We start from the raw sequence: 69,280 nt of genomic DNA on the forward strand, positions 1-69,280 counted from the left end.
GAAGCACACCACAGTGCAAACTTTACACAGTGCTGCAGCTCCAGACAGACCCAACACTACAGCCCAGCCTGAAGCTGCCACCGCGAGGGCAGCACACAGCTTTGGTCTGAAGCTAACGCTCACTCGCTGCCTTTAAAAGCACCTCCAGCCGGCACCGGTGCTCACACCTGTCATCCTAGCTACTCAGGAGGCTGAGATCTGAGGATCACGGTTCAAAGCCAGCCCAGGCAGCAAAGTCCATGAGACTCTTATCTCCAATAAGCCACTAGAAAACCGGAAGTGGCACTGTGGCTCAAGCAGTAAAGCACTCGCCTTGAGCTGAAGAGCACAGGGACAGCGCCCAGGCCCAGAGTTCAAGCCCCATGACTTACATCCAAATAAAAAGTTTCTGCACAGCAAAGGACATAGTTTCTAAGCTGGAAAGACAGCCAACAGAGTAGGAAAAGATCTTTACTAGCAGTTTATCAGATAAAGGATGAATATCCAAAATATACAAGGAACTCCAGAAACTAACCCCCTCCCAAACTAACAAAGCAACCCATCAGTGGGCAAAGGAGCTAAAGAAAGATTCTCAGAAGAAAGAATGGCAAATAAACACATGAGGAAATGCTCAACATCCCTGGCCATAAAGGAAATGAAAATCAAAACAACTCCCACATTCCATCTCACCCCAGTGAGATTGGCCACCATCAAAAATTTACAACTGCTGAAGGGGCGGGAGAAAGGAACCCACTGCACAGCTGTGAACTAGTCCAAACACTTGGACAGCGGTCTGGAGGCTCCTCAAAAAACTAAGCATAGACCTTCCCTGTGGCCCAGCCTTACCACACCGGGGCATCTGCCCAGAACATCGTGAGCCAGGAGACCAGGAAGACACCTGCACACCCACGTTCACTGCTGCACTATTCACAGTAGCCAAGGTATAGAAACAGCCCAGATGCCCTACAACAGATGAGTAGATCCAAAGACGTGGTTCCTGTACACAATGGAATGTTGGTCATCCCTTAGACAGAATAAACGTGTGTCCTCTGCAGGGAAATGCACCAAGAACAAATCATGTTAAGCGAGGCGATCCAAAATCAGAGAGCTAAACAGCACACGTTTTCTCTCAGTGTGGATGCCAGATCTAAAATACAACTAGACATGATCATGTGTGCGAGATTCTAGGCATGCACACACAGACTAAAGGAAGTACCATCAGGGAGGAACCCTACAGTGTAACTCCCCTAAACATTTTAAAATACTGGTTATCTAAGGGAATTCCAAGAAATGGAGACACTTATTTTGGTTTGTGGTGGTGGTGGTGGTCGTCATGTTGGTGGTGTTTGTTTTTGTTTTAAATTTTGGGAGGGGGGAAACTGGGGGAACACAAAGGAAGGGCTGACACTGTCCAAAAAAAGAAACGTACTTGTGAAATGGTAACCCCTTTGTGTAACGTAAAATATAAAAATAGCAAAATAATACTCATAACAATAAAATCATATATATATATTTTTGGTCAGTCATGGGGCTTGAACTCTGGGCCTGGGCGCTGTCCCTGTGCTCTTCAGCTCAAGGTGAGTGCTCTACTGCTTGAGCCACCGCCACTTCCGGTTTTCTAGTGGTTTATTGGAGATAAGAGTCTCATGGACTTTCCTGCCCGCGCTGGCTTTGAACTGTGGTCCTCAGATCTCAGACTCCTAAGTAGCTAGGATGACAGGCGTGAGCCACCAGCCCAACTAAAATCATATTTTGAAAAACTACCAGAGAGGAAGTGGCGCTGTGGCTCATGTGGTAGAGCATCAACCCTGAGTTGAAGAGCTGAGGGACAGCGTCCAGGCCCAGAGTTCAACCCCACAACTGACTCAAAAAAAAAAAATTGTCAGAGAAAGTTAACAGTCTGGTCACATAAAATGATCACATAAAGTTATTGAACATACAGTGAATTTACAAATCTCCCCATGGGTGCGGTAGCTCACATCTGTAATCCCAGCTACTTGGGATGCAGAGCAGGCAGTTTGTGATTCAAGGCCAATCTCAAAGAAGTTATCGAGACTGTATCTCAAAAGTTAGCACAGCATAGAAGGCTAGAGGGGTGGCTCCAGTGGCAGCCCGACCCGCGAGGTGTGTCGTCCGGCTTCTGGTAACTCTCCCCTAGGTGGTCCTCTCAGCCTGCCCGCTCAGATGCCCAGGCTGAGCTCCAGTGAGCCTAGATGCTTCTCCATCCACATAAGCCGACAATCAAGATGCGCTGTCACAGACTCATCTGCAGAATGGAGATGATGGCAGGAGAAGGTGAATCAGGAGACCCATCCGTGGGAATGGTCCATTCTGCAGAGCAGCTACGACACCCACAAAGTCACGCGAAAAGCCCACATTCACATGATGGGCCTGAAGAGGAGGAAATGAGACGGTGCAAAAGACACTCGAGGAGGTGACCGTGGGCTGGGAGGCGGCTCAGTGGTAGAGCGCTTGCCTTGAGGAGGTGACCGTGGGCTGGGAGGCGGCTCAGTGGTAGAGCGCTTGCCTTGAGGAGGTGACCGTGGGCTGGGAGGCGGCTCAGTGGTAGAGCGCTTGCCTTGAGGAGGTGACCGTGGGCTGGGAGGCGGCTCAGTGGTAGAGCGCTTGCCTTGAGGAGGTGACCGTGGGCTGGGAGGCGGCTCAGTGGTAGAGCGCTTGCCTTGAGGAGGTGACCGTGGGCTGGGAGGCGGCTCAGTGGTAGAGCGCTTGCCTTGAGGAGGTGACCGTGGGCTGGGAGGCGGCTCAGTGGTAGAGCGCTTGCCTTGAGGAGGTGACCGTGGGCTGGGAGGCGGCTCAGTGGTAGAGCGCTTGCCTTGAGGAGGTGACCGTGGGCTGGGAGGCGGCTCAGTGGTAGAGCGCTTGCCTTGAGGAGGTGACCGTGGGCTGGGAGGCGGCTCAGTGGTAGAGCGCTTGCCTTGAGGAGGTGACCGTGGGCTGGGAGGCGGCTCAGTGGTAGAGCGCTTGCCTTGAGGAGGTGACCGTGGGCTGGGAGGCGGCTCAGTGGTAGAGCGCTTGCCTTGAGGAGGTGACCGTGGGCTGGGAGGCGGCTCAGTGGTAGAGCGCTTGCCTTGAGGAGGTGACCGTGGGCTGGGAGGCGGCTCAGTGGTAGAGCGCTTGCCTTGAGGAGGTGACCGTGGGCTGGGAGGCGGCTCAGTGGTAGAGCGCTTGCCTTGAGGAGGTGACCGTGGGCTGGGAGGCGGCTCAGTGGTAGAGCGCTTGCCTTGAGGAGGTGACCGTGGGCTGGGAGGCGGCTCAGTGGTAGAGCGCTTGCCTTGAGGAGGTGACCGTGGGCTGGGAGGCGGCTCAGTGGTAGAGCGCTTGCCTTGAGGAGGTGACCGTGGGCTGGGAGGCGGCTCAGTGGTAGAGCGCTTGCCTTGAGGAGGTAATGGATTCGGCAAAGTTCTGCATGAGCTGAGCTCTGCAAGACCGTCCACAACCCAAACTGCTGAGAACCACAGAGGACAAAGAACCCTGGACAGCCACAGAGAGCACTGTGGGCGGCCATCAGCGGGAGACGTGGATGCCCGTCAGAGGGAGACGTGGACACGAGGAGACTCGGATGCCCGTCTGAGGGAGATTCTGGACTTTCTGACAAGGGAAGAGCAGTTGGGATCCTACAAATTTTTCTGGAAGAGAGGCTTAAAAGAAACCAACAGTCAGAGAAACAGGGCTGTGTGGATAAGAAAACAGAAGCCAGAGAACCATGTCCCCTGTGAATTCTCTCCAACAACCTGCTACTCCAGTGAAAATGAGCCCGCCAAGGGCTCAGCGGGTGCAGCAAGTAAAATACACAAGAAACAAAGAGCAAAGGCTCCCCGCCTTGTGCACGTAGAAAAAAGCCAACTCGGCATGGCCGGAGGCACAGGTGTGCATTCTGGCCGAGCTGCACCCTGAGCCCTCCCGGAGGCAGTCAGCTGAGGGGAGAAAGTCAGATAATCTGAGAGAAAAAAGTAACAAGACCCAGCAGGGACACACAGAGAGCAAAGAACGAAACTGTAACTCTGATCACATCAACGCATAATCACACTGCTGAGAAGACAGACTGCCAGACCGGACTTGCAATTCACTTTAAATGTGATCCCATAATTAGGAAAAGATGAGTTGGCTGCAGGCCAGCCCCGTCTGTGATCCTAGCTACTTGGGAGGCAGAGGTTGGGGACTGCAGCTCGAGGCCAACCAGGGTAAAAAGTTACTCCTTCTCAAGAACACAAGCCAAACATAGAGGCACATTCCTATAATCCCAGCTCTGCAGGAAGACTTAGGTAGGAAGATCTCCCAAGATTCCTATCTTAAAAAAAGATATGGAGGGGCTGGGAAGGTGGCTCAGTGGTAGAGCGCTTGCCTTGCATGCCTGAGGCCCTGGGTTCGATTCCTCAGCACCATATAAGCAAAAAGAAAAAACCCGGAAGTGGTGCTGTGGCTCAAGTGGTAGAGCGCTAGCCTTGAGCTGAAGAGCTGAGGGACAGCGCCCAGGCCCAGAGTTCAGGCCCCACGACCAGACCCCCCCCCCCAAAAAAAAAAAAAAAGATATGGAAACTAAAGACTTAATTTTTTTCTTTTTCTGGTGATTCTGTATTCTTTGCCTTCTTATCCATGGTGTACTCATGTGCATCTTCCAAAGGGTGGTGGGAGGGCAGCGGGCAGCACACCGGGCAGCGTGGAGCCGGGAGAGAGTGCAGAAGACACCGCACGAAAGGAACCGCGCTTACCAGACGCACAGAGCCACTCCACAGCTCCTCTATGATAACAATGAAGTACGCTGTTTTAAAACTACAAGAGCAAATGTTTAAAACAAAAGAAAAAAACAAGTAAGAAACAGCTGGGGATGGGTCTCAGGGGGTGGAGGGCCCCAAGTCCCAACCCCGGCGCTGGAGGGGGAGAAAGAAAAGAAATAAAAGCGGGGAAGGCAATGAAAAGAAATCAGAACACCAATAGTACAGAGGGTGCAGAGGTTGAAAGCTCTTCTCCCCAGAGAGCAGCAGGCACAGAGGACTTGGCAGGCGAATTCTACTGAGTGCTCAGAAACAGCGCGTCCTAGAAAGCCAACAGTAACATGTCCTGTAATGTCGACTGCCCGGGAGCCACGGGAGCGTGGCTGGAGGCCAGCTGATAGAGAAGTTGGCCTGTGAGCGGGTGAGAGAGTTCACAGTCAGCCTGGGCTACATACCAAGACGCTGCCCCGCCAAAAAGGGACAATAACCATTTGAGGCTCAAATCACCCGGACAGCAAAGCCAGACGAGATGTGGCATGAAGGGAAACCAAAGATTCAACTCATTCATGAGTACCAAGACAGGACTGGAAGCAGGAGGTATGGGTGCAAGTGGGCATGTGCCCACGCACGCTTACACACAAGGGCGCGCGCGTGTGTGTGTGCACAGATGGACACATAGTCTGCCCTCCATATCCATGGGTTGGAATCAGCCCACCACTGATGGAATAAATAGAAGAGTCAAGTGGCAGCCGTCCACACTCCTTGTGCCCCCCAGCACTCCAGCACACATCCTGCCGGCCAGCGGGAAGGGCTCTTTTTCTTTTTTATGTCAGTCGTGAGGCCTGAACTCTGGGCCTGGGCGCTGTCCCTCAGCTCTTCAGCTCAAGGCCAGTGCTCTACCACTTGAGCCACAGCACCACTTCCGGCTTTTTTCTTTTTGCTTATGTGGTGCTGAGGAATCGAACCCAGGGCCTCAGGCATGCAAGGCAAGCGCTCTACCACTGAGCCACCTTCCCAGCCCACTTTTTTTTTTTTGGTCAGTCATGGGGCTTGAACTCTGGCCTGGGCGCTCTCCCTGAGCTCTTCAGTTCAAGGCCAGCACTCTACCACTTGAGCCACAGCGCCACTTCTGTGTGAGGGGCTCTTGATGGACACCTGTAGACTCTGCCTGCCGCCCAGGCCTGGGCTGCACACCTGCAGTGCACACACATGCAGGCATGTATGCACACGCTCACACGCTCCGTGTTGTGAAGATGGGGGTCTGGGGCAGAGGGGCCTGTGAGGTGTCTGGGATGTGTGCCCCATGTGTGCACACGCTCACACGCTCCGTGTTGTGTACCTGGCGTCTGGGATGGTGCTGCAGCCCTGGCCGGGCCTCAGCGCATCACGGTGGCAACTGGTCCAAGACGCAGAAGCCGTCAAAGCCCGGCCGGCCCTGCCTGCTGCTGTTCCGTGTGGCGCCAGCACACGCCATCTCACCCAGTACGTCAGAGGCCTCGTCTCTGGTTTCCATCTGAGCCAACTCCAACGCCGATGCCTCTGCCTCAAAGAGGAAGCTGCACACGCACACACACACACACATACACACACACATGCACACACACACACACACATGCACACAACTCCAACGCCGACGCCTCTGCCTCAAAGAGGAAGCTGCACACGCACACACACACATACACACACATACACACACACATGCACACAACTCCAACGCCGGTGCCTCTGCCTCCAAGAGGAAGCTGCACGCGTGCGCGCACACACTTCAAAGCAACTGCCACTGCAGCGCCTGGCACTTGCCCACCGCCCAGAGCCTCGGCGGGTGCCATCCACAGCCGCCCAGCTCGGCTGGACTGTCCGCCGGCCCTGGCAGAGCTAAGCCACACAGGGAGGAAGACCTCGGGCCGCGTCTGTGGGGGCTACTGGGACAGCCACCCTCCCCCCCCCTGCGTGTCCTGAGGGACGTGCCACCCAGGCTGGGCCCCAGCTCATGTATGGGGCCGCAGCCGCCGAGGCCTCTGCCTGGGGCAGGACCACGCTGGGTGCCTGTCCTTCCTGCTTTCTCCCCCGGGTGGCAGGGCCTCTGGACTGGAGGCAGCCGGGCCACTGGCACCATCCCCAAGCTGCGGAGACAGGCAGACGGGTCGGGCGTGAAAGCACACACTGAAGGCTGGATGCGGGCACCCTGGGCCGGCGCTGCGGGAGGCAGTGTGGTATTTCTTTGCACACTCAGCCTCTCCACCCTGCAGAAGGTTCGGCTCCAGAGGTCATGACCGAGTATCACCCCTGCCAGATGCAAGGAAGGGTGCCCTGCAGTCCTCCCACCCGCCCGGGGAGGAGTGGCCCAGCGCAGAGCCAAGGCCACTGGACCAACTCACACCAGACCACGGACAAACACCACAGAACACTCAAAGCCCGGAACAGCATACAACGTGGGCCAGAGACCTGACCGCTGACCTCCTGCCAGCTTCTGCTGTGACAAGCCATGGGACCTGACTGCTCTATCACCATCACCAAACTGCTGAGTTCATTACATCTCAGCAGCCACGTGGACTTCCACATCCAATCCATCTCCTTAGTCCTGCCACGGACTACAGCCAAGAACCTGAGTCCCCGAGACAGCGAGGAGGCGGGGCGGGCCTCGGGACGCGCTGCACAGCTCCCGCAGCGCGGCCTCTAATGCCCAGGCAGCTGCTTCAGGTTCCATACAATTAGATGAAAGCACAACAAAGAAAAACACTGCTGAGGGGAAATGCACAAGTTTATTTTTTGATACAGTAATTCACTTCCACCACAGAAGAGAGGTACTCTAGAGCTTTTCATTTAATAAATACAAATGAGTAAAAATACTTGGCTTTGTGGAGCCCACCTTGCCTCCTCCACCTCATGGGAGGCCTGCAGGCGCGTGCCCGTGGACACACGGCAGAGGTGCTGACCTGCAGGCGCGTGCCCGTGGACACACACACACACACGGCAGAGGTGCTGACCTGCAGGCGCGTGCCCGTGGACACACGGCAGAGGTGCTGACCTGCAGGCGCGTGCCCGTGGACACACACACACGGCAGAGGTGCTGACCTGCAGGCGCGTGCCCGTGGTCACACACACACGGCAGAGGTGCTGACCTGCAGGCGCGTGCCCGTGGTCACACACACACGGCAGAGGTGCTGACCTGCAGGCGCGTGCCCGTGGACACACGGCAGAGGTGCTGACCTGCAGGCGCGTGCCCGTGGACACACGGCAGAGGTGCTGACCTGCAGGCGCGTGCCCGTGGACACACACACACACACACACGGCAGAGGTGCTGACCTGCAGGCGCGTGCCCGTGGACACACACACACGGCAGAGGTGCTGACCTGCAGGCGCGTGCCCGTGGACACACGGCAGAGGTGCTGACCTGCAGGCGCGTGCCCGTGGACACACACACACACACACACGGCAGAGGTGCTGACCTGCAGGCGCGTGCCCGTGGACACACACACACGGCAGAGGTGCTGACCTGCAGGCGCGTGCCCGTGGACACACGGCAGAGGTGCTGACCTGCAGGCGCGTGCCCGTGGTCACACACACACGGCAGAGGTGCTGACCTGCAGGCGCGTGCCCGTGGTCACACACACACGGCAGAGGTGCTGACCTGCAGGCGCGTGCCCGTGGACACACACACACGGCAGAGGTGCTGACCTGCAGGCGCGTGCCCGTGGACACACACACGGCAGAGGTGCTGACCTGCAGGCGCGTGCCCGTGGACACACACACACGGCAGAGGTGCTGACCTGCAGGCGCGTGCCCGTGGTCACACACACACGGCAGAGGTGCTGGCCTGCAGGCGCGTGCCCGTGGTCACACACACACGGCAGAGGTGCTGACCTGCAGGCGCGTGCCCATGGTCAGCCTGCACACATGGCCAACACCAGCCGTTCTACTTTACAGAGAGGGCATCTTGTTTGTACCTGCAAATACTATTCTGGTTCAATGCCTCTGCTCTCTACCCTTCCAAACATCAGTCATGCTGAACTTCTCTTCTGAAAAACTGAATATGGAGCCCTGAACCAAGAATTAACACCATGAAATGTGAGGTTTTGGTATAAAAGGTGACTGCCTAACTAGCCACATTAGCAAAAAGAAGGAAAAAAGGTTCTGTGGAAGAAAACATATTGCCTGTCTCGGACTATGCCACACCATTTCACATAACCTGTTTGGAAAGGGCCAGGTGTCTGTGCGTGCGCGTGAAAGGTCTGTGTTGCCCGTGGGATTCTGGAGTCTGCTGCTGGACACCCATCAACATCACAGCCTCCCCAAGAGCTTCCCCAGCCTGGGGCCCAGGCCACGGCCACTATCTCGCCAGGGCCAGTTATCCATGCTGAGCAACAGCAGTGAATCCCACCCACTGCACGAAGGGTGACTGTGCCCAGGGCTCCACCCTGTGCAACCCCAGGGCACAGCACCCAGGTACAGGCCCCCTGGTCTGCAGAAGGCTCCCAGGCCTCTCTGCTGGAGCACCGGTAACTGAAGTGGCAAGCTCCCAACATCCAGCCAGAACGGCAGCGACAGCCTTCTGGCCCCATTCCTCACCAGCTGCCCGCAAAGCATCTCCCAAAAATCCTAGTGTGACAGTCGGTCATCTGCACAGCGCTCTCACCAGGCTGCTAGTAAACCACAAAATAAGAAAGGCCTTGTGGGGCACCGGGGGCCCCCAGAGCCTGAGGCCCCGCCTGCTGCTCCAGGCCCAGCCCCAAGTAGTCTTAAAAGGAGCATCGTTGTCACTGAGTGCATGACCTAAATCTGCAGCTCTCGGAGGAAGGAGTCGAGTCTCAGGGGCGCGAGGAGCCGGGAACCAGCCGTCCTGCGGCTGGGAGGGAGCCGGAGCCGGAGCCAGAGCCGGTGCTGGCGTGGCTGGGAGAGGTAGCGATGGGGCCTGGATGACCGACCCGAAGCCCTCAAGGAGGAACACTGTGAACTGCAGCATGCTCTGTGCCATTACTCTACACAAGTCACACAGCAGAAGAAAAGCCTGCTCGGGGTGGGAGGGGAGGAAGCGACAGGTGCTGTGGCTCTGCAGGCTGCCCGCTCGGGTGCCGGCGTGGTACTGGAGCAAAGCGCTGGACTGCTCCACAGGGCCTGCGTGTCTGTGTGCGTGCGGGGGGCGTGCCTCAGAGCCCCAGAGACTTCTGCACAATCTGCTTGGCAATCCTGTAGAACTGCTCGCGGTCATCCCGCCACATTTTGGAAGCATCCACGTTAGCTCCACTTTCATCGTTGGGCTCTGAAAGAGAAGGGAAGGTTCATGAACGAGGCTCTGAGTGTGAGCGGTGTGACAAGGGCCCCATTTGGAACCAGGGCCTCACGGGGAGTCCTGGAGGAGGAGTGGAGCTCCAAACACAAAGGGAGGAGGCCCCTCTCAGACCAGTGGCTCCTCCCGCCAGCTACTGGGTCCCCCAAATTCTTCTCTTCCTACTCCGGGGACAGCTGCCTGGTGCTCACAAAGAAACAAGCCTAAACAGTGACACGAAGTGAGGACTCGCACCTTCATGTCCTTCCACTCCACCTCCGCACTGCCTTGGCGAGAGCATGCAAAGCCACCGGGCCCAGCTCCGCTCGGCCCCTCCCTGACCTCACACAGCCTGCTCCCCGACAGCCTCTAGCTGACCGAGCGCGCACCAAGGGCCGCGGCTCACAGCAGACGCCTCCTCTCCCTACCCTGGACCCTGTCACAAGGCTGGCATCAACAAACTCAGCTTCCTCTCACACGAACGCCTCTCCCCTCTCTTTCCTCCCTTTCTGCCTTCTAGGGCTGGCTCATGCCAGCACCATGCGAAACATCAAAGGCGCCACACTGGTCAGCCGCTGCTTGACCTGGTGAGTCCTCGGGATATGGTGACCTCAACACTGGGGTCTCTTCTGCATGAGCTTTACTGTGACATCCACAGCAAATGTCAACGGAGTGAAGATCACGGTCAACCACATGCTCCGTGACTCAGCTCTCTTCATCCTGACCATTTTTCAAAGTACACTTACTTACACCTGGAAAAGTGCAGACAGGTAGCATGAATTGGATGCTGCGACCTTTGGGCAGGGATGGAGAACATGGGGGAGCACACAGGAAGGGGAGAAGTAACTCCTCTATTCAACACCTTAACAATAAAACTATGTTAGAAAATAAAAACACTGTGGATAGACTACAAAAAAGCAAAAGGAACTGTCAGGGACTGTCTGGATGGGCTACAGGAGCAGTGAGGAGCGGCGTGGGCCCGCAGGAGGGTCCTGGACCCTCGGCCCAACCTGCCGGCGTGCTGACCGACAGCAGCAGGGTCTTCTCCCCAGTTCTCCCCAGACTGTGGCCGTACCTGCCGGCATGCTGACCACCGACATCAGCAAGGTCTTCTCCCCAGACCCGGCCGTACCTGCCAGCATGCTGACCACCGACAGCAGGATCTTCTCCACACTCTGCACCGGGCTCCACCTCTCAGCACTGCTCTCGTAGCCCATGGGGTCGTCGCCAGGCGCGTGCAGGATGGAGATGCACACTCTCCCATCAGGGTAGACTGCAAAGCCAGAGGCAGCAGGTGAGCCCTCGAAGGGCTGCGCAAGGCGACCTGGCACTGGAGGAGGCTGCACAGACACAGACAAAGCCCGGAACCTGCACAGCGGGAGCAGGACCCTGGCGTAAGCAGCACGCGTCATGCGGCGAGGCCCAGTGGGGCCCGTGAGCGCAGGCTGGGCCTCCCAGCCCTCCTCACTGCAGCCCGGTGGGAGGACTCCGCCTTCTTAGGGGTTTCTTTAAAGCATTACCTCCAGAGGAGTGAACAAAAGATGACCTGCAAATGCCAGGATTACTTACAACACCTCAGAACAGATCTCTTTAGCCACCCCAAGTCCAACTGCATAAACAGACGCTTATGTGGCAGGGACAGAGGCAACTGGGATGACTTAAGCCCCATCTGAGGACTTAGCATCAGCACCACATGGGGCCAGGAGGCCCGATGCACGCCCAGCCCCCGCCCCCAGCCCTCGTCAGCTAGCACTCGCGACAAGACACCTGAAGTCAGGCACAGCCTGCTGGGGACACAGTGGAGTGGGGACCACAAACAGGAGGTTCAACACGCACACACACCCCCGGGGACCGAGGAGCAGAGGTCGCACTGACAGCGTGTCACTACCGATGACAATTTAGAATTTCAGGAGGCTCTAGAGGTGTGAGTAGTCTCATTTTAACATCTACCCCTTTCCCAGTTACCCAGGAACCTGACACCAGTTCTGGCTCAAGGCAGTTTGTGGAACCAGGTGGACACGTCCTGTGCCGCCCCTCACCCCTGTCCACCCATGTGGAGTCTCTGAACCACCTCTCCTCCCCCGAGGACCCCCCTCCGGAAGGGCCAAGGCGTCACGCCTCCCAGAGTCCCCATCTGGCTCCCATGCCTGCTGCCTTTCCTCCCATTCAAGCCCGCCCATGGCCCCACACCCACTCAAGCCAAACTGCCCCTCACCAGGGCCCCAGCTAGCTTCCCGCCAGCTGCTCTGCACCACAGAGTGGTGCTCCAGGGACCACTGAGGCACAAGCTCCTCACGCCCACTGGACAGCCACAGTTGCGTGGGCAGGACATCTAATGGACCATGACCAACTGGTCATGCACTGCCCCACTCCATGAGGGCCTTGGCCCTACGCTCCGGCCCTGTCCAAAGGCAGGAGCAGAATCACGGGGCGACTCACTGTTGGGGTGGAACATCTCACAGGTGAACCTCATCTTGGGAGGGCTCAGCGGGTAGTCGAGCGGGAAACTCAGGACGGCAGGAAAAACTCCAAACTCAAAGCAGGTGTCTTCAGGGCCCCTGGAAGAAGGGAATCCACAGAGCGAGCTTCAAAGCGCACTGTGCAGTGCCCGCTACAGCTCACAGGTGGGACGGGGACACTGCACCAACCACACGCAAGGAGGAAGTAAGAAGTGGCTACTTTTCTGAATGCAAAGAATGTCTCCTGGGGCTGGGAAGGTGGCTCAGTGGTAGAGCGCTTGCCTTGCATGCATGAGGCCCTGGGTTCGATTCCTCAGCACCACATAAGCAAAAAGAAAAAAAAAGCCGGAAGTGGTGCTGTGGCTCAAGTGGTAGAGCGCTAGTCTTGAGCTGAAGAGCTGAGGAACAGCGCCCAGGCCCAGAGTTCAGACCCTACAACCAGGCCAAAAAAAAAAAAAAGACAATGTCTCGTCCCGTGCTAGCTAGTTTAAATCTTAGCCTCAACACCAAGGCTGAAGCTCAGATGTTTCCTGCATCAGTCAAGGCAGGCTTGGGGCAAGAGCAGAGGAAGGAACCCACGCCACGCAGGGCCCAGGGGCCTGTCTGCATCGTGGAAAGGCTCCGTGAGTCTATACGTAAGAAGGGGCAGAGGTAAGCCAGCCTGTGACCTGTGCTACGCGGGGCTAAAAGCTCTTGTAACTTCAAGCAGATGAAGTACATGATTCCTGAATTGCGCCTGCTCAGCAGTTAAGGCCAGCCAGGCCCAGAGCAGAGCCTCAGCTGCATCTGCAGCGACTACAAACGCCTAGCCTCAGATATACCCCCTTCACGACCCCCTTCCCGTGCCCCCCTCAAATGCCCCCTCACAGCTTTTTTAGGCGGGGCCACAGCCTTTTAAGTGGAGCAACTACGCACATGTCCCTTTTTTTTTTTGGGGGGGGGGGTCCAGTCGAGGGGCCTGAACTCTGGGCCTGGGCGCTGTCCCTCAGCTCTTCAGCTCAAGGCGAGCGCTCTACCACTTGAGCTACAGCGCCACTTCCAGTTTTCTGGTGGTTTATTGGAGATAGGAGTCTTACGGCCTCTTCTGCCCGGGCTGGTTTTGAACCTCGATCCTCAGATCTCAGCCTCCTGAGTAGCTAGGATTACAGACGTGAGCCACCAGCACCCGGCTTGGAGATGCTTTTTAAACAGCTTTGCCTCCCTTTAAGACAGACTACTCCAGAGTTCTCTGGACCCACAGATGGAACTGCTAACATAAATGCCTCCGATACAAATCCAAGATACTCCACGTGAAAAATTAAGAAATACTGACTAGCTGAGCACTGGTGATCCATGCCTGTAATCCTAGCTACTTTGACTGAAATCAGAGGATCAAAGTTTGAAGTCAAACTGGGCGGACAAATCCGAGCTCATTTTTCAATTAACTAGCCGAAAGCTGGAGCTGGAAGTATGGCTCAGAGCACAGGCCATGAAAAAGACAAGAGTAAGGGACCCCAAGTTCGAGCCTCAGTACTATCACAAAAAGAGAGAGGAAGAGGAAGAGGGGGAGAAAGAATAGGGGGAAGAAGAGGAATGAGGGAGAAGGGAGGGGAGAGGGAGGAAAGAAAAGGGGAAGAAATAATACTGTTTCTAGCTAGGAGCCAGGGGCATGATACCTGTACTCCCAGCTACTTGGCAGAGAAGACTATGGTTCAAGCCAAGCCCCCCAAAAGTTCAAGAGCCCCACCCCAACCAATAGGTGCACACTTGTCATCCCAGCTGCTCAGGAAGCTGAGTCGGAGAGAATCACGGTCAGGCCAACCCAGGTTAAAAACAAATTCTGGGGACTAGGCAGGTGGCTCAGTGGTAGAGTGCTTGCTTTGCATGCATGAGGACCTGGGTTCGATTCCTCAGCACCACCTAAAGCAGAAAAAGCCAGAAGAGGTACTGTGGCTCAAGTGGTAGAGTGCTTGCCTTGAGCTGGAGAGCTGAGGGACAGCGCCCAGGCCCAGAGTTCAAGCCTCACAACTGACAACAAAAAAAAAAAGCACAAACTTATTCAAAGTTTTAATGAAATTATTTTGATTCAGTGCTATTAATATTAATCTGCAAACCAAAGAGTATTTGTTTCTACAACTAAGAGAAACAAGAGTGAAGTTTGAGTCCTGTTGCTGTCATGGTAACAACGCTGTTCTATAAAGCCACGTTTGTTCAACCTCAATGACTCTGCAAACTGTTGCCCACGTTTTGGGGAAGGACAGTGAATAGCTCCTTTGTGTGGAGATGGCAGGCTGTGTGGCAGTCCCCCGGAGCTCCGGCATGCGGCTGGGCGGTGGCACAGCTGCTGGGCAGGGGGCGGGCTGCCTGGGAGCCACGTGGGCCTGAGGCATCCTCCTCATCCTACAGCAGCCTGGGCGAGCACCACGAGCGGGCAGGGCAGCCCTCCGTGCCCTCACGGCGCGGGTCACGCTGCACAAGGCTGCTGGGAGGACCGCAGGACTGAGCCAAGGCCTAAGCCAGCTTGGTTTGGGAGCTCACACTGCCAAGCCAGGCGGTCCACACACAGGCGCACGCCCAGGAACAGCGCCAGGAGGTCAGGGACACCGCAGCGCCCCATGCTTCTGGCACCTCCAGGACAGGTTGGGTAGTCTTTGGAAAGAGCCAACTTTGATAACAGGCCTTTGTTTCTCATAATGGGGCTTTCTTTAAATTAAAAAAATATGTATCACTGAGTTATTCACAGCCTCAAAAGCATGACCAAACACTTCCTAGAGGGCACCCACATGTGCACCATCCCAACTATTTGTGAATGCTCCAGCTCACTACTGGTTTGAACTGGGGCTCCTTTCCCTTTTCCAGAGTGCCCGTGCCTGGACAGGTGTGCGGGTGGGCACATGTGCGGGTGGGCACATGTGCAGTGGCGTGCCAGCTGGCTGTGGGACGCGCCCCTGCCAGGGCTCCTGCCCTGGGAGGGGGAGGCACCACGCAGGGGCTTGTGGGTAAGTTTTCCTGACACACATCTGGACCACATCTCCCTTCAGAGAGATCTTCAAAACAAGGAAGGAAATGCAACTGATTTAGGCAAAGCAAGGACAAATTTTTTCGAAGCCTACACAAGACTTCACGCCTTTCGGGGTTATAAGGTCAGGAATGGGACAGGCAGAGCAAGGCACTCCGGCCCCAGTCACCTCTGCACAGGAAGGTCACTTGTAAGTACTCCAGACATAGCCACTGCCTAACCGCCTGACGCCTGGTCCTCCAGAGCCCAGTGAGACAACTGCTCGGGGGTCACTGCTCAGGAAAACACATGCCAAGCTCAACCTCAACCCAGACTTGCCTTCCACTTCCACAACCCAGACTTGCCTTCCACTTCCACAACCCAGACTTGCCTTCCACTTCCACAACCCAGACTTGCCTTCCACTTCCTCAACCCAGACTTGCCTTCCACTTCCACAACCCAGACTTGCCTTCCACTTCCACAACCCAGACTTGCCTTCCACTTCCACAACCCAGGCTTGCCTTCCACTTCCACAACCCAGGCTTGCCTTCCACTTCCACAACCCAGGCTTGCCTTCCACTTCCTCAACCCAGACTTGCCTTCCACTTCCTCAACCCAGACTTGCCTTCCACTTCCACAACCCAGACTTGCCTTCCACTTCCACAACCCAGGCTTGCCTTCCACTTCCACAACCCAGACTTGCCTTCCACTTCCACAACCCAGACTTGCCTTCCACTTCCACAACCCAGACTTGCCTTCCACTTCCACAACCCAGACTTGCCTTCCACTTCCACAACCCAGACTTGCCTTCCACTTCCACAACCCAGACTTGCCTTCCACTTCCACAACCCAGACTTGCCTTCCACTTCCACAACCCAGGCTTGCCTTCCACTTCCACAACCCAGGCTTGCCTTCCACTTCCACAACCCAGACTTGCCTTCCACTTCCACAACCCAGACTTGCCTTCCACTTCCACAACCCAGGCTTGCCTTCCACTTCCACAACCCAGACTTGCCTTCCACTTCCACAACCCAGACTTGCCTTCCACTTCCACAACCCAGACTTGCCTTCCACTTCCACAACCCAGACTTGCCTTCCACTTCCACAACCCAGGCTTGCCTTCCACTTCTCTAGAGGAGATGCCCGGAGGTGGAGGCGAGCGGCGTGGCACGCTCGCAGCACTGCAGTGGCATCCGCGGCAGGCTCACGCGTCTACGAACCAACACCTGACACAGGTCTGAGGCGGCGCTGGAGGGCAGGTGGGCATGAGTGCACTCTGTACACACAGAACAGAAACTGTAGCGGGGGCCCAGGGGGAACAGCTCTCCCCCTCGCAGGCAGGCCGGAAGCCTCCCTCCGCCCAGCTCCGCGTGCTGGCCATCTGCCTCTCTGCGGGGCCACAGGGAGGCTGGCCACCCTGTGGGACCAGGAGCCAGGCGGCAGAGCCGGTGAGAAACCCCAGGGAGGCTGGCAGGACAGCTGGCCTGGTACACCAGTGTCTCGGGTGCTGAAGGCGTGGCTGCTGGGGGGCTGGTGGTGCCGCCAGCCTTGTGGATGGGCGTTCAAGGCTGAATGGTGGCTTGGGAGGAGGGTCAGGTTGGGGCTGGAGGAAGCAGGCCTGTGCAGGCCGCTCCTGAAGCGCATGCCAGGGGCCGTCCACCCAGCCCCTTTCCTCCCGCACGCAGGTGGGCACAGGAGGTGTGCAGCCGGCCGCACCACGAGCCCCTGCGCCCTGGCACTCTGCCTGCTCTCAGGCTCAGGAACAATGGGACCTGGGACTCACAGACTAGAACCGCCAGAACCACAGGCCAAAGTCTTCCCTCCTCTTACCCTGGTTTTCTCAGCTACTTGTCACAGCTATGGGAAGCTGGCCAAAAGAACACACAGACACAAGGCCCGACATCTACAAAAGCCTGAGTCTGTACTGCTTGGCCTGCGAGTCAGGGCTGCCGTGGGCCCTCAGAGCCAGCACCAGCCTCTTCCTGCAGCAAGTGAAATGCTCAGAAACGAGGGCCGCAGGGGCCCACGGAGACCAAAGGAAAACGGAGCAAAGAGGCCTCCGGGCTGGCCTGTGAGAAGCCAGCCCAGCCAGCTGCCCGCCGGGCAGCAGGGTGAGACAGCTCGGCGGAGGACAGCTAATTCCCAAGTAGATGCTTTAAGTACGTTTGCAAACGGCCTCTTGTTTGTGAAGGGTCTGGAACAGGACCAAAACCCACAAAGTCACCAGATCTTGAAACAGGGGAATTCCACACTCACGCAAAAGCCTTACTCAAACACAAACTTGCTCTCCCTAAAACCAGCTCTATTTACTTTTTAAGGCAGGTTTTCAAAATATTGGTTTAGTTTTATACTGTTTGTCCAAAATTAGTAATCGTTACTCTAACAGATTGTTAAAAATGAACAGCTGTGTAAAAACCACACTGGAGGCTCAGCTGTTCTTCACGGAGCTTCTAAGTGCACCTGCCACAGGTGGGCAGGAACTAACACTGTGCAAGCCCGGCAGACACCCTGACCACTGTACAGGCACATACAACACGCACACAGGCAAAGCAGGCAACTGCTTGCACGCAACAGTGAGCAGGTGTGTCCGGGCTGACACAGGACCCCGGGCTCTAGGACGTGGCTCAGAGGTGGAAGGCTCGCTTGCTTGCCCACATCAGATCCCCAGAACTACATGCTTCCGACAGGCAAGGCCACCCCACAGACCGGCAGGTCAGCCCGACACGGTCACCCATCAGCCCACAACTGTCTCCCGTGTGGGACACGACACCTGTCCTGTCCCCCAGATCTGTGGGGGACAGGTCACTGTCTGACAATGCTACATGCAAAATTCCAAAAATAAACAAGCTTCAAGTAACTTTTATTACAGAATATTGATTGCTAACTGCTCCATTTTGTAGTAACTGGTAGCTATTGTTAATCTCTCACTGTGGCTAACATACAATTAATTCCATTTTATGTTAGGGACACATATAGAAGAAAACAGACAGTCCTTATGGGACTCAGTACACCTACGGTCTAGCCATCACCAAGCTTTCACTGTACCACATTAGACACAACAGATCCCAGAAATCCTTACACACACACAAAAATCATGTGTCATAGTGCAAGTAATAAGGGTCTGACAAATTACCATGAGATTAGGCCCTAGCTCTTTCTCTACATAGTATTTATTGATGACTTTTTTACTTTTTATTCATCGTTTTTCAAAAATATACTATCAAGGAAATCCTCATGTGAAGTTTAGAAAATAAAGAAAATCCTCAAGTAGGGTGCTGGTGCTCATGCCTGCAATCCTAGCTACTCAGGGGGCTGAGATCTAAGGATCACAGTTCAAAGCCAGCCCAGGCAGGAAAGTCCGTGAAACTTTTTTTCGGGGGGGGGGGGGGGCGGAGGGGTAGTCCTGGGCTTGAACTCTGGGCCTAGATGCTGACATGGGACAGGGACCAGTTTCTCCAGTCACAGATTCCACGGGACCAGCCTGGGGTCAGAAGACACACCTGGCTCCATCTCAGAGTCAGAGGTAATGGGCCAGAGCCTTAGGCCACGTGTCGTCACAGCCTAACCATCCATCCAGGGTTGGGTCCAGGCAGATAAGATCAGAACTGGATGGGACTAGAAGACCCAGAATCAGCTGCAGAATTGACTGCTCGCTGACAAGCAGAAACTTCATGCTTTGGGGGTCAGTTTTCTGTGCTGACTTCACTGAAAGATCAGAATGAAAAATAAGCACTTCATTTCCTTCCTAACAGAACCATGCAGCATAAAAAAATTACCACCTTGAAACTCTATAACTACACAAATACTTAAGTAAATCTTGTATTGGTCCTAAGAAAACAGTGTCGTTTCTTTTGGATCCACATTCCTGTTTTCTGCCTGGATTAGAGCAGACTGCATCAAGACCCTGCTTCCCACCAGGGCGGGGCTTCAGCGCGCCTCACTGCCAGGTGTGACTATCGGGGGCGGGGTTTCAGGGACTGATATCCAGGAAAGCTCTAAAAACCAGTATAGTCAACTTACATGATCAATGCCTCCCACTCAAAAAAATTCTCTTCATTCATGGGGCCTGTAGGGAAAGAAAAAAATAAGAACAGCTTACCCTTGAAGGCAAATTTGACAGTAAGAAGATCACAAAGAAGCCACCCAAGTCCCTTACCTGCCACAATCCCTTCAGGAGGATTCAGCGTTAACTCTACGAAGGCAAAACAGAAGGGTTACCGTGTCACTCGAGCCAACACTTTACAAGGATACAAGCTATAAATCAGAAAACAAGGGCTCAAGTTTAAAAAGGGACAATTCTGTTTGTCCCAAATGAATACCCATTCCAGAGAATACTGGTAAAGAGACCATATGGATACTTCTTTACACCTCTCACACTTCACAAATGAAAAAAACTAAACAGGGATAAGCTATCTCTCCAAAATATTCCTACCACTTACTTGGATTTCAAGTCTGAAAACATAAAGCAGGGTATTATTTTCCAATTAAATTCTATTTCCTATCATTTAATAAGTTGGCACAGACCTTTCCGAATGTCACAAAGAAATGTAAACCAGTGCTGAAGCTGCAAAGCTTGACATTTTAAGAGACGGGCTGCTGATTTTTAACACCACTCTGTAAAATCTGATCTCTTTAGAGTATCAGACACCAGCACTGAAAACAGATACAGAGGAGAAACAGAAAGAGAGGCCTGATGCATTTCCCAGCAACCTATGATGGGTAACTGTTGAGAACTTAAGGCAAAGCTCTGCCACCAGAAAGCAGCCACAGGCGGCCTTTGACTTCTGGGCCTCGCTGGGTCCTTTATCTGTGCTCCAGCTTGGACATGGGTCAGAGCTGGAATGCGGCAGCCTCACAGGAGGCCTGTGGACTGTTCTCAGGAGAGGGAGCTGGGTAAGGAGCACACCTGCCCTCCTTCTGGCTCTGGTTTCCTACTCCAGATTGGATCTTGGCCTCAGAGGAAACATCCTGCCACGGCCATGTCCACGCTACGGGAAGCACTCTGAGGCACACAGTCCTGAACGCCGACCCGCAAAGGAGAGCTAGCACAAAGTTAGCAACCTCAGGTTCTGTGCAGCACAAGACTCCAAAGAGAAGCAAGGCCATAGATACATCCACTGGAACTGCAATCCACAGGAGCAAACAGCAAGTCTGGCAGAAGGGCTCAGACACTTAAAGATTCTGGAACACTAAGGACTTAGGGAAGCCCAGATTTATGAATTAGGGATGCATGCCTGTAGTTAAAAAGCAAATCAAACACTGCCAAAAATCAAGGAGAGGGGAGGGGATGGCAAAAGAGCACAAGAAAAAAAAAGATTTTGTTTAGTGCCAGTCCTGGCGTTTGAACTCGGCTGTGGGCACGGTCCCTAAGCATTGTTTAGTGCCAGTCCTGGCGTTTGAACTCGGCTGTGGACACGGTCCCTAAGCATTGTTTAGTACCAGTCCTGGTGTTTGAACTTGGCTGTGGGCACGGTCCCTAAGCATTTTTGCCCAAGGCTGGCACTCTTGTACTTGAGCCACAGCTCCGCTTCTGGCTTTTTGCTGGTTTAATGGAGATAAGAGTCTCACAAGTCTCATAGACTTTCCTGCATGGGCTAACTTTGAATTGTCAGATCTCAGCTTCCTGAGTAGCTGGGATTACGGGTGTGAGCCACTAGTGGCTGGCTACAAGAGCTCTTTTGTAAGGGACAATAGAAATGTTCTATAGATTGTAATTATGGCTACGGTGTATTTGAGCCAGACAGCAGTGGCTCACACCTGTAATCCCAGTTATTCAGGAGTCTGAAGTGTCATGGATCTGGAGTGTCATGGTTTGAGGCCAGCCTGGGCAGAAGAGTTCACTGGACTTTACCTCCAAAGTAACCAGCAAAAAACAAGGCTAGAAGCCAAGCACCAGTGGCTCATGCCTGTAATCCTAGCTACTCAAGAGGCTGAGATCTGAGGATCGCAGTTCAAAGCCATCCAGGGCAGGAAAGTCCATGAGACCCTTATCGCCAAGAAACCACTAGAAAACCAGAAGTGGTGCTGTGGCTCAAGCAGTAGAGCGATCCCCTTGAGCTGAAGAGCACAGGGTCAGCGCCCAGGCCCAGAGTTCAAGCCCTATGACCGACCGGGAAAAAAAAAAAAAAAAAAAAAAAAGCCAACAGCTCCCTGATGTAAGGAACAAGGTCCATAAGAGAGCCAGGTGCGCTCAGCAAGGCTGTGCTACAGAGTGGGGACAGGGAGACACAGAGGAGGTGCCAGGGAAGTGGACGCACAGAAGTGGGGGGCTGGCGTCCACCACACTCAAACATCCTGGAGCGAGGAAGGGGGGAGCTCCGGGACGGAGGACCAGCACTGGGACGCCGGTACAAGGTCGACTACAGCTCTTAGGTTTGGCTAGGCGCACCCTGGCGAGCCCCCGCGTCTCTTCACAGGAGCAGATGGGAAGAAGTAACAGAAACTTGTCAGGCTTCATAAATCCATTCATCTGAAATCTAGTCCAGTGTTTGTGTCTAAAACCAAATCATCCCATTGTGAGAAACAGTAACAGGTTAAGGCAGAGGGAGTGTCAACTGCTCAATGTGGGGAAGGAGGAGCAGCAGCTCCAGCAAGCACACAGAGGAAGGTGACTTAGAGCGAGTGTCCACAGAGTCCTAACCACTGCTTTCCTGCGACCATAAAAGGGGACACCAAAAACCTGGCTTGTTTAGCTGGGGTTCCCCTTAGGAACTTCCCAGTGACAACCCCTCCCAGAAGGGGGGCTTGAAATCTCCTGGGGGAGGAAGGGGCCATCGGACACCACACCCACACCAATTCTAGAAACCCAAGCTCTCCTGCTTTGCTACCCAACAGCACCATCTGCTGGTCACTGGAGGTCCTCAGAAAAGGCTTCACACCAGTTCATGTTTGCAGACAAATGCAAGTTTCAAAGAGAAACTGATATGAACATGTCAGAAACTTCTCAAAAGACTATTCCTTGCCACCAATTCCTTGCGAATGTTGTTTAAAAATTCTTCTTCTGCATTCTTCTTGTGACCCCAGCTACTGAGGCCGAGGTGGTGTCCTGCAGCCCTGAGCACCTATGCCCTGGAACAGAATGACGTCCAGGACACTAAGGTGGAAACTGGCAACTGGCACGAGGTCCCCGGGCTGGACTGACGTAACACGCCTGCTCTCCTCGTCAGAGGAGAGGTGAGCCCTGGTCACATCGTCCACTTTACCCAGGACTTCCAGGCAAGTTTATGTGGTTTAAGCCATCTGGGCCAGTAGCCCTAGCAACTAAATCAATGCTGAACATCTGCAAATATGCAAAACACCCTGACCTTAACCTCCAAAACTTTATTTAACATAGGTCACAGATCTAAAACTACAAAACATGTAGAAGAAATCACAAGAGAAAACCTTAGTGAACTTATACCTGGGAACACACAAGGAAATTTGACAAACAGGACTTGAGAAACATAGGACTCCTACTTAATTTGTTGTATCACTTCCGGATGACTCCATGTTCTTGACCTCATATATGGTATATACATGTGCATACCTGAGGACAGCTAGGAGGAGGGCACAGAATCAGAGGGAAGGGGGGGGGAACAACAGAGAAGTTGTCGAAGGAATTAAAGGAATGTGAGCTAAAGGTGTGACTCAATGGTAGAGCCTGCCCAGCAAGTGGGACAAGTTCAAACCCTAGTACTGAAAGAAAAAAAAAGATGCTAATTTGAAATGATGCCCAACATCGTTCATCCTCAGGAAATCCAAAACCAGAGCCCCGCAGACGGCCAAGGCTGTAAAGCTGCAGGTACCAAGCGCAGCAGGGGCCAGCACGCAAACAGCGCAGTGACGAGGCAGAGAGCTCAGCAAGAGAAATCAAAGTTTCCAAAGAAACTGTTCACAGCGGGCCTGCGTGCACCCCCCTCCAGGCGCCCTTCCCGGAGTGGGGGGAAAACAGCACACCAAGGCTGCAAAGACAAAACACAAGCAGAGACAAAGTAATGCACCCAAGACTGGAGGCAGAAAAGAACTCCTACAGTCCACAAGGAAAGACCAGCAAGCCCGCATACAACTGCCCAGATTGAGACAGACGCCTCACCAGGAAGGACACAGTGGCTCCAGGCCCACTCATCACCACCACCCAGACCCCACGTCCCACCAGCAAATCAAGTGCCTGCAGACCTCCTAGATGTGAAGCGGCCAGGGAAAGCTTCAGCTGCTGCTGACAGAAGCTCCAGGAAAGCTGGTGTGGGAGGCTCGGGGTCCAAATTACACTCCAGACAGGTACCCAGCACCTGCGCCTCTAGAGAGCTCAACAATGTCCACAGCAGCAATATTTACAAAAACTGAGAACTGCAAATGCCCTAGAGGCCCATCAATAATGAACAGATGGCTTTCTGCATATTCCCAGAAAGGAATTCACTAGGGAAATGAAATGCAGCAGTTACATGCTTCAAAAGAAACACACCTCAGCAACAGTGCTGAGCAAAAGACTCACTGTGGAAAAAGCACAATGTATAACTCCTATTAAGTTCACACACGAGCAAAGTAAACCACGGGCTGCATAGAAGTATGAGGTGGTGACTGTGAAAAGGGAAAGAATGATAGACAAAATTCAGAGTGTTGCAAATACCAGTAGGAAGAAAACAGATTTCTAAGACAGGGCTCCTGCCTGGCTTCACAGGAAGGGTGGGAGGGGCATCACTCAGCTTTCCAGACTCTAACAAAACGCCTGACACTTGCTCGGCCCTGAGGTTCCCGTACTTGACCATTTCTAGGGGACTTGGCAAGGGAGGACAGGGCCCTGTGCGGCGGAGGGGCGTGCAATGACCAGACCCCTCCTCTCACTCACATTCGGTGAACAGCTCTGGCCTGCTCCCACCAGGGAGTACTCCCACACCACAGGCCCAAAAGCAATGGTTCCAACCGACGCTGGGCAGAAACCTCCAAAACTGTGAGCCAAAATAAACCTGGTCTCTTTATTGTTGATGATCTCAAGTATCTGTTACAGTAGCCAAAAGCTAGCACAGCTGTTCGTTTGGTTTGAAGATACACCTTTTATATACACAATACACAACAAAATATTCAAACACCAAAGGGAAGGAATGACAGGGACACAGATATGGTGTTTCTCTCAGCAGGAAGGAGGCATGCGAGACAGTGCAGGGGCGTAGAGGACAGGACCAGGATGAGGGCCAGGCAGAGCATCGGGGCCCATCGCCCATCCACGCGGGACGTGCGATCTGACCCGAGCCTCTCAGGATGGGCCTGTCACGCTGACTAAAGGGACAGGCTCAAGTAGGACACCGGGCAGGACCCCGGCAGGAATCCAGGCCAGCGATGACGTGGCTTTGCTGACGCGGCGAGAGCTGTGGAGGAGGATGGAGATCAAGGTGAGATGCCGGCATCCTTCGGGCCGCAGCCTCCACAGTCCCCACAGCGGGAGAACTGGCCATCAGACCCCATGGGCTCACAGTCCCACAGCCCAGCCTCAGTGACACAAGTATACTGGGTCAACAGTGTCTCCCTGAAATCCAACTTGACAGAGATTCTGAACACAACCTTACTCAAAAATGGAGTCTTAGTGAGGTCATGTGCCCAGGTGTGCCCAAACCAGTGGCTGGCATCTTGAAGCGGTAAGCGTGAGCACCAACACAGGAAGGTGAAGGGGGGCGATGCAACAGAGGTGCAAGAGAGACTGCAGTCGCCGACCAAAGCTGAGGAGCAGCACCGACAGCCACAGCAGAGGCCGGGGGGGGGGGGGGCGCCAGACAGGCCGGGGAGCAGAGCCTGCACCCCTGGACTTCTGCCTCTGGTTCTGTGACGCTCCCTTTGTACCAGCAGCCCTGGGACCCCGACCCCTGGCGGTCTGCCAGGCACAGGCGGGTCCTCCCCTGTGCGGTCTACCTTCACACTGCAATAAAACACCGATGACAAACAACATAGATGCTAATAAACACCAAATGCAACATCATCGTGGTACCGGGACACAGAGAAATTCGTATTTTTTGGTACAGCTGTATTCCCTTTCTATCACTGCTGTCACAATGCAGTCGTCTTAGAACAATATTCATTGATGACATCGCAGTTCCACGAGTCAGTAATCTGGGCACAGCTCAGTTCCAAGTGGGTGTTAACCTGGAGTCTGCTGCTTGGACTGCCTGCCGGGCTGCTCCTGACCCCTCTCCCCGCTCTGGGGCGGCCACTGCAGGCAGCACCTCCTCAGACCCCAACCTCTCTGACCTCCTCTTCATCTTCAACTGCTTCTGGGTGTCCTGTGATTTCAGCTCCACTTGTTTGATTCAGGAGAACTTGCCCCCCTTCAGGTTGGCTGACTGGTAACTTAACTGTATTTTCCATCCCCCCTGCCTGTATCAGCAGTGCGAGGTGGGGACACATGGCCTGAGCTCTGGGTGACAGGGTAGAGGCTTCTGCCTTCCGTACGTACTTAGGATCTCAGAAAGTAGCACATAAGAACACACACAGCCCACTGTGACTCAGCTTTGGAAATTAATACTTAGGTTTTATTGGAGCAAATTGGTGAAAATAATGGAGGACAATATGGGGTGGGGCGGGTCAAAATTTCTGTCAGAGCAGTGTGGATGTTCCTCAAAAAACCAGGGGCTGGGAAGGCGGCTCAGGGGTAGAGCGCTTGCCTTGCATGCCTGAGGCCCCGGGTTCGATTCCTCAGCACCACATAAGCAGAAAAAACTGGAAGTGGCACTGTGGCTCAAGTGGTAGAGCGCTCGCCTTGAGCTGAAGAGCTGAGGGACAGCGCCCAGGCCCAGAGTTCAGGCCCCACGACCGGCCCAAAAGAAAAAAAAAAAAACTAAACACAGATCTTCCCTATGATCCAGCCATAGCATTCCCGGGCATCTACCCAGAGCCTCACCAGCCAGGTTACTGTAAAGAAAGACACGTGCACACCCATGTTCACTGCTGTACTATTCACAATAGCAAGTTATGGAGAGAGCCAGATGCCCTGCAACTGATGAGCAGATCAAAACAATGTGGTGCCCATACACAGTAGAACTGTACACAGCCACTGGACTATGGTGTCATTTGCAAGGAAGTGGATGGACCTAGAGCAAATAGTGTGCAATGAGGTAAGCCAAGCTCAGAGACAAACAGGCATGCTTTCTCTCCTATGTGGACATGATACATCACACCGGGCTCTAGGCATTCACACACAGTGGGACCGGAGGAGGACACTGAAGAGAGGAAGACAAAGGGGAAATGTCTCTGTGCACCTGAAGTCAAACGGCTTGGTGCGAGGTTCTGCTCTGCTTGTGTTTATGTCTTCGGGAATGCAAGGGGCGGCACAGGCAAGGAGGGGGAAGGAGGGGCAGCGAGGCGGCGGTCCGGACGCAGCTGACGCAGCTGAGCCCGTGTGCACCGTGTGCACCCCGCGGGGACCGGACGGACGGAGCCAGGGAGGGCGGCGCGTCCAAATAGAAGCGGGCTCCACCCGGCCTCGCCGGCTCCACGTCGCCATCCAGCAATGGACTTGGGGATCTGTCGGGTCTGCAGGGCTGACCCACGCTCCCCAGAAATGCCGCTCGCGGCGCGCGGGCCCCCAGGCCGTGAGGGAGGACGCGGGCCTGGGACCCGGGCCTGGGACCCTGACGCGGGCCTGGGACCCGGGCCTGGGACCCTGACGCGGGCCTGGGACCCGGGCCTGGGACCCTGAGGCGGACCTGGGACCCTGAGGCGGACCTGGGACCCTGACGCGGACCTGGGACCCGGACCTGAGACCCTGACGCGGACCTGGGACCCGGACCTGAGACCCTGACGCGGACCTGGGACCCTGACGCGGACCTGGGACCCTGACGCGGACCTGGGACCCGGACCTGAGACCCTGACGCGGACCTGGGACCCGGACCTGGGACGGGACGCGGGCCTGGGCCGGGGCCGGGGACGGGGCCGGGGCCGGGGACGGGGACGGGGCCGGGGCCGGGGCCGGGGACGGGGACGGGGACGGGGCCGGGGCCGGGGCCGGGGACGGGGACGGGGACGGGGACGTGGGCCTGGGACGGGGCCGGGGACGGGGACGGGGCCTGGGACGGGGACGGGGCCGGGGCCGGGGACGGGGCCGGGGACGGGGACGGGGACGGGGCCTGGGACGGGGACGGGGACGCGGGCCTGGGACGGGGACGGGGACGGGGCCGGGGCCGGGACCGGGGCCTGGGACGGGGACGGGGACGCGGGCCTGGGACGGGGCCTGGGACGGGGCCGGGGACGGGGACGGGGACGGGGACGGGGACGGGGACGGGGACGGGGCCGGGGACGGGGCCGGGGACGGGGACGGGGCCGGGGCCGGGGCCGGGGCCGGGGCCGGGGCCGGGGCGCTGCCGTCAGCCGCGCGTCAGGCGCCGGCGCGCGGCGCTTCCTTCCGCGGGCTCCGGCCCAACGGCCCGCGGACCCACCGAGCCCGGGGAGGCCCGCGCCGGCGCCGGGCGGGCGTCGGGCCGCGCCCCGGCCCCGGCCCCGCGCTCGAGCCCGGCCCCCGGCCCCCGGCCCCCGGCGGAGCCCGCGCCGCGGCCGCCCGCGAGCTCCGGGCGCCGTCCGTCCGTCCGTCGGGACTCACGTTTGTACTCGGCCATCAGCCTCTTGAGCGCCGTGCCCGCCATGTCCCGCCGCCGCCGCGCTGCGCCGCCGCCTGGCTTCCCGGCGCTCGCCCGCCCGCCGCCGACCCCGCTGCCGCCGACCGCTTCCGGGTCGCCGCTGCGGCCGGAAGTGCTTCTGGGGCGCGGCGTGGACGCCGGACGACGTGGCGCGCCCGAGGCGGGCCGGGGCCGGGGCGTCCGCCCCCGGACGTGGCCGTCAGACTCCGGCGTCGCCGCTCGGGCGGGGGAGGGGGCCGCTGCCCGGTTCTGGAATGTTCCCGAGGCGCCCCACGCGGGCCGCGGGCCGCGGTCGGCAGCCAGCCCGGGCCAGGACCACCGGACCCGGAAGTGGCGCCGGGCTCCGGCGGCCGAGCGCCGCGAGGCCCAGGCCCGCGACCGGCCCCGAGGTCGAGGCCGGGGCCGACGTGCGGGCCCGACGTGCGGGCCGGGCGGGCCTGGGTCATAAACACGCCGCCGCCCCGACCTGCCCGCACCAGGCCGGCCGCTGGGCCCTCGGCGGGCGGGTGGTGGGTGGGTGACACTCGGGGCCCGGCCCGCACCCAGGCCCTCGGCGGGTGGGTGGTGGGTGGGTGACACTCGGGGCCCGGCCCGCACCCAGGCCCTCGGCGGGCGGGTGGGTGACACTCGGGGCCCGGCCCGCACCAGGCCCTCGGCGGGCGGGTGGGTGACACTCGGGGCCCGGCCCGCACCAGGCCCTCGGCGGGCGGGTGGGTGACACTCGGGGCCCGGCCCGCACCAGGCCCTCGGCGGGCGGGTGGGTGACACTCGGGGCCCGGCCCGCACCAGGCCCTCGGCGGGCGGGTGGGTGACACTCGGGGCCCGGCCCGCACCAGGCCCTCGGCGGGCGGGTGGGTGACACTCGGGGCCCGGCCCGCACCAGGCCCTCGGCGGGCGGGTGGGTGACACTCGGGGCCCGGCCCGCACCAGGCCCTCGGCGGGCGGGTGGTGGGTGGGTGACACTCGGGGGCCCGGCCCGCACCCAGGCCCTCGGCGGGTGGGTGGTGGGTGGGTGACACTCGGGGCCCGGCCCGCACCCCGGCCCTCGGCGGGTGGGTGGTGGGTGGGTGACACTCGGGGGCCCGGCCCGCACCCAGGCCCTCGGCGGGCGGGTGGTGGGTGGGTGACACTCGGGGCCCGGCCCGCACCCAGGCCCTCGGCGGGTGGGTGGTGGGTGGGTGACACTCGGGGCCCGGCCCGCACCCAGGCCCTCGGCGGGCGGGTGGGTGACACTCGGGGCCCGGCCCGCACCAGGCCCTCGGCGGGCGGGTGGGTGACACTCGGGGCCCGGCCCGCACCAGGCCCTCGGCGGGCGGGTGGGTGACACTCGGGGCCCGGCCCGCACCAGGCCCTCGGCGGGCGGGTGGGTGACACTCGGGGCCCGGCCCGCACCAGGCCCTCGGCGGGCGGGTGGGTGACACTCGGGGCCCGGCCCGCACCAGGCCCTCGGCGGGCGGGTGGGTGACACTCGGGGCCCGGCCCGCACCAGGCCCTCGGCGGGCGGGTGGGTGACACTCGGGGCCCGGCCCGCACCAGGCCCTCGGCGGGCGGGTGGTGGGTGGGTGACACTCGGGGGCCCGGCCCGCACCCAGGCCCTCGGCGGGTGGGTGGTGGGTGGGTGACACTCGGGGCCCGGCCCGCACCCCGGCCCTCGGCGGGTGGGTGGTGGGTGGGTGACACTCGGGGGCCCGGCCCGCACCCAGGCCCTCGGCGGGTGGGTGGTGGGTGGGTGACACTCGGGGGCCCGGCCCGCACCCAGGCCCTCGGCGGGTGGGTGGGTGACACTCGGGGGCCCGGCCCGCACCAGGCCCTCGGCGGGCGGGTGGTGGGTGGGTGACACTCGGGGCCCGGCCCGCACCCAGGCCCTCGGCGGGTGGGTGGTGGGTGGGTGACACTCGGGGCCCGGCCCGCACCCAGGCCCTCGGCGGGCGGGTGGGTGACACTCGGGGCCCGGCCCGCACCAGGCCCTCGGCGGGCGGGTGGGTGACACTCGGGGCCCGGCCCGCACCAGGCCCTCGGCGGGCGGGTGGGTGACACTCGGGGCCCGGCCCGCACCAGGCCCTCGGCGGGCGGGTGGGTGACACTCGGGGCCCGGCCCGCACCAGGCCCTCGGCGGGCGGGTGGGTGACACTCGGGGCCCGGCCCGCACCAGGCCCTCGGCGGGCGGGTGGTGGGTGGGTGACACTCGGGGGCCCGGCCCGCACCCAGGCCCTCGGCGGGTGGGTGGTGGGTGGGTGACACTCGGGGCCCGGCCCGCACCCAGGCCCTCGGCGGGCGGGTGGGTGACACTCGGGGCCCGGCCCGCACCAGGCCCTCGGCGGGCGGGTGGGTGACACTCGGGGCCCGGCCCGCACCAGGCCCTCGGCGGGCGGGTGGGTGACACTCGGGGCCCGGCCCGCACCCAGGCCCTCGGCGGGTGGGTGGGTGACACTCGGGGGCCCGGCCCGCACCCAGGCCCTCGGCGGGTGGGTGGGTGACACTCGGGGGCCCGGCCCGCACCCAGGCCCTCGGCGGGCGGGTGGTGGGTGGGTGACACTCGGGGGCCCGGCCCGCACCCAGGCCCTCGGCGGGCGGGTGGTGGGTGGGTGACACTCGGGGGCCCGGCCCGCACCCCGGCCCTCGGCGGGTGGATGGGTGACACTCGGGGCCTGGCCCGCACCCAGGCCCTCGGCGGGTGGGTGGGTGACACTCGGGGGCCCGGCCCGCACCCAGGCCCTCGGCGGGTGGGTGGGTGACACTCGGGGCCCGGCCCGCACCCAGGCCCTCGGCGGGTGGGTGGGTGACACTCGGGGGCCCGGCCCGCACCCAGGCCCTCGGCGGGCAGGTGGTGGGTGGGTGACACTCGGGGCCTGGCCCGCACCCAGGCCCTCGGCGGGCGGGTGGGTGACACTCGGGGCCTGGCCCGCACCCAGGCCCTCGGCGGGCGGGTGGTGGGTGGGTGACACTCGGGGCCCGGCCCGCACCCAGGCCCTCGGCGGGCGGGTGGGTGACACTCGGGGCCTGGCCCGCACCCAGGCCCTCGGCGGGCGGGTGGTGGGTGGGTGACACTCGGGGGCCCGGCCCGCACCCAGGCCCTCGGCGGGCGGGTGGGTGACACTCGGGGCCTGGCCCGCACCCAGGCCCTCGGCGGGTGGGTGGGTGACACTCGGGGGCCCGGCCCGCACCCAGGCCCTCGGCCGGTGGGTGGGTGACACTCGGGGGCCCGGCCCGCACCCAGGCCCTCGGCGGGCGGGCGGGTGGGTGACACTCGGGGGCCCGGCCCGCACCCAGGCCCTCGGCGGGTGGGTGGGTGACACTCGGGGGCCCGGCCCGCACCCAGGCCCTCGGCGGGCGGGTGGGTGATACTCGGGGGCCCGGCCCGCACCCAGGCCCTCGGCGGGCGGGCGGGTGGGTGACACTCGGGGGCCCGGCCCGCACCCAGGCCCTCGGCGGGCGGGTGGGTGACACTCGGGGCCTGGCCCGCACCTAGGCCCTCGGCGGGTGGGTGGGTGACACTCGGGGGCCCGGCCCGCACCCAGGCCCTCGGCGGGTGGGTGGGTGACACTCGGGGGCCCGGCCCGCACCCAGGCCCTCGGCGGGTGGGTGGGTGACACTCGGGGGCCTGGCCCGCACCCCGGCCCTCGGCGGGTGGGTGGTGGGTGGGTGACACTCGGGGGCCCGGCCCGCACCCAGGCCCTCGGCGGGTGGGTGGGTGACACTCGGGGGCCCGGCCCGCACCCAGGCCCTCGGCGGGTGGGTGGGTGACACTCGGGGGCCCGGCCCGCACCAGGCCCTCGGCGGGTGGGTGGTGGGTGGGTGACACTCGGGGGCCTGGCCCGCACCAGGCCCTTGCGCTGGGCCCTCGGCGGGTGGTGGGTGACACTCGCGGGCCCCGCCGGCCCCAGGTGGCCCAGTTCGTGGCATCCCGCACTGCAGGCGCGCTGGGCAGCTGTTTCAGGAGCTGTTGGGTCACACTCACGCACACGCACCCCCGGGAGGCTGGGACGGCGTAGTCCGAGGGGTGACCAGTTGTGGAGGTGAATGGCATAGGCCCGTGCCTGGTAGCCAGGGTCCCTTGTCAGTTTCCTGTTTCCCCACAGCTGGGCTGTCCCTGTTTTGGTTCACACAGGATGCGCCGTTTGCACAAATCTCTGATAGTCTGCTTTCTGTAAGTGAAGCAGGAGTTCCTCCCTGGCTGTGGCAAGATAGCTGTCGTCCAGCTAAGGGAAACCACCCTCCAAATAACCAGGTTGGGGGGGGGGGGGCTCATGAAGGCGGTCCCCTGGCGCCTCCCTAACCCTCCTACCACTTCTGCGTTCCACTTCAGAAAAGGCTTGGTTCCATTAGGATCACGATGCTGGCCTTGAGACACAGAAGCTTCTCTCACTTCAAAGCATGGCTGCAGGGTCTCTCCCAAACACATCTTCCTCCCCAAGTTCATCTTTAGCTGGGCTAAGCCAAGCAACACACAGACCACCTGGTCCCAGGTCCCCTGGGTATGTATGCACACTAGCATGTACAAAGGTGAGTGGTGTGCACACCCCTGGGTATGTATGCACACTAGCATGTACAAAGGTGAGTGGTGTGCACACCCCTGGCCGCTGAACTGTGCAGCGTGAGACCAGCACACAGGACACCTATGACTGGAATGTGACACTTCCAGGGCAAAATGGGGCAATTCCTGCTGGGCCCTGTGCTGAGAAGAGTGAGTGGGCATCCAGGGAGCCACAGGACTTGGCACAGGGGTCTATGTAACCTAATACTTTAAAAAACACTAATGGCCAACACCTACTATTGCAGCTGTACAAATGCATACATTTCTTAGATGAAAGGTGACCTTTCTCCTGTTAGGCCTTGTGGGGCACGTGCGGTGCTCCTGCATGTGTGGAGCACTTCAGCCCTGTCGCCCAGCCACGGCCAGCACCCTCTCTCACTGGCTGGCTCTCTGCGGCCACCAGGAGGCCTCACCCATGCCTTCTCTGCACTGAGCCTTACGCCACACACTTCCTGCGGCTGAACCGCTCGTCACCTTGTGCTCACTCAACCCACGGACTTCCTACAATACCTAGACATTTTCTGATCCTGGTTTTGTGGCACTTTTATATCTTGAGACAAACAGCCCAGACAAACCTGCTGCCTCCCAGTCTAGCTTGTGCTGACAAGGAAACCCGGGGAAGGGGGGGGGGGGGGAGGAGGAGCAGCTTAGTTCAAGTCAAGCAGGAGGGCAGCAGGGATGAAGAGCTGTGGGGAGCAGAGCCATCAGGGCTCTGACTTTCCAGTGACCAGCTCTGCGTGGCCATGCTAGGCGACAGTACACTGAGCGTGACACACCCCGCCCTTCAACGCAGTGCTGAATAGAAGCCAAGAGACAGAATACCAAACTATATTTACTGTTTACAGTAGTAAAGGAGAACCAAGAATGTACAAACTGGTGAATAAACACAATACAGCCAACAACACCCCACCCAAGCCTCCTAACAAAACAGGAAACCAACATTTTCTGCAAGATTTCAAGCAAGCAAAAGATGATGGGTCATCATCGGGTGACTATCAAAGGCAGAGATGGCCAGGAAGCAGCAATGGACCCTTCTGGAAGGACAACAGCACAACTACAAACACTTAAATTGGTATAGATCCAAATATTTCACAAAGCTGAAGTCACCATACTAATGCACAGCCTCACTGCGTATTTGGAGGTGGTAGAGCACAAATCCATGAGAGTATTGCAAGTCACTTTTCCGTGCGTTTCACCCAAGACCACACTGTGGGGAGCTCTTTACACAATGCCCTAACTGCAAATTCAGTGATAATCTTACTTTTTTATAGACCATAATTATTCATCAGAAGCAAATACCAAAAGAAATCCAAGGCCACATATAATTACCAAGTAAGTAATGTAATTACATCTTCAAAAAGGGGGAAATTGGGTTTTGTTGTGCCAATCTTTGGCCATGTGCCCACTAGCAGGTGCTGAGTGGGGGGTGAGGGAGAACAGGAGCACTCTGGGCCATGTTATTGAAAGACTTTTTATCTTTTAAGAAACAGCATTTTTCCCTTCAACTTTGCCATATCTTGACAAAGCTTAAACTTGCATTTTAACATCCTTTGTCTATTTTAAGTGGAATCCTGCCCCTTTCCGGCATGTGACTGGACCAAGCAGCAGGGACCAGGCAGCGCTAGCCGCAGACAGAGCCAGCACTTGGCCCCAGGTTTGGGAGAAAAAATATTTGAAGGAAAAGAAAAAAAAAACAAACCCCAAAACCTGAACTCATTTCACCTAAACAAGGGAAGCCCTCCGGTGCCCCGCATCCCTGCAGGGAGAGTTCTGGGTGGTGCTCAGCATGCTCCGGAGAATGTGTCCTGGACTCCGCTGTGCCTGGCCAGCCACGTGCTCACCATCCAGTAGCAATAGCAGGGCCCATGGGAGGCGTGATGCTGGGCGTCCAGGTGAAGACGGTTCCTGGGGTGGCGGTCCCCCCTGTCTGCTGCTGGAACACATCGATGGTGTCCTCATCCTCCATCTCCAGCTGCAGCAGCAGCAGCAGCAGCCCAGCAGAAGAGAACAGGAAATGTAAGACAAGGAAGATGCACCAACCCCATTGCCCTGAGCTGCTGCTCTTCTCCAGCCATGGGGGCTGGCCATGCATGTGTAGCACGCATAGCATGCATGGAAACACCCTATGGAGCAAAATACGTACCTCCCTCATTCCCACTAACACAACTCAGAACACTCACAACACATAACTAACGGAAAACCCAGGTCATTAGGAGACAGACTGGAGTGTCTACGCTCAGACTGAACATTTCACAAACGAGGTAGAGTGGCACCGGCTCCTCAGGGCCTGGCAGGAGCCACAGCGGGCCACGCTTGCACAACCCAACGCCAGCAAGACCTCCTCAGAGATCCCCTGCTTGCTTCTCTTCTGACAGCAGGCACCACAGCGTCCTTCTAACCTCATCCTGTTCTCTGGACAACGGAGGGCTTCTGCTGCTCGAGACCAATGAGGCCAGCAGCAGGAACATGTCTAGAATATTCTCACAGGCCAATGACAGGCTCCCAGGCAGTACCTCCTCCTGCGCTGGGCAGCCTGCACCGGCTTTAGGCTTGAGCCTCATCACCCACCCAGCCTGCCCTTCAGGAACCCTTCAGACCATACACTGTGTCATTTCCAAAAGTGGCTAAAACGGGGTATTATTGAAAAGGTATTTTCCAGATTTAAGATAGTATTTTATAAAAGGTATTTCCACATAAAACATTCCAGTTGATTACCGCTTTGTAAGAGACAGAAAAAAAAGTATTTTCAGCCGGGCACCAGTGGCTCAGCTACTCAGGAAGCTGAGATTTGAGGATCATGGTTCAAAGCCAGCCTGGGCAGGAAAGTCCTTGAGACTCTCATCTCCACAATGAACCACCAGAAAACCAGAAGTGGCGCTGTGGCTCAAGTGTAAAGCACTCACCTTGAGCTGAAGAGCGCAGGGACAGTACCCAAGCCCAGAGTTCAAGCTCCACGACCAACAAAAAAAAAAGTATTTTCTCCATTATATAGATAAACAAGCTGCTGAGCGTCCTAGTCTGAAGTGACTGAAAACACACTGGAACTTAAGTTCTAAAGCTTCCAGAAGCTCTGCTGCACAGTAATGCGAGCTGTGGACAGGCCTGTATCTGCGTGTGACACATCGATGTGTGCAGAACTCTGAGACAGCAGCCAGCCAGCCACATCACCTGTGCAAAATGCTTGCAGGAAACAAGAGCTACACATGGACTAAACCTGCAAGTTAAGAGTCCAGACAAGTAGTGGGGAGAAGCCCTGCATTGGTTTATGGGTAGTCCCCAGCGAGGAACCTGAGCTCCTAGTAGCCCTGCCTTCCCCCCGCCAGACAGCAAAGAGGTTTGATGTAGGACACCCTTTCCTCTTTTTAAAAACTTAATCTCAAAATAGGAAAATTTAAAAGTCTAATAATTAAAACCAGTAAGAAAATGTATGTCATTCTGTGTGCACCCTTCAGTAGTTTTCAGATAAGAGTATTCCAAATGGCAGCTACTCAAATCAGACACAGTGTCAGCTTCATACCTGTGCAGGAGTGTCTGTTTCATTAATTGGTTGACCATCAAATCTGAATCTAATCTGTCTCATTGACAAGCCCTGAAAGGAAAAAGCAATTAGCATGAAGTATTTCCAGATTACAAAGCCTAACTCAAGAAATAGTTATTTATATAACGTTATCTACATATACACACATCAGAACCATCCTCAGCGGCCCACAGCCTGTTTCCTGGGCTGCCTGGAGCTGTCCCTTGCAGCCTTCACTCCGCTGATCCTCATCCATTCCCCACCTGCCCTGACCCTGCCCGCTCACTTCCTCCTGGAAGTCAGGCAGACCTGTTTGCCTCCACACAGCTCAGGTGGCAGAGGATCATGTTCAGGAAGGAGGGCAGCAGGACCATGTGTCCCAAGGGGACAGAGCCACTCCGTCGACCCAGCAGCTTCTTTTCCTGGACACAAGGCAGGCCGGCCCAAAGCTGCTGCAATGACTAGAGGGAAGGAAAGGCACCGTGCCAGAATGGAGAGGAGGGAGCGGAGATGAGGCTGCGGCCTCTGGTGGAGGTTGAGAGCCACAGCTCCCTGCACACTGTGGGCCTGAGGATCTCAGTGGGACCACAGGCACAGGCTCCCAGGAAGACAAGTACATCTGAGCCACCAAGGCAGGGACACAACACATGGCTGGGTCTGAATGAATGCTCACACCCCAGGAGGGGCAGCAACCCTCCTTCCACAGCAACAAACCAGACATGCTCTTTCTGGAGACTCAGACTGGCAAGAGCTATAGCCAGTAAAGGCAAGCACCTCAACCTGCCCTACCCTGGGCATGCCCGGGGACCTCTCCATCCCCACACCTGGGCGTGCCCGGAGCCCTGTCCATCCCCACACCTGGGCGTGCCCAGAGCCCTGTCCATCCCCACACCTGGGCGTGCCCGGAGCCCTGTCCATCCCCACACCTGGGCGTGCCCGGAGCCCTGTCCATCCCCACACCTGGGCGTGCCCGGAGCCCTGTCCATCCCCACACCTGGGCGTGCCCGGAGCCCTGTCCATCCCCACACCTGGGCGTGCCCGGAGCCCTGTCCATCCCCACACCTGGGCGTGCCCAAGGACCTCTCCTTGGGACCACTCCTGGGAAATTTAATGACACTCAGACTACAGACTCTGGGCCCCACAGAGCCACAACCCCAGCAGCCACCTGTAGCTAACGTGGTGCCTGCCATACACACCTCCTCATTAGTGGATAGTTTGTGGCTTCTTCCTTAAATATAAGCAGAAACCAAGGATCACAGCACCTTTAAGGCATGACTCAAACATGTAAGATCAGACCAGAAAAGGAGACAGGGAAAAGGAAGGCGAAAAGGCAGTTAAAACACGTGCACGCATGTGCTTAGAGCCTTTAGGGAGATGAAAAGTAATGCTGTACCAGAAGACAGAAGTTGCTGCCAAAGAAGACCAAGAAGCACCAACAAGTTTTTGGACTTAAAGCCATAACAGAAATAAGGATAGCTGTGTGTCTGCCTCGCAAGTTCAACTCCAGTACCACCATTAAAGAAAGGATAGTTTAGAAAAACTTCTCAAAAAGGGACCAACAGCCAATAGCAACAATAAACCAACATAAAACAGGAATAACTGTCAAAATGCAAGTGTGAAAGCTGGGCGCTGGTGGATCCCGCCTATAATCCTAGCTATTCAGGAGACTGACATCTGAGTCAGCCCAGCAGGAAAGTCTATGAGACTCATCTCCAATAAACTAAAGTGGCGCTGCAGGCTCAAGTGGCAGAGTGCTGGCCTTGAATACAAAGAGTCTCAGGGACAGCACCCAGGCTCTGAGTTCAAGCCCCAGAACAAGCAGAACAAAACAAAGCATAAAAGACAACTGACACAGGAGGATCAGAGTTCCAATGGAGAACGGGGACTAACAACAGATTATTAAGGACTAGCAGTCACCTTTCCAAAAGGAAGCCTGAGGAAGGAGGGAAGAGTTGCCCAGCCCAGAGCATCTGGCCTGAAATCCAAACGAGAGATGGTCCCATAGCTTCTAGAGAAAAATCAAGTGACACAGAGGACAAAGCTCACATGCCCTGCACACTCCTATCACACTAAAGACAGCTGTGCAGGAACCCCCCAAAAGAAAGGGAGGCTCCACTCGGAATGCTCCTGCGGCCAGCTATCCAGGGTGACAGCATAGTGTACAGCTGGCTCTGTGGTGAGCTCAGGGTGACCGTACAGTGTACAGCTGGCTGTGTGGTGAGCTCAGGGTGACAGTACAGTGTACAGCTGTGTGGTGAGCTCAGGGTGACAGTACAGTGTACAGCTGTGTGGTGAGCTAAGGGTGACAGTACAGTGTACAGCTGGCTGTGTGGTGAGCTCAGGGTGACAGTACAGTGTACAGCTGGCTCTGTGGTGAGCTCAGGGTGACAGTACAGTGTACAGCTGGCTGCGTGGTGAGCTCAGGGTGACAGTACAGTATACAGCTGGCTCTGTGGTGAGCTCAGGGTGACAGTACAGTGTACAGCTGTGTGGTGAGCTCAGGGTGACAGTACAGTGTACAGCTGGCTGTGTGGTGAGCTCAGGGTGACAGTACAGTGTACAGCTGTGTGGTGAGCTCAGGGTGACAGTACAGTGTACAGCTGGCTGTGTGGTGAGCTCAGGGTGACAGTACAGTGAACAGCTGGCTGCGTGGTGAGCTCAGGGTGACAGTACAGTGAACAGCTGGCTGCGTGGTGAGCTCAGGGTGACAGTACAGGGTACAGCTGGCTGCGTGGTGAGCTCAGGGTGACAGTACAGTGTACAGCTGGCTGTGTGGTGAGCTCAGGGTGACAGTACAGTGAACAGCTGGCTGCGTGGTGAGCTCAGGGTGACAGTACAGTGTACAGCTGGCTGTGTGGTGAGCTCAGGGTGACAGTACAGTGTACAGCTGGCTCTGTGGTGAGCTCAGGGTGACAGTACAGTGTACAGCTGGCTGCGTAGTGAACTCAGGGTGACAGTAGTGTACAGCTGGCTGCGTGGTGAGCTCAGGGTGACAGTACAGTGTACAGCTGGCTCCATGTGAGCTCAGGGTGACAGTACAGTGTACAGCTGGCTGCGTGGTGAACTCAGGGTGACAGTAGTGTACAGCTGGCTGTGTGGTGAGCTCAGGGTGACAGTACAGTGTACAGCTGGCTGCGTGGTGAGCTCAGGGTGACAGTACAGTGTACAGCTGGGTGGTGAGCTCAGGGTGACAGTACAGTGTACAGCTGGCTGCGTGGTGAGCTCAGGGTGACAGTACAGTGTACAGCTGGGTCTGTGGTGAGCTCAGGGTGACAGTACAGTGTACAGCTGGCTGTGTGGTGAGCTCAGGGTGACAGTACAGTGTACAGCTGGCTCTGTGGTGAGCTCAGGGTGACAGTACAGTGTACAGCTGGCTCCATGTGAGCTCAGGGTGACAGTACAGTGTACAGCTGGCTGTGTGGTGAGCTCAGGGTGACAGTACAGTGTACAGCTGGCTGCGTGGTGGGCTCAGGGTGACAGTACAGTGTACAGCTGTGTGGTGAGCTCAGGGTGACAGTACAGTGTACAGCTGTGTGGTGAGCTCAGGGTGACAGTACAGTGTACAGCTGTGTGGTGAGCTCAGGGTGACAGTACAGTGTACAGCTGGCTGCGTGGTGAGCTCAGGGTGACAGTACAGTGTACAGCTGGCTGGGTGGTGAACTCAGGGTGACAGTACAGTGTATAGCTGGCTGTGTGGTGAGCTCAGGGTGACAGTACAGTGTACAGCTGGCTCCATGTGAGCTCAGGGTGACAGTACAGTGTACAGCTGGCTGCGTGGTGAGCTCAGGGTGACAGTACAGTGAACAGCTGGCTGCGTGGTGAGCTCAGGGTGACAGTACAATGTACAGCTGCGTGGTGAGCTCAGGGTGACAGTACAGTGAACAGCTGCGTGGTGAGCTCAGGGTGACAGTACAGTGTACAGCTGGCTGCGTGGTGAGCTCAGGGTGACAGTACAGGGTACAGCTGGCTCTGTGGTGAGCTCAGGGTGACAGTACAGTGTACAGCTGGCTCTGTGGTGAGCTCAGGGTGACAGTACAGTGTACAGCTGGCTGCGTGGTGAGCTCAGGGTGACAGTACAGTGTACAGCTGCGTGGTGAGCTCAGGGTGACAGTACAGGGTACAGCTGGCTGTGTGGTGAGCTCAGGGTGACAGTACAGTGTACAGCTGGCTCTGTGGTGAGCTCAGGGTGACAGTACAGTGTACAGCTGGCTGCGTGGTGAGCTCAGGGTGACAGTACAGTGTACAGCTGCATGGTGAGCTCAGGGTGACAGTACAGGGTACAGCTGGCTGTGTGGTGAGCTCAGGGTGACAGTACAGTGTACAGCTGCGTGGTGAGCTCAGGGTGACAGTACAGTGTACAGCTGGCTCTGTGGTGAGCTCAGGGTGACAGTACAGTGTACAGCTGCGTGGTGGACTCAGGGTGACAGTACAGTGTACAGCTACGTGGTGAGCTCAGGGTGACAGCACAGTGTACAGCTGGCTGTGTGGTGAGCTCAGGGTGACAGTACAGTGTACAGCGGGCTCTGTGGTGAGCTCAGGGTGACAGTACAGTGTACAGCTGCGTGGTGAGCTCAGGGTGACAGTACAGGGTACAGCTGGCTGTGTGGTGAGCTCAGGGTGACAGTACAGTGTACAGCTGGCTCTGTGGTGAGCTCAGGGTGACAGTACAGTGTACAGCTGGCTGTGTGGTGAGCTCAGGGTGACAGTACAGGGTACAGCTGGCTCCATGTGAGCTCAGGGTGACAGTACAGTGTACAGCTGGCTCTGTGGTGAGCTCAGGGTGACAGTACAGTGTACAGCTGGCTCTGTGGTGAGCTCAGGGTGACAGTACAGTGTACAGCTGGCTGTGTGGTGAGCTCAGGGTGACAGTACAGTGTACAGCTGCGTGGTGAGCTCAGGGTGACAGTACAGTGAACAGCTGCGTGGTGAGCTCAGGGTTACAGTACAGTGTACAGCTGGCTGCGTGGTGAGCTCAGGGTGACAGCATAGTGTACAGCTGGCTGTGTGGTGAGCTCAGGGTGACAGTACAGTGTACAGCTGGCTGCGTGGTGAGCTCAGGGTGACAGTACAGTGTACAGCTGGCTCTGTGGTGAGCTCAGGGTGACAGTACAGTGTACAGCTGGCTGTGTGGTGAGCTCAGGGTGACAGTACAGTGTACAGCTGGCTGTGTGGTGAGTTCAGGGTGACAGTACAGTGTACACCTGGCTGTGTGGTGAGCTCAGGGTGACAGTACAGTGAACAGCTGGCTCTGTGGTGAGCTCAGGGTGACAGTAGTGTACAGCTGGCTGTGTGGTGAGCTCAGGGTGACAGTACAGTGAACAGCTGGCTCTGTGGTGAGCTCAGGGTGACAGTACAGTGTACAGCTGCGTGGTGAGCTCAGGGTGACAGTACAGTGTACAGCTGGCTCCATGTGAGCTCAGGGTGACAGTACAGTGTACAGCTGGCTGCGTGGTGAGCTCAGGGTGAAAGTACAGGGTACAGCTGGCTGCGTGGTGAGCTCAGGGTGACAGTAGTGTACAGCTGGCTCTGTGGTGAGCTCAGGGTGACAGTACAGTGTACAGCTGGCTGCGTGGTGAGCTCAGGGTGACAGTACAGGGTACAGCTGGCTCTGTGGTGAGCTCAGGGTGACAGTACAGTGAACAGCTGGCTGCGTGGTGAGCTCAGGGTGACAGTACAGTGTACAGCTGGCTGCGTGGTGAGCTCAGGGTGACAGTACAGTGTACAGCTGGCTGCGTGGTGAGCTCAGGGTGACAGTACAGTGTACAGCTGGCTGTGTGGTGAGCTCAGGGTGACAGTACAGTGTACAGCTGGCTCCATGTGAGCTCAGGGTGACAGTACAGTGTACAGCTGGCTGCGTGGTGAGCTCAGGGTGACAGTACAGTGTACAGCTGGCTGCGTGGTGAGCTCAGGGTGACAGTACAGTGTACAGCTGGCTCTGTGGTGAGCTCAGGGTGACAGTACAGTGTACAGCTGGCTCTGTGGTGAGCTCAGGGTGACAGTACAGTGTACAGCTGCGTGGTGAGCTCAGGATGACAGTAGTGTACAGCTGGGTGGTGAGCTCAGGGGGACAGTACAGTGTACAGCTGCGTGGTGAGCTCAGGGTGACAGTACAGTGTACAGCTGGCTCTGTGGTGAGCTCAGGGTGACAGTACAGTGAACAGCTGGCTCTGTGGTGAGCTCAGGGTGACAGTACAGTGTACAGCTGGCTCCATGTGAGCTCAGGGTGACAGTACAGTGTACAGCTGGCTGGGTGGTGAGCTCAGGGTGACAGTACAGTGTACAGCTGGCTCTGTGGTGAGCTCAGGGTGACAGTACAGTGTACAGCTGTGTGGTGAGCTCAGGGTGACAGTACAGTGTACAGCTGCGTGGTGAGCTCAGGGTGACAGTACAGTGTACAGCTGGCTGTGTGGTGAGCTCAGGGTGACAGTACAGTGTACAGCTGCGTGGTGAGCTCAGGGTGACAGTACAGTGTACAGTTGGCTGCGTGGTGAGCTCAGGGTGACAGTACAGTGTACAGCTGCGTGGTGAGCTCAGGGTGACAGTACAGTGTACAGCTGGCTGCGTGGTGTGCTCAGGGTGACAGTACAGTGTACAGCTGGCTCTGTGGTGAGCTCAGGGTGACAGTACAGTGTACAGCTGGCTCTGTGGTGAGCTCAGGGTGACAGTACAGTGTATAGCTGGCTGCGTGGTGAGCTCAGGGTGACAGTACAGTGAACAGCTGGCTCTGTGGTGAGCTCAGGGTGACAGTACAGTGTACAGCTGGGTGGTGAGCTCAGGGTGACAGTACAGTGTACAGCTGGGTGGTGAGCTCAGGGTGACAGTACAGTGAACAGCTGGCTGCGTGGTGAGCTCAGGGTGACAGTACAGTGTACAGCTGGCTGTGTGGTGAGCTCAGGGTGACAGTACAGTGTACAGCTGGCTGTGTGGTGAGCTCAGGGTGACAGTACAGGGTACAGCTGGCTGCGTGGTGAGCTCAGGGTGACAGTACAGTATACAGCTGGCTGTGTGGTGAGCTCAGGGTGACAGTAGTGTACAGCTGGCTCTGTGGTGAGCTCAGGGTGACAGTACAGTGTACAGCTGCATGGTGAGCTCAGGGTGACAGTACAGTGTACAGCTGGCTCTGTGGTGAGCTCAGGGTGACAGTACAGTGTACAGCTGGCTGCGTGGTGAGCTCAGGGTGACAGTACAGTGTACAGCTGGCTGTGTGGTGAGCTCAGGGTGACAGTAGTGTACAGCTGGCTGCGTGGTGAGCTCAGGGTGACAGTACAGTGTACAGCTGGCTGCGTGGTGAGCTCAGGGTGACAGTACAGTGTACAGCTGGCTGCGTGGTGAGCTCAGGGTGACAGTACAGTGTACAGCTGGCTGCGTGGTGAGCTCAGGGTGACAGTACAGTGTACAGCTGGCTCCATGTGAGCTCAGGGTGACAGTACAGTGTACAGCTGGCTCTGTGGTGAGCTCAGGGTGACAGTACAGTGTACAGCTGGCTGCGTGGTGAGCTCAGGGTGACAGTAGTGTACAGCTGGCTCTGTGGTGAGCTCAGGGTGACTGTACAGTGTACAGCTGGCTGCGTGGTGAGCTCAGGGTGACAGTACAGGGTACAGCTGGCTGTGTGGTGAGCTCAGGGTGACAGTACAGTGTACAGCTGGCTGTGTGGTGAGCTCAGGGTGACAGTACAGTGTACAGCTGGCTCTGTGGTGAGCTCAGGGTGACAGTACAGTGTACAGCTGGCTGCGTGGTGAGCTCAGGGTGACAGTACAGTGTACAGCTGGCTGCGTGGTGAGCTCAGGGTGACAGTACAGTGTACAGCTGTCCGGGGTGGATTCAGGACAGGGTGTGGAGGTCCGTGTGGGAAGCCGGACCCTACCTTTAACAGGCTGTGTACCATCTAAGGTCAGAAACCAGGAGGAAGACTGGCCCACAGGACCAGGGCTTGAAAAGTGGGGAGGAGCAGAGGAATGTATATAAACATTTTATAGACTACTCATAGTTTTAAAAGGTGTCCTGTCAGGAAAACACATCCACACCCATGTGTAACCCTAACCACAAGCCTGTGTGCATTTCTAGAGGCATAAGAATTTTTTAGATTTTTGCTTTTCAGCAGCATTAGGGTTTGAACTCAAGGCTTTTTACTACAAGGCCGATGCTCTGCTGCCACACCTCCAGCCGTAGATAAACCATAATGGACATCACGGGGTATAATCAGCAACACCTCGGGAAGGGCAGGGAAAGTGTACCAAACAGCCACAGCTTGCTGTATCCCGTGTGGCCCCAGGACCCTGGCTCCCTGGGTGGGGAACCTGCAGCACCCCCGTTCTGCAGCCGCACCTGCCTCTCGCAGTAGGCCTTCATCAGCTTGCTCAGGGGCGTGTGCCTCTTGATCTTGAACTGCACCACAGAGCCATCCTGCCCCGCCACCTTCAGGTTGATGTGGTCATTCTCCGTCTTCACTCCCTCCTGCCACAGACAGGAAATGGGTCTCAAAATAACCTTAGTGTTAACGGGAAGTCTTTAGGTAATAAATGGCTGTTGGCTCCTTTTTTTTTTAAGTCATTAAAACCAACGTCATTCTCCTGCAATTCAGAGTGGCTCACATGACTTTTATTTTTAGAGTTTATCTTTACTGTCCACTTGTTAAGCATCCGTGTGAGGACATGCTACGTACAGCCTGGCTTAATGCATCTAAGGGAGAAAAACCAGAAAGCCCACCTTGTTTTAAAATTACTCGTGAGGCTAGTAAAAACATTCACATTCACAGATTACATATAGCTGGAAGAAAGGAAAAAGAAAGCAGCCAAACACTTCCAAGGAGCAGAGGCTGCCCGCCGAAGCGGCTGCAGGGACCCTGGGGCGCAGGGTCGCCCCTCACTGCCCAAGCTCTCATGCCGGCCGGCTGCGCCTCCTGGAGACCGGGAGAGGCGCCGTCTGCTCCCCAGGGCAGACTCCCCAGCACATCAGAGACACATTCACTCACCCCCGCCAGCCCTTGCCTGGAGGGAGCCAGCCACATGACACCTGCTCTAGAACAAAGTGGCAATGCAAGTGAAGAGCACCAATGACCGCAGACCCTGTGTCATGACTGAGAGATGGAGCCCCAGAGATCAGGAAGGACCCGTGCCTGCCTCATGAGCACCATGTGGTGTGCTCAAAACACCCACACGTGGTGCCCCCCACACCAGGGCAGAGGTCATCTGACAGGCAGGCATGGATGGGGCCACGGTCCCTCTCTCTGCCCAAGAGCAGGACATCAAGAACTGAATGCTGCCAGGTGCCAGTGGCTCTCGCCTGTCATCCCAGCTACTCAGGAGGCTGAGATCTGAGAATCATGGTTACACCAGCCCAGGCAGGAAACTCTGTCAAGACTCTTATCCTGGGAGTGGGACTGTGGTTCAAATGACATGGCAAAAAAGTTCAAGGACAATGCCCAGGCCCAAGTCAAGTCCTAGGACAGACACCAAAAACATTAAATAAATAAAAGGCGGGGGCGGTGGTGGAGTGCTCCAACCCCTAACTCTAATGAGCGTGGAGATCCAGCAGTGTGTCAAGAATAAATATACATCTAAAATCAACCCAAGGGATTGGCCCCGGTGGCTGCGACTGTAATCACAGCACTTGGAGACCTGATGCAAGAAGACACGGGTTCAAGGCCAGCCTGAGCCACTGCCTTAGACCAGAAACCATCAGTGGCTTGGGGCCTGCAGTTCTGTGCCCAGCCAGCATGGTGCTGCCCCTTGGGTGGGAGCTGGACCCCGGGGGCAGAACCACCAACCTTCCCCCCCTCCCCCCCCCCCGTTACCCTGGGGCCCATCTGCTGCCCAGGCCTCCGCAGCTGACCAGCTTCTGCGAGCTCAGCTGAGGAGACCTGTGCAGCTCCTCACGTTTCGCTTTATTACGTCCAGGGCCTTGGCCTTGCAGGGCCCAGCGCATCCGGCCCACGCACCTGGAGGACAGCAGCCCCTGGGGGGGGGGGGGGGGTCCTGGAGGATGGTGGCCCCTGGGTGGGGCCCTGGAGGACGGTGGCCCCTGGGGGAGGTGAGGGGGTCCTGCAGGACGGCGGCCCCTGGGGGGGGTCCTGGAGGACTGTAGCCCCTGGGGGGGTCCTGGAGGACGGTGGCCCCTGGGGGGGTAGGGGGTCCTGGAGGACGGTGGCCCTTGGAGAGGGGGGTGGGGGGTCCTGGAGGACAGCAGCCCCTGGGGGGAGGTGGGGGGGGGTCCTGGAGGACAGCGGCCCCTGGACGGGGGTCCTCCCACCAGTGGGGACAAGACGTGTCTGCGGAGAGAGCAGCTCCGGGCCGGGGAGGGCCAGGGAGGGGACGCCGGCCCCCCACCCGCCTGGCCTGCGGGTCAGCCGGAGGGAAGGTCAGCCAGGAGTGCGCAGCCTCACTTCCGCCGGCCGGGGCGGGGCCACACCGGGCCCCGAGGCGGCACCCCGTCTGACCCACGGTTGGAGCACCGGACCCGGGAGGGAGGGCGGCAGCGGGCGGGCTGCGCGGGAGCACCGGACCCGGACCCGGGAGGGAGGGAGGGCGGCAGCGGGCGGGCTGCGCGGGAGCACCGGACCAGGGAGGGAGGGCGGGCTGCGCGGCTGGAGCACCGGACCCGGGAGGGAGGGCGGCAGCGGGCGGGCTGCGCGGGAGCACCGGACCCGGACCCGGGAGGGAGGGCGGCAGCGGGCGGGCTGCGCGGGAGCACCGGACCCGGGAGGGAGGGCGGCAGCGGGCGGGCTGCGCGGGAGCACCGGACCAGGGAGGGAGGGAGGGCGGCAGCGGGCGGGCTGCGCGGGAGCACCGGACCAGGGAGGGAGGGCGGCAGCGGGCGGGCTGCGCGGGAGCACCGGACCCGGACCCGGGAGGGAGGGCGGCAGCGGGCGGGCTGCGCGGGAGCACCGGACCCGGACCCGGGAGGGAGGGAGGGCGGCAGCGGGCGGGCTGCGCGGGAGCACCGGACCAGGGAGGGAGGGCGGGCTGCGCGGCTGGAGCACCGGACCCGGGAGGGAGGGCGGCAGCGGGCGGGCTGCGCGGGAGCACCGGACCCGGACCCGGGAGGGAGGGCGGCAGCGGGCGGGCTGCGCGGGAGCACCGGACCCGGGAGGGAGGGCGGCAGCGGGCGGGCTGCGCGGGAGCACCGGACCCGGGAGGGAGGGCGGCAGCGGGCGGGCTGCGCGGGAGCACCGGACCAGGGAGGGAGGGAGGGCGGCAGCGGGCGGGCTGCGCGGGAGCACCGGACCAGGGAGGGAGGGCGGCAGCGGGCGGGCTGCGCGGCTGGAGCACCGGACTCGGGAGGGAGGGCGGGCGGGGTTGGAGGCGCGTCTGGGGGCGGGGCGGAGTCTGGGCGGGGCGGAGTCTGGGCGGGGCCGGCGCTGGGGGCGGGGCGGAGTCTGGGCGGGGCCGGCGCTGGGGGGCGGGGCGGAGTCTGGGCGGGGCCGGCGCTGGGGGCGGGGCCGGCGGCGCCGGGGGGAGGGGCGCGGGCGTCGGTGGGGGGGGCGCCTCGTCGGGCCGGGCGCGGTCCCGGCGGCGCCTGGCCGGGGCGCGGAGTCGGCGCCGGACGGGCCGGGCTTACCTTGGGCTTCTCCTCGGACATGGCTGCGCGGCGTTGGCGGCGGCGGGACGCGCGGCGGGAACGGGCGGCGCCGGAGCGGACGAGTCACGCTCTCCGCCCCACCGCAACTGTTCGCGGGGCCGCGCTTTATCCCCACATCCCGGCGCGCCGGTTGGTAGATGGCAGTCACGTGGCGCTGCGCGTGCACGATGCGCGCGTTCCCGGCGTCGGGCGCGCGCCGGCCGGCCGCGATTCTCGGCGGTTGGGCCTGCGTCACGGGGCGCGCGGGGCGGGGGCGCGCGGGGCGGGGGCGCGCGGGGCGGGGCGTGCGGCGCGGGCCTCGTGGGCCCGGGGTCGGGTCGGGCGCCGCCGCCCCGCGCGCCCCCGCCCCGCGCGCCCCCGCCCCGCGCGCTCCCGCGCCTCGCCTGCCCCGCGCGCCCCCGCGCCGCGCGCCCCGCCTGCCCCCGCCCCGCGCGCCCCCGCCCCGCGCGCTCCCGCGCCTCGCCTGCCCCGCGCGCCCCCGCGCCGCGCGCCCCGCCTGCCCCCGCCCCGCGCGCCCCCGCGCCTCGCCTGCCCCGCGCGCCCCCGCGCCGCGCGCCCCGCCTGCCCCGCGCGCCCCGCCTGCCCCCGCCCCGCGCGCTCCCGCGCCCCGCCTGCCCCCGCCCCGCGCGCCCCCCGCGCCCCGCCTGCCCCCGCCCCGCGCGCCCCCGCGCCGCGCCTGCCCCGCCTGCCCCTGCCCCTGCCCCGCGCGCCCCCGCGCCGCGCCGTCCCCCGTCCCCCCGCCCCGAGGGCTCCTCCGCGGAAGCGCCGGGCGTCGACGCCGCCCCCCGCCCCCCCCCAGCGCCGGCCCCGGCCTCGGGGCACAGCCCGGGCCGCCCTGGACGCCCAGCGGGCCGGGGCTGGGCCTGGCGGGAGCGGGCGGCGGCGGGCCCGGGGATCCGAGGACCACAGCCTGAAGCCGGGCCAGATCTCCAGTTAACCCGCGAAAAGCCGGACGGGGCGGTAACCCAAGCGGTAGGGCACCACCTTGAGCACCCAGGCGGAGACCAGGCGCCGCCTGCGGCCAGGCCCCGCGCGCCCGCGCCCCGAATGCGGTGAGCGCGCGCCCGGCCCGGGGCGGTCCGTGCGGCCTCCCAGCAGCCCTGCAGCCGGGCCGGGCCGGGCGCCCACAGCCGCGGGAAAGTGGGAACCCTCACCATCCCCTGGCTCCCGCGGACACTGCCAGGCCCAGCGTCCCGGGGCCCAACACACACCTCTGGGGAGATTGCCGACTGCTCTGGGAAAGCTGGTCAGGACCACCCTCCATCCCAGCCAGAGCCCAAGGCTTGGAGCCTGGCCCGAGGTCAGAGGCGGACAGCCCTCCCCCGCGGGTGGCAGGCAGCATTGAGACCCCCGTGCGCGTCAGCCTCTCCTGTCCTCCACTGTAAAACGCCATCATGACAAGAGATGCAGCCCAAGTGGAGGAGGGCAGCCCGGATCAGGAAAACAGTGCGAGAGACTATGCGACGTTAAATCCGAGGCCTTCTGCCATCACAAGGGTCATGGCTCAAGGTCAGTCTGAGAAAAAATGTTTGAGAGAACTACTGTCTCGATTAAAAAAACAAAAGCTGGACAGGGGTACACACCTGTCATCCCGGAAGTTCAGGCCAGCCTGGTAAAAAAGACTATGTTGTTTTCAAAAATAAAAAAGAAGAAGCCGGGCAGGTGTGGCTCACGTCTGTAATCCTAGCTACTCAGGAGGCTGAGATCTGAGGAGGTTTAAAGAAAAAACCCACAAAACTTGTTTACAGTTAACCAGCAAAAAAGCCAGAAGTGAAAGTGTAGCTCAAGTGGTAAAGCACCAGCTTGCAGCAGAAAAAGCCAAGTAGGAGTACAAGGCCCTGAGTTCAAGCCCCAGTCCTGACACAGAAATTATTAATAAAAGTCCATCATATGTGTAACTTGAATAGCCAGAGAAAAAAGAAATGGGCAGAAGAAAATAATGGCTAAGATTTTTCTAATACAGTGAAAGACATCATGCTACAGATCAAAATTTAGAAAGCCCACACCAACACTCAAAAGAAGCACGCATATTCAAAGTGGGAAAGCCAAGATTACAAAAACAAACATCCATATCTCAGGTAGAGAAAAAAATGACAAATCACACAGAGGCACTGGGGTGAGAAGCACAGCACACCTGTTCAGAAGACGAGAAGAGACGCGGCTGAAGAATATACACCAGCAAAACTGCAAAAGTGAAGCAGAGCCTGGGGTAGACAGGATGGGGGAAGCTCAGTGCAGTCTTCCGTAAAGGCCAAGCACTCTAGACAACAAAAGATTAGCAATACCCCAAAATTACCCCAAAACCTTGGGGCTCAGCACCAATGGCTCAGGCTTGTAATCCTAGTGATACCCCATATTAGCAGGTTATGGAATGAGACCCCAGCATAAGAAAAGACCCATGAAGCAACTTTCCAAGTGAGACAGATTGTCGGACCCACCTGTTCTTGGGGTACAGAGGTGAAAGCCCTGTGAAATAATCATTGTTCATGACAAGCCTTCACTGTAAGCCTCTTTTAATGTGTCTTTCCCTTTCAGTAAGCTAAGACCCTGGGGCCTGGGGTGATTTGACTCCCTGGTTGGCAGCTGTCAGACTCTTTCCCAGTGCCCAGGTGCCCAGAGTGAGGTCATAGTCCACCAGCCACCTGGACAGCCCTCATGCCAGCCCGGCTGCGTTGAACATGCAAAGACATCTTGAGGAAGTCACAAAACAGCCACAGCTGCTTGCTGCTAAAGCACGTCTCAGATTTAGAAGGCGCTGTGCCAGCCAGGGCAGATTGAACAGCTCACCTGGCTTTTTGCAGTCGCTAGCACCGGTGACCGTGAGACAGCTCGGTAGCTGGGATTGGTGCATTTTAGTGTGGGACCACTGATTGGTGCCATGATTGATGCCAACACAGCTCTGCACTCAAATACAGGATTCTGATTGCTGTGATTGGTGTAGACATCCTTGCCACCCTTTTGTTTGTTTGGGTTTTTGTGTGTGCACATCCTGGGCTTGAACTCAGGGCTTGGCACTTGTGTTCTTTTGCTCCAGATAGCACTCATCACTGGAGTCCCAGCTCCACTTCCGGCTTTGTGGTGGTTAATTGGAGATCAGAGTCTCATGACTTTCCTGCCCAGGCTGGCTTCAACACCTGATCCTCAGATCTTAGCCTCCTGAGTAGCTAGGGCTACAACCCCGAGCCACTGGTGCAGCCCACGGTTTTCCTTCTGCCTTCGTTTTAGCTCTTTCCTCTCAATCCTCGCCAAGGATCTAGCAACAGAGATGTGCAGTGGTGACAGAATTTGCACCCAAAACCTCGAGGGGAAAATACCTGGGGTCCAGAGTGGGTGTGGAGTCCCTGCTGTGTGCTCCCTCTCTTAGCTGAGGGCAACACAGTGCTAGGGAGCTGTGGGATAATGCTGTGGTCAGCGGTTTTAGAGAAATCCCACTGTGGTAGCCAGAGGACTGGTTCAGGACCCTGGGAGCCACTGAGAGCAGTGGGAATCTCAGAGACAGGGAAGGAGGAGTAATGAGGAGAGTGGCCGCGTCGTGTGTGTGCATCAGCACAAAGCTAGGCCGGCCCCCAACTGCACATCGGCCAGACCTACAGGAGAAGGCCTTGGGAAGTGGGCAGAGCTGGGGTTGGTGGACACAGTCAGACACAGTTCATAACCTGCAGCAAACAACAGTATCCAGGGCCAACAGAAGAGTGGGGGGGGGGGAGATGAACACTCTCCAAAGGAGACCAAGACTCAAGGCTCACAATGTCCACTGTCCCTTATAACACCAGGCTTGACAGGCAAAGAACAGGAAAACGGGAAGTAAGCCAGCATATGTCAGCTCAGCTCAAAACTCAGAATTATTATAGGCTGCAAACTGGCTATAACTATGTCCTTCAACTAAAAGTATACACTAAAGACATTAGGAAAACAAATTCTCAGAAGAGACATGGGAAAGTTGGTTTTTTTTTTAAAGAACCAACTGGGGCCAGGTGCTAGTGGCTCACGCCTGTCATCCTAGCTACTCAGGAGGCTGAGATCTGAGGATCGCGGTTCATTATGGTTCAAAGCCAGCCCGGGCAGGAAAGTCTGTGAGACTCTTATCTCCAATAAACCCCTAGAAAACCGGAAGTGGTGCTGTGGCTCAAGCAGTAGAGTGCTCACCTTGAACTGAAGAGCTCAGGGACAGCGCCCAGGCCCAGAGTTCAAGCCCCACGACCGACAAAAAATAAATAAATTGAAGAAATAAATTAGGTGAGGAAAGATCAATTTATAGATTTTAGGGAACAGCATTCTTTAACTGTTGAACACCAAAGACAAAATTCCTGATTGCCCCAGAGGAGTGTAAAGGGGGAACAGAGTTTAAATGACTGCAGGGAGTGGGAGAAAGGACCCACCACACACAGCACTCTCAACCCAAACTGCGGGCCTGCAAAAGAAACAGGAAAGTGAAGTGTTGAAGAAGAAAAAATCAATCGATGGAACTGTTCCTAAAAATCCCTGGTGACAGATCTACTGGAAATAGACTTCAAAACAGCCATCTTGAAGACATGAAGGGAAACAACATCCAGGAACAAGATAAACATTTCAAGAAGGAGCTGGATACCTGAATTAAAACCAAGAAGAAATTCTGGAACCAAAAAGTACAGTAACAAAAATTCACTACCGAGGTTCATGGCAGGCAAAGATTGATCATAAACTAAACTAGAACGAGGGAAATAATGGAGTCTGAGCAACAAAATAGTTAGGAAAAGGGTCTGGGAAGGTGGCTCAGTGGTAGAGCACTTGCCTTGCATGCCTGAGGCCCTGGATTCGACTCCTCAGCACCACATAAGCAAAAAGAAAAAAAAGCCGGAAGTGGTGCTGTGGCTCAAGTGGTAGAGCGCTAGCCTTGAGCTGAAGAGCTGAGGGACAGCGCCCAGGCCCAGAGTTCAGGCCCCACGACAGGACCAAAAAAAAAAAAAAAAAAGTTAGGAAAAGGGTACACATTGCCAGAGCCCAGAGGAGGAGAGAGGGAGGTGTGGAGGAAATTCTTGAAGAAGCAATAGCTGAAAACTCAAACTGGGTGAGAGACATGAATATAAACTTCCAGAAAGCTCCACAAACCCTAGTGAGATAACTCAAGAGAAACCCAGACTGAGACACATTGAGACACATCGTGATCAAACTGACACAGGACAAAAAAGAGAATTTTGAAGGCAGCAGGAGGAGCTCACAAAGCAGCCCCAGGAGGGTCGTCAAGTTAAGAGGCCCAGGACCCCGTGGGTCCAGTCCTTCAGCATGCTCAAGAATCCTGTGTATGGCAAATAGTCCTTCAAAGGCCAGGGAAACAAGCTGGCCTAGATGCACAGAAGCTGAGGAGGCTCATCACCACTAGATGTGTGGTGCAGAGAGCAGTGACAAAATAATTCAGGTCCTAATTGGGCTGAGACCTGAGGATTGCGGTTCAAGCCGGGCCGGGCAGGAAAGTCCACAAGACTCATCTTCAAGGCACTAGCCTTGAACACAAAAGCTCAGAGACAGCACCCAGGCCTTGAGTTCAAGCCCCAGGACCAGCACACTCTGAAAAAAAAAAAAGTAATGCATTAAAAAAAATACCCATTACTCATTTCTAGTTTTGGACAGCGTTATGTAAAAGCTGTAATTTGTAACATCAGTAACTGGACAGGAGTATATAGGGACAGAACTTTTTTTTTTGGCCAGTCATGGGGATTGAATTCTGGCCCTGGGTCCAGCTTTTTTTCTGCGTATGTGGTGCTGAGGAATCGAACCCAGGGCCTCAGGCATGCAAGGCAAGCGCTCTACCACTGAGTCACCTTCCCAGCCCCAGAACATTTTTTTCTATTGTTGAAATTAAGCCAAGCTGGGTGCCAGTGGCTCATGCCTAGCTACTCAGGAAGCTGATATCCAGTCCTGGCAGGAAAGCCCATGAGATTCTTACCTCCAGTTAATCACAGAAAAGCCAGAAGTGGTTCTGTGGCTCAAGTGGTAGAGTACTAGCCTTGAGCAAAAAGGAACTCAGGGACAGCGCCCCAAGCCCAAAGTTCAGACCAAAGCTTTAGGACCGGGGTGGGGAGGTGGGGGGAGGAAAGCCAATTAAGGAAGGAAGGAAGGAAGAAAAAAAGAGAAAAGAAAAGAAAAGAAAGAATCCACGTAACCCCAGTAAGAAGGGCCAGCTTTAAGAACTTGAACAACAACAGATGCTGACAGGGATAAAAAAAAGGAAGCCTATTGCACTGATGGTGGGAATATAAACTGGTTCAGCCACGCTGGACAGCGGTCTGGAGGTTCCTCAAACAACTAAACCTGGAGCTTCCCTGTGACCCACTCCTGGGCATCTACCCAGAACATCACCAGCCCAGAGCCATAAAGACACCTGTACACCCACGGTCACTGCTGCACAATAGCCAAGCTGTGGAAACAGCCCAGATGCCCTGCAATAGATGAATGGGTCTATAAAATGCGATACGTGTACACAATGGAATATTACTCATCAGAAAAAATGTTTTTTATAGAGAAATGCATGGACCTAGAAAAAATTACGTTAAGTAAAGTCAGACTCAGAGAGACAAATAGTGTATATTTTCTCTCTTATGTAGAAGTTAGATCTAAAATAAAAACATGCATGATAACAAACACAGGGTTTTATGAATATATACACAAATTATATAGGATAGTCTACTGCGGGGAAGAATCCAACAGTGTAACACCTCTGAACTAACAAAGCATTGAACAAAATGAATACAAGGAAGCAGAAACACGTTCTGTTGGAGGTAGGGGGTAAAAGGAGAGGAAAGACATGAACGAAGAAGTGAGAAAATGCAGTCATCATATTCAATGTACACTATGTAAAAACTGAACTGTGTAGCTCAAGGGGTCAGAATGGGAGAGATGGGGGAGGGGGGCATCAAGAAGCATTGTACTCAAACTCTGATGCATAGAATTGAAACTCTCTGTATAACCACTTAATAAAACAAATACACTTACAAAAACAGAGTAGGAGAAAAGATTTCGAACAGACATGCTGCAAGGGCATGCTCTCCAGAAGATCATTCTAGATCTAGAGGCAGAGTAGGTTGAAAGACTGGAAAAAAATGTTGCACGTAAAGGGGAAGCAAGTGCTATAAAGAAGGCAAGATGAATGCTTACCTAGGACACCATGTGTCTGTGGAGACAGACGGATGGACACAGCCAGCAGCTGAGTTGAACACTCCTGTCTGTGGAGACAGATGGACACAGCCAGCAGCTGAGTTGCTTGATGGCTTCAGAGGTTTTGTTTGCAAGATCAGCAAGTTCTGGAAACCAGTGGTGGTAACTTGCACAAAACATGGAAGTACTTAGTGCCACTGAACTATTCACCTAGAAATGGCTTTTAAGATGCTGCTGAGGGTGTGGGCCCAAGTAGTGGAGTATTTGCCAGGCAAACAGGAGGCCCCGGGGGTTTCCTCAATGTTCCTGAAAAAACAAAGTTAAGATAGTCAATTTCATGTTACAGATACCTATTTGTGAGTGTGCGTGTACAGTACTGAGGCTTTTACACAAGAGCCTTGAATTCTTGCTTAGCTTGTGTGTGTGTGTGTGTGTGTGTGTGTGTGTGTCCCCTAGGGCTTGAATTCAGGGCCTAGCTGCTGTCCCTGAGCTTTTCACTCAACTTGTGTACTACCAGTTGAGCCACAGCTTTACCTCCAGCTTCAGTGGTTAATTGCAGATAAGAGTCTCATGGACTTTTGTGACCTGGCTGGCTTTGAACCTCAGTCCTCAGACAGATCTCTGCCTCCTGAGTAGCTAGGATTACAGGTGTAAGCCACGGGCACCCAGTTTATAATGTGCAGTTTATCAAAATGTCTTACTATATTTAAAAAAGGGAACTTGAGCCATTTGATCCATGAATCAGGTTGTGTGAGCTTTAACTTCTCAGTGACTTTACTAAATGCATTGTTTTGTTCTCAATGCTACAGTAAGTTGTGTGTGCTGTGTGTACTCAGGACTTCCCCCTCCCTTGGCTCGGTCACTCAAGGCTGGTGTTCTACCACTTGAGCCACAGCCTTGTCTGGCTGCTTTTGCAGTTTAGACCAGTCTCACCCTTTCCTGCTCTGGCTGGCTTTGAACCTCAGTCCTCAGACCTCAGCCTCCTGACAGATAGGCTTTACTCACGTCAACCAGCAGCATCTGGCTCCTATTGTAAATTTTATTTTCAGATTTTTCATTTACCATTTTTGGCTAGTTTATAAAAATACTGGTTTTGTATTTTGCAAAGTGCCCAATGCAGAGACTAGCTGAGTCTTCTACTAGTATCAAGCATCTATTGCTGAATCATGAACTATCCAAAATTTGGCACCTTAACTGGAAGGCAAGTTATCCGGGTGAGCAGTCTGGCCTGGACGTACCAGGTGCCCTTGGCAGTGTGGGCTGGGCTCCCTCAGGTGGCCGCACTCTGCCAGCTGCTCCGCAGTCCCAGCCACGTCTGGTGTGTGGCATGCGGTCAGCAAACAGCAGGATAGCCTGGGCTCCTCCCCCGAGTACACATCTGGAGGGAACAGAAAGTGGGGGCCCGAGGCGTGGCTTTCAGAGCCAGGCACCCACTTCCACCCCATCCTACTGGCAGAAGCGCCGCCTGCCCGCCAGGCCAGCACCACAAACAGAGACCTGTGACAGGAAGGTAATGAGAAAGGTCTGGCTCCAGCTCCAGACTGAGAGGAAACAAAATGGAAGAACAGACATCTGACAAAATACAAAAGAGCAGGGGGATGGCTCAGTGGCCAGGCCTTTCCCTATATCTACGAGGCCCATAACCCCCAAATAGGCGGAAAGCAGCAGGAGTAATATTAGAAATGTGCCTTAAATCCACGAGGAAGTGGTCAGGGTGACCCTGCATCTTCACTTTCGGTGTGAAACAAGTTGCTCCTGAGGTAGCGGTCCTAAGTTGGCCGCCTACCTTACAGGCCGCCTGGGAGTGGTGACCTGTCATCCAAAGAACAAACGAATGAGATCGCATTCTTTTTGCTAATATTCATACCAATGCACTTAAAGTCTAGATTAAAAAATTGGATGACTTCCTAGAAAAATAGGAACAAGAAAGTCGTTTTTAAAACCTACACAATGTGAAGCTGGATGCTACAGGGTCTCACCTACTCATTCAGGAGGTTAAAACCCAGAGGACTGTAGACACCCTGGGCAGAAAAAGCCAGGAGATGCCTCCAAAATAACGAGTAGAGAGCAGGGCTCCAAGAGCAACTCAAGTGGTACGAGTCTAGCAAGTGCACGGCCAACACTAAATGCATGCAAGAGGGACACGAGGACACTGTGGGATTCCCTTTACGTGGAGGAAGGACGTGAGGTCACTGTGGGATTCCCTTCACATGGAGGAGGGACGCGAGGACACTATGGGATTCCCTTTACATGGAGGAAGGACGTGAGGACACTGTGGGATTCCCTTCACATGGAGGAGGGACGCGAGGACACTGTGGGATTCCCTTCACGTGGAGGAGGGACGCGGGGACACTGTGGGATTCCCTTCACGTGGAGGAGGGACGCGAGGACACTGGGATTCCCTTCACGTGGAGGAGGGACGCGAGGACACTGTGGGATTCCCTTCACGTGGAGGAGGGACGCGAGGACACTGGGATTCCCTTCACGTGGAGGAGGGACGCGAGGACACTGGGATTCCCTTCACGTGGAGGAGGGACGCGAGGACACTGTGGGATTCCCTTCACGTGGAGGAGGGACGCGGGGACACTGGGATTCCCTTCACGTGGAGGAGGGATGCGAGGACACTGTGGGATTCCCTTCACGTGGAGGAGGGACACGAGGACACTGGGATTCCCTTCACGTGGAGGAGGGACGCGGGGACACTGTGGGATTCCCTTCACGTGGAGGAGGGACACGAGGACACTGGGATTCCCTTCACGTGGAGGAGGGACGCGGGGACACTGTGGGATTCCCTTCACGTGAAGGAGGGACAAGAGGTCACTGTGGGATTCCCTTCACATGGAGGAGGGACACGAGGTCACGTGGTGGGATTCCCTTCGCGTGGAGGAGGGATGGGAGGACACTGTGGGATTCCCTTCACATGGAGGAGGGATGCGAGGACACTGGGATTCCCTTCACGTGGAGGAGGGACGCGAGGTCACTGTGGGATTCCCTTCAGGTGGAGGAGGGACACGAGGTCACTGTGGGATTCCCTTCACGTGGAGGAGGGATGTGAGGTCACGCGGTGGGATTCCTTCACGTGAAGGAGGGACGCGAGGACACTGTGGGATTCCCTTCACGTGGAGGAGGGACGCGAGGTCACTGTGGGATTCCCTTCACGTGGAGGAGGGATGCGAGGACATTGGGATTCCCTTCACGTGGAGGAGGGACGCGAGGACACTGGGATTCCCTTCACGTGGAGGAGGGACGTGAGGTCACTGTGGGATTCCCTTCAGGTGGAGGAGGGACGCGAGGTCACGCGGTAGGATTCCCTTCACGTGGAGGAGGGACGCGAGGACACTGTGGGATTCCCTTCACGTGGAGGAGGGATGTGAGGTCACGCAGTGGGATCCCATTTTCCTGTCCCCAGCTAGAATGTTTGGTGTGCACAGGCGTTGTCACTAACTGAATAAGCAGATTTGCCGTGCCATTTTCCCCCAGGATGAGTGGATCTGTCAGCCTTGGAGGGGTGGTTCCCCGGAAGGCACGGAGGATTTATGTCTGAGCTCATCGGGTGAGGGGCAAAGGCGCAGGGCTGTCGGTAGCCGCACACCACACTGGGGTGCCTGCTGGTGGTGATGGCCATGGCTCTCTCCAGGTGCCAGCACCGGTAGGAAGACATCGGGGGCAGGACACAGGCCGCGGAGCTGGCTGCAGGACACTGACAGTCTGGTCGGTGGACTGAGCAATGAGGGTCAGCACTCTGGGGGTCACAGAGGGGACCCAGCAGTGCACCCTCACCTGGAGTGGAGACCTGCTGCCCTACCCAGACTCACACCACAGAGACGGCGCATATAGGCAATCAGAGCAGTATGAAACCATTTTATTGGAAAGAGGTTAGAAAGCAAGGCACCTTCCGGCGTTGTGACTGGTGTGGTGTGGAGGAAGGCACGGGCCTGTGGCTGACTGACTGCCATGTTTCCACAAAGTGAGGATCAAATGCACCTCTACCTTCCACGCAGCAACAGAAGCGACGCACAGCATGACTTTACATGAACTACTGTGCCCATACGAAGTTCACTAAGGTCTATCTCAGTTTCTTTTATCAACAAATAGTAGAAAGTCAAAATCTGAAAATATAAAATATTCCGGAATATTTATAATACTTTAAATTGTAATCGAAAGCCCAAGAAGTCAGAAAAATAACAGATGAGAGGTTTGTGAAAAGTCTCTGGTGGAGAGGGGCGAGGCGGCATGGCAGCCGACAGCCACGTGCGTGGTGACAGGTGGCACGTGCTGGAGGCTCCGTGGCGGACGCACAGGACAACGCTGGGAGCTCACTAGCACATCCACCCGCGTGCCAGCCTCCTTCCCAAAGGCTTTAATTCAAAGCAATCTGGCGAGACTATTTTTGATTTTCTTCAGTGTCCAGTAACTTGAGGGTGTCTCTTGCTCTCTTTCCTGCCAGCAAGCATATGGTGGTTGCTGAAGTCACATCTCTTGAGCTAAAGCAGCGTGCACTGTGGAGGGCTCAAGTCCCACTGAGGCACTTCCAGAGGCCAATGTCAAGCGTGACGGAGCTGGGCAGTGTGGGGATTCTGCTCGGGCTGGACCCCACGCACCTGCCTCCAATTCACATGGCCACATGGGCTTCACCCTCCTTAGATGGACATGCCCCCCCCAGCCTCCCCCATGATGAGCCCCTCCACAGCCCGACAAGAGGAGAAACTGAGTCGGGTTCCAGGGCCCGTGGAGGACACAGGACCACCCGTCTGTGAAAGCAGCTGGACAGGAGGCAGACGGGGCGCTCCTGAGAGAGGACTTCAAACCACATTTAGAACTGGGTTTCCATGGGAAAGTGACTCATCGTCTATTAAAGATAGATATAAAAATACCACCTTGTAGGGCCTGAAATTTCACATCTAAGTTTTTTGGTGATATTTTGTTTGAGAGAATCTAAAATGCTTTTTAAGAGACTTAAGGTGATTTTGATTACCTCCAAAACTATTCAATAAAAATGGGCTAGAAAGTACTGTCAGAGATGCTTTCCTAAAGGCCACCAGAATTAGAAGAAATGGGTAGACACACACATCAGTCTTCCCCAGGATGAACAGACAGACAGGTGGCCCTCATGTGCCCCTGGGGCAGAGCAGGGCAGGCTCCTGCAGCTGGGAGCCAGGAAGGGTGTGTCCAACTTGGCTTGTACTGAGTTGCACTAAGTGGCAAACAAATACATTTCCTCCAGAGAAACCCAGTTAGTTTCACGTCTGAAGCTCTTAGCTACAGAAACAGCAGTAAGGGAAAAGGGAAGGCCACAGCGTGCAGACAGGAGCAGGATTGTCCCAGCTGGACACTGGGAGGCTCACCCACGCAGGTGTCTGCCTGCGGGCTGTGCTGAGAGGCAGTTCTCCCAGGAAGCTTTAGGACTGCCTGGCCCAAAGGTAGTACACCGTAGCTGTTTTAAAACTTCGCGTATGGGTTTTGTTCTTTAAAGAGACCTGAAAAACAAAAACGACAAATTTATACTTCCTCAAGTGGAAACAACATTCGCCAAATGTAAGATGGCTAATTTTATAGTAAGATTTACTGAGCTTGTGAGAAAAACGAGTTCTAAACAGATTTGGATATTATCTAAGCTTGACCTTTATTGAAGTCAAACACAGTTGGCTTTAAAACTGAACTCAGCCAGAAGTAGTGTTGCAGGTCTATAATCCCAACACTTGGGAGGCTGAAGCAGAAGGATCATGAGTTTAAGGCCGGCCTAGAGGAACATAGCAAGACTGTCTCAAAAGAGCAAAAGGAAAGCAAATGAAAGTCTGAAATAAAATTTCATTTCTCCAAAATGGGTTAAGAAACAAACACACAGTTGCTGATAAATAGAAATTAAAAGTTAAGCCAAGTGTTTTTTTTTCCCCCCAACAATGGCTGGCTACAAAGTACACAGCAAACTAAGCAAAACCATCCTAACTATGAACATCTTTAGATTTGCTGCTGAACTGCAGAATGAAGACTACCAAATTAACTCAAGTGTTGCCATGTGCCTGATGCAATGCCAATTTAACCCATTGGTGTGCTTACCCATGCCTCGGAGTCCTTCTTCACACTGTGGAATCAATCTCTCTCCAACCAACATCCTGCTCCCCTGCATGCACGCACACGCACGCACGCACGTGAACGCACAGCACACACACAGAGCTGACCTCATCAGTGTAATTACAGGACCGGCTTAGCCACACAGCAGGGTCAAGAGAGGCAGAAGACTTGGCTCTACGGCCCTGCCCATGCTGGAGGTCAGCACTAAACCTGAGGGACTTCCACAGGGTGCTGGGCGCTGGGTGAAGTATATCCATTCATCTTGTCAAGGATTCACATTAATGATTGTCCATGTCAAAAAGCTTCAACTTCATGGAAAGCGGGCTGCTTCCCACATAAGGCTGGGTAGGGGCTGTGCCCCCACCACAAGGCAGGGTATCAGCACTGGAAGCCAAGCATCTACACACACCCAGAACCCTGGGAACCTGGGGGAGGGGCAGGGCAGGGGCAGGGCAATGGCACGGGCAAGGCACCGGCGCTGGGGAGAAGTGGAGCTAGTGGGCCAGTCAGAAAGAAGCAGGCTCAAGTAGGACACCATGACCTTTGAGAAGCCCATCGGACCCCTGAGCAAGGCATCTAGCAGCCTTGGAGACACCAGCAGCCAAGGTCCAGCAAGGGACAGGCACTGGCTTTTAGGTACCGCGAGGGCTGGAGTCCAGCCCAGCCGGGCAGCCCAGCCTCAGTACTCAGTGTAGTATGATGTTGAGGGGCCAGACCCAATAGACCACCGGTCCACAAGGCAGAGGCCTCAACAGGTCCACCCTGTGAGCATTTTCGATCTCAGCTAGAGCCTACTAGCCCCATTTTGCTGCTGCTGCAACTCCTCACAGATGACCAAGACAATCAGAGCCACGGTTCGAAGAGCCAGTGTCCTCCCCAACTCTTGTGTGGAAGATCTGGTCCCTACTGCAATGGTCAGAGGTAGACTTTTGGTGAGTGGATCTGTCATCCGAGGATTAATCCACTACTGGCTCACATGGATGCCTGAGTGGGTGGGGTGGAAACTAGAGATGGGACCTGGCTGGAGGAAGCAGGCTGGAGGGCTTCCTGGTGGCCAGAGGCCATGGCCAGTGTGGGCCAAAAGCAACCTTTCCTCCTGTCAACAGCTTATCTGAGGTATTTTTTTCTCAGCAGGAAAACCTCACACACACAGTGACATCATAATGTCCCTGGTAAACGAGATACTGACATACACACTAAAACAGCATCTCACACAAACCTAAGTCTCAGACACGCATCTGTGGGGAGAGCTTTCAAACTTCCCTAATCATACTCCACGTCTAGAGACTAGTGTTAAGGCCAATACAGTAGCTCACAACTACAGACTGCTGCATCAGAGAAGGCAGGCGAGAGGCTAGGCAACCCCAAAGTCCACTGCAGAAAACTAGCAGGAGCAGCTGTTTAGCTTAATGTTTAGTTACTGTCATGAGCCTTAGGGGGCATCAGTCATTTTACATCTAGTTCATTTCAACAGAACAAAAGGTGTACCCATGCACATATGGTCACATTCCATTCCTTCAAGTTCACCCCCTGAAGAAATCGCTACAAACAAAACCAGACAACATGAAGTACGTAGGAGACAGAAACACATGAGGGTGAAGGGCTGCAGAGACAAGAACCTATGCAGTGTAGCCTACTTTAAGGCAAGCAGGCTGAGAGGAATGGACAGTCCTCCTAGAAATCTCCATACTTCCCCTGAGTGATCATGGACCCAGGCTCACGTCTGCTGAGACAGAGCCTTGTGAGGCTTGCTGTGGGAGCCCGAGAGTGCTGGGGACTGTCTGGCTACAGCTCTGACTGTGAGTCGAGTGTGAACACCAGGGAAAACTCTGGCTGTGTGGTTGTTTCTCCAGTGTACGTAAAGACGCAGGACTATGAGTTTTCAGTAATCCAGTCAAGAAACAGGAGAAATCTTCATAGATATTTATCTCAGTCATTCCTGGTATGTAATGTGTTACCAATGTGCTTACCTTAGTGATTCTTGAGTTCTCTTCATCTACCCCTTGGAATGTGCTCTTTTATTTTCCCATAACTCCCCTAAGAGAGCCAATCCCCTAATCTGAGCCCATAAAAGTGAAGCAGAGGAGAACTATTTGGTTTAGTCATGTCTGTGGTCACCCTATGGTCGAATTGGAATATTAATGATTTAATAACAAATGTTCTGCGGTGATGCATGGGCATACTTCACCCATTGCCCGGGAATGTGATGGTGAGAACCAGCTGCTGGCCTTGTGGGAGAGGCTCAGGGCCCTGAGTGATGCCCAGCTGCACAGTCACAGATCAAAGTCCCATGGCTGGCGCCTCCCAGCCAGTCTAAGAGAAACCACTGACTCTTACCATATTTTTTCCTGATTTCATCGTGTCTTGACTTCATCTCTGCTCTCCTAAAAAATAAAAAGCAGTATCAAGTAGCATCAAACTAGAGCATGCAAGGTCACCTCGAAGGGGTCCTTACGGTTTCTTCCTTTGGTGGCTTTTCTCCAGCTTCCCAAAATAAAGTGGGGTGTGCCTGACCATGAGATCACCACCCCAGGACCAGCAAAGTGTCAACAAAGAGAGTCTCTTGAGGCTAATTCTCTTCTTGTGTATGTGTGCACACGTATGTGTCAGTCCTGGGGCTTGAACTCAGAGTCTGGACACTGTCCCTGAGCTGCTTTTGCGCAAGGCTAGCACAGTACCACTTGAGCCATAGCTCCTTTTCCATTTTTTTTAGTAGTTTATTGGAGATAAGAGTGTCACCAACTGTACTACTGGGGATGGCCTGGAACCACAATCCTCGGATCTTAGCCTCGTGAGTAGCTAGGATTATAGGCTTGAGCCACCAGCATCTGGCTCAATAATTCTATTCTTTCCAATAAACTAGGTTCAGGCTTGATGGTACATATCTGCAACTCCGGCACTCAGGAGGCTGAAGCAGAAGGATGAGGAAACCGTGGCCAGCCTACATTACAAAAAAATGTCAAATGCCTAATATCATCTTTAAAAGTTCTTTTCACAGAAGGAAAATGCACTGAGCATCTACTTAGTAGCACCTGACTTCAGGTGCCAGCCTGCCAGGGGAGGACTCCTCCCAGGCCCAGCACTCAGGAGAGAAGTATGGTATCCTCAGAACCAGGAGCACAGCCGAACTCTGTAAAGCACCAGGGAGACGACTGAGCCCCGAGCATCCTCCCAACCTCAGTGCTCCTCGTTATCCAAGGCCTGGGCCACCCAGACAGCAGTAAGGGCAGCCCAACATAGCAAACAGACCTCTAGGCAGGCGGCACTGTCAGCTGTCATCCTCCTTTATCCAAGACAGGAAACAGACCTAGTTTGCAAAGCTCATGAGCCCAGCATCATCCCCCGTCTCTCCAGATCGGGACAGAAACCACTGAGAGCTCACCTCTCTTCCTGTCGGACTCTCCTCTCCTCTTGCTCTCTCATGGCCCGCTCGTCGCTCTTGTCTGGCTTCCTGCCCTTCTTCTTGCGGCAGCAGCAGCAGCAACAGACAACAATGCTGAGGAGGATGGAGCCTCCCAGCACCGACATGACGATAATCAGCGCCTCAAAATTCACTGAAAGCCCAGCGTGTGCAGTCAGTCCCATGTCAGAGCCCATCCACCCCCATGAGCACCATGCCAAGCTCACACCCGCCTCCAAGAGCACTACTCTCACCCCACCAACAATCGTGGATCACAGGGCCCAAGGCGGTCCCGCCTCCACCTGCTGTGGGTCTATGGTGCCCTCGGATTCCTTCAGCCACCGTTTGCCTTAAAACACTTCTAGATTATTATCAGTGAATTGAAGGGACAGGGTGACTTTTTGTGTGCCAGACCTAGGGCTTAGGCACTGGTTCTGAGCCTTTTTTTCTTTTGCTTTGTGAGCCACCAGGTGCTGGTGAGTCACACCTGTAAGCCTATTCAGGAGGCTGAGATCTGAGGATCGTGGTTCAAGGCCAGCCTGGGCAGGAAAAGTTTAAAGTGAGACTCTTATCTCAAATAAACCACCAGAAAACCAGAAGTGGCGCTGTGGCTCAAGTGGTAGAGCATTGGCCTTGAACTGAAGAGCTGAGGGACAGCGCCCAGGCCCAGAGTTCAGGCCTCATGACCGACCAAAAAAAAAGAAAGAAAAAGAAAAAGATACTTGTGAGGAAACATCTGAGGAAAGTTAACAGAAACCAAAAAGAAGAAAAAGACCAAACTGTCTACTGAGACTAAGATACTCTGCATCTGACTTTAGTAGCTCTCATTCAAATGAATCTGCATTTAGTGGCTCTCATGCAAATGGAGCTTAAGTGCGTGCCCTGGCCAGTCAACAAAATTATACCTATTGTCCAGGGAAAGAAAGTTAATTTAGACACAAAGAACATGAAGCCATACAGCCCACAAGAAAGGACCACAGAGAAGCAGGAGGCCACCCAGACCAGGAGAAAGGACCACAGAGAAGTATAGACCACTCAGACCACGAGAAAGGACCACAGAGAAGCAGGAGACCACACAGACCACGAGAAAGAACCACAGAGAAGCAGGAGACCACACAGACCACGAGAAAGAACCACAGAGAAGCAGGAGACCACACAGACCACGAGAAAGAACCACAGAGAAGCAGGAGACCACACAGACCACGAGAAAGGACCACAGAGAAGCAGGAGACCACACAGACCACGAGAAAGGACCACAGAGAAGCACGAGACCACACAGACCACGAGAAAGAACCACAGAGAAGCAGGAGACCACACAGACCACGAGAAAAGACCACAGAGAAGCAGGAGACCACAGAGACCACGAGAAAGGACCACAGAGAAGCAGGAGATCACACAGACCACGAGAAAAGACCACAGAGAAGCAGGAGACCACACAGACCACGAGAAAGGACCACAGAGAAGCAGAAGGCCACACAGACCACGAGAAAGAACCACAGAGAAGCAGGAGACCACACAGACCACGAGAAAGGACCACAGAGAAGCAGGAGATCACACAGACCACGAGAAAGGACCACAGAGAAGCAGGAGACCACACAGACCACGAGAAAGGACCACAGAGAAGCAGAAGGCCACCCAGACCACGAGAAAGAACCACAGAGAAGCAGATCACACAGACCACGAGAAAGAACCACAGAGAAGCAGGAGATCACACAGACCACGAGAAAGGACCACAGAGAAGCAGGAGACCACACAGACCACGAGAAAGGACCACAGAGAAGCACAAGGCCACACAGACCACGAGAAAGAACCACAGAGAAGCAGGAGATCACACAGACCATGAGAAAGGACCACAGAGAAGCACGAGGCCACACAGACCACGAGAAAAGACCACAGAGAAGCAGGAGACCACACAGACCACGAGAAAGGACCACAGAGAAGCAGAAGGCCACCCAGACCACGAGAAAGAACCACAGAGAAGCAGGAGATCACACAGACCACGAGAAAGGACCACAGAGAAGCAGGAGATCACACAGACCATGAGAAAGGACCACAGAGAAGCACGAGGCCACACAGACCACGAGAAAAGACCACAGAGAAGCAGGAGACCACACAGACCACGAGAAAGGACCACAGAGAAGCACGAGGCCACGCAGACCACGAGAAAGGACCACAGAGAAGCAGGAGGCCACACAGACCACGAGAAAGAACCACAGAGAAGCACGAGGCCACACAGACCACGAGAAAAGACCAGAGAAGCAGGAGACCACACAGACCACGAGAAAGGACCACAGAGAAGCAGGAGACCACATGGACCACGAGAAAGGACCACAGAGAAGCAGGAGACCACACAGACCACGAGAAAGAACCACAGAGAAGCACAAGATCACACAGACCACGAGAAAGGACCACAGAGAAGCACGAGGCCACACAGACCATGAGAAAGGACCACAGAGAAGCAGGAGACCACACAGATCACGAGAAAGGACCACAGAGAAGCAGGAGACCACACAGATCACGAGAAAGGACCACAGAGAAGCAGGAGATCACCAGACCACGAGAAAAGACCACAGAGAAGCAGGAGACCACACAGACCACGAGAAAGGACCACAGAGAAGCACGAGACCACACAGACCACGAGAAAGGACCACAGAGAAGCAGGAGACCACACAGACTATGAGAAAGGACCATAAAGAAGCAGCCACTTTTGTATCTCAGAGTTATGGATACTCTGGGCCTGAAAATGGCCACCAGTTAGTGCTACTCGGTGGTACGATTTCCTGGAAGAGCCACGCTACACAGACAGACTCAAACTATAATGAGTTTGATGGTTCTTTTTACTTTTTCTAAAGCCCTTTATGTTACACCAGCTAGTTCAAACCAGAGCTAAGGAACTCCCTATACTAATTTTGCATGTGTTCCCATTATCTAGTTAAAACTGAATTTATTCAAGAACCAATGCCACACAACTGGAATTCTTCTTTTTTTGGAGGGAGGAGGCAATATTAGGGCTTATACTCAGCTTTTTCAGTACTAGGGCTTGAACTTTGCTTTTTCTTGCTCAAGGCTAGAGCTCTACCATTGAGCCACAGCTCCACTTCTAGTTCTGGCTGGTCAACAGAATATAAGAGTTTTATGGCTGGGGCTGGGAAGGTGGCTCAGTGGTAGAGCACTTGCCTTGCACGCCTGAGGCCCTGGGTTCAATTCCTCAGCACCACGTAAGCAAAAAGAAAAAAGCCGGAAGTGGCATTGTGGCTCAAGTGGTAGAGCGCTAGCCTTGAGCTGAAGAGCTGAGGGACAGTGCCCAGCCCAGAGTTCAGGCCCCACAACCAGACCCCCCCCCCCCCCCAAAAAAAAAAAAAAGAGTTTTATGGCTGGCTTTGAACCACAATCTGGAGATCTTAGCCTCTTGAGTAGCTAAGACTACAGGTCTGAGCCAGACGACGGGGAGGCCTGTCCCCACCCTGGTAGACTCTGACATACTCTTCTTGTGAGCTACTCATTTAGCAGTTTTTGGTGGTGTTGTTTTAATAGTATTGGGGTTTGAACTCAGGACTATGTATGCTTGCTAGGCCAGTGCTCTAATACCTGAACCATGTCTCCAGCCCTACTTTTTGCTAGCTACTTTGGAGATGGAGTCTAGTGACATTTCTAGTCTAGGCTGGCTTTGAACTACTATCCTCTAGATCACAGCTTCCTGAGTAGCTAGTATTATGGGTATGAGCTGTAAGGTCTACACAGGGACACCTCTCTACCTCTTGGCTAAGTTTCTGCCCAGTATCTGTTACCTAGCTAACTGGCAGACCTGGAAGCAGTCACCTTCCCCTCCTGCTAGGTCACAAGCATCCCACCTGACCGTAGGAGGGTCCCAGACCCTGAGGTCATGTCCGGACCCAGTGTGGCCACACCTTTCCCCACCTGGCCACACCTCTTCCTGTCCCTGGCCTAGATAAGTCCTGGCCAAGGGGTGGGTCTCCCCTTCTTTTTCAGCCATGCCTCTCCACCATGCACAGCGGGGGCAGCAGTCCAGTAAATAAACTTCTTCTCCTGCCTGAACAGCACATGGTATTCTCTTCAGTGGCAACCTAATGAAACCTACCTATTTAATATACCTTACATGAGCTACTGGCATTGACTAGTGGACTTCTTTTTAGCTCATCAAACATTTTTTTTTTTTTTGGGTCCGGTCGTGGGGCCTGAACTCTGGGCCTGGGCGCTGTCCCTCAGCTCTTCAGCTCAAGGCGAGCGCTCTACCACTTGAGCCACAGCGCCACTTCCAGTTTTTTCTGCTTATGTGGTGCTGAGGAATCGAACCCGGGGCCTCAGGCATGCAAGGCAAGCGCTCTGCCACTGAGCCACCTTCCCAGCCCCCAACATTTTAAAATCAGAAGGTGTTACATCTGCTCAGATGCCTTTAAGATTTTAATCATATGTTCTGTCTTCCTATGACTTAGGCTAAAAAGTATAAAATTGCAAAATCAAAAGCAGTCAGTGCTTCACGGCCAGTTTCCCGGCCCCAGAGCCATCTTTGCACATGAGGAAGGAAAGGCTCTGGAGAGCAGATAGTGAAGATGGAGGCCACAGGCTTTCATGTGTGAAGACACACATGATAGGCAGAACCAGGCATGTACACATGCCCCCACAATCACCACCCCACACTTCTGGCCTTCAGCAGGGATCCTTTCAGAGAGAAGCTTACTGGGCTTTTGAGATAGAAATGACTAGAAAGGAAATAGCTAGGAAAGGAAGGAGTAAGCCACAGAGGGGTCTGCAGAAGAGTGAGCTCCAGGGAGCAAGACACACTCCAACTAATTTAAAAGGCAAGGTAGGGACTATGTGTTAGTTTCCTCATGAGGCGGTGTCTGTGAGAGCAACTGCAGCCATGAAAGCAGTGTGCACACCAAAGGGGCCCTTGGCGGGTGGCAGGAATCCACATGTGGGCTTCCAGGGCGGCCTTGAAGGGAGATAGTCAAAAGCTTCCAGCATGTCCTTTCTCCAGCCCCTCTCAGGATGATCCTGGGGAGCCTGGATACTTGCCT

At 56.2% G+C, this 69,280-nt stretch overlaps 4 protein-coding genes across 8 annotated transcripts in view; all 4 read right to left on the reverse strand.

Moving 5' to 3' along the window:
- Positions 1 to 6,430: 6,430 nt before the first annotated feature.
- Ube2g2 (ubiquitin conjugating enzyme E2 G2) lies at positions 6,431 to 28,061 on the reverse strand. Of its 5 annotated transcripts, none has more exons than XR_006146350.1 (7): positions 27,974 to 28,061; positions 19,571 to 19,606; positions 19,435 to 19,480; positions 12,418 to 12,536; positions 11,111 to 11,251; positions 8,621 to 9,972; positions 6,431 to 6,441 (listed from the first exon to the last, which is right to left on the reverse strand). XR_006146350.1 is itself a non-coding variant. In XM_042671641.1 (6 exons), exons 1-6 carry the CDS (start codon positions 28,014 to 28,016, stop codon positions 9,860 to 9,862), a joined length of 498 nt encoding a protein of 165 aa, XP_042527575.1. In that variant the 5' UTR covers positions 28,017 to 28,061; the 3' UTR covers positions 7,453 to 9,859. The 5 variants fall into 5 exon arrangements, 2 of the variants coding, with proteins under 2 accessions (XP_042527575.1, XP_042527576.1); XR_006146349.1 differs by lacking the exon at positions 6,431 to 6,441 and adding an exon at positions 7,453 to 8,106 and having other exon boundaries at positions 8,436 to 9,972; XR_006146348.1 differs by lacking the exon at positions 6,431 to 6,441 and adding an exon at positions 7,453 to 7,607 and having other exon boundaries at positions 7,700 to 9,972.
- Positions 28,062 to 28,452: 391 nt separating this feature from the next.
- On the reverse strand, positions 28,453 to 32,037 carry LOC122101324 (proline-rich extensin-like protein EPR1). The gene has a single exon (XM_042671713.1). It carries the CDS (start codon positions 32,035 to 32,037, stop codon positions 28,453 to 28,455), a length of 3,585 nt encoding a protein of 1,194 aa, XP_042527647.1.
- Positions 32,038 to 33,356: 1,319 nt separating this feature from the next.
- Sumo3 (small ubiquitin like modifier 3) lies at positions 33,357 to 47,760 on the reverse strand. Its single transcript, XM_042671643.1, has 4 exons — positions 47,618 to 47,760; positions 44,387 to 44,515; positions 36,062 to 36,133; positions 33,357 to 34,516 (listed from the first exon to the last, which is right to left on the reverse strand). Exons 1-4 carry the CDS (start codon positions 47,636 to 47,638, stop codon positions 34,382 to 34,384), a joined length of 357 nt encoding a protein of 118 aa, XP_042527577.1. The 5' UTR covers positions 47,639 to 47,760; the 3' UTR covers positions 33,357 to 34,381.
- Positions 47,761 to 58,616: 10,856 nt separating this feature from the next.
- Positions 58,617 to 69,280, reverse strand: part of LOC122101299 (PTTG1 interacting protein) — a 17,060-nt gene continuing 6,396 nt past the window's right edge. The window contains exons 4-6 of the mRNA XM_042671652.1: positions 64,224 to 64,395; positions 63,179 to 63,225; positions 58,617 to 60,246 (exon numbers count right to left, since the gene is read on the reverse strand). Coding sequence (XP_042527586.1) covers positions 60,209 to 60,246; positions 63,179 to 63,225; positions 64,224 to 64,395 — 257 coding nt within the window. The 3' untranslated portion in view covers positions 58,617 to 60,208. The remainder of the gene's footprint in view (positions 60,247 to 63,178; positions 63,226 to 64,223; positions 64,396 to 69,280) is intronic.

The sequence above is a fragment of the Dipodomys spectabilis genome, unplaced genomic scaffold, assembly GCF_019054845.1.
Source record: "Dipodomys spectabilis isolate Male_0828 unplaced genomic scaffold, ASM1905484v1 ptg000652l, whole genome shotgun sequence".
Classification (NCBI taxonomy): Eukaryota; Metazoa; Chordata; class Mammalia; order Rodentia; family Heteromyidae; genus Dipodomys; species Dipodomys spectabilis.

Bases quoted from the DNA above. Each gene is read 5' to 3' on its own strand.
- Ube2g2 (XM_042671641.1), bottom strand. From the start codon at position 28,016: ATGGCGGGCACGGCGCTCAAGAGGCTGATGGCCGAGTACAAAC. The intron at 19,481-19,570 runs GTAAGGGACTTG...CTTTCCCTACAG, and splicing joins TCCTGAAGGGATTGTGGCAG to GCCCCATGAATGAAGAGAAT. The intron at 11,252-12,417 runs GTGAGTCGCCCC...CTGGCTTTGCAG, and splicing joins TGAGATGTTCCACCCCAACA to TCTACCCTGATGGGAGAGTG.
- LOC122101324 (XM_042671713.1), bottom strand. From the start codon at position 32,037: ATGCCATTCACCTCCACAACTGGTCACCCCTCGGACTACGCCGTCCCA.
- Sumo3 (XM_042671643.1), bottom strand. From the start codon at position 47,638: ATGTCCGAGGAGAAGCCCAAG. The intron at 44,516-47,617 runs GTAAGCCCGGCC...TGTCTGTGGCAG, and splicing joins TGTCCGAGGAGAAGCCCAAG to GAGGGAGTGAAGACGGAGAA. The intron at 36,134-44,386 runs GTGCGGCTGCAG...TTTTCCTTTCAG, and splicing joins AGGCCTACTGCGAGAGGCAG to GGCTTGTCAATGAGACAGAT.